Source organism: Zingiber officinale, chromosome 5A, assembly GCF_018446385.1.
Source record: "Zingiber officinale cultivar Zhangliang chromosome 5A, Zo_v1.1, whole genome shotgun sequence".
Lineage (NCBI taxonomy): Eukaryota > Viridiplantae > Streptophyta > Magnoliopsida > Zingiberales > Zingiberaceae > Zingiber > Zingiber officinale.
The window spans coordinates 138130370-138202458 of record NC_055994.1 but is presented as its reverse complement, the minus strand read 5'-3'; the positions used below and the strand labels follow the sequence as shown (position 1 = coordinate 138202458).

At 39.1% G+C, this 72089-nt stretch overlaps 3 protein-coding genes across 11 annotated transcripts; all 3 read right to left on the bottom strand.

Annotated features, from left to right (window-relative positions):
- Nucleotides 1-23449: 23449 nt before the first annotated feature.
- On the bottom strand, nt 23450-26961 carry LOC121982063 (alpha-1,3-arabinosyltransferase XAT3-like). Of its 4 annotated transcripts, none has more exons than XM_042534936.1 (5): nt 26586-26957; nt 26419-26496; nt 25041-25118; nt 24842-24955; nt 23450-24754 (listed from the first exon to the last, which is right to left on the bottom strand). In XM_042534936.1, the coding sequence occupies exons 1-5, from the start codon at nt 26701-26703 to the stop codon at nt 23586-23588; spliced, it is 1557 nt and encodes a 518-aa protein (XP_042390870.1). In that variant the 5' UTR covers nt 26704-26957; the 3' UTR covers nt 23450-23585. The 4 variants fall into 4 exon arrangements, with proteins under 4 accessions (XP_042390870.1, XP_042390869.1, XP_042390872.1 ...); XM_042534935.1 differs by having other exon boundaries at nt 23450-24766; nt 26586-26955; XM_042534938.1 differs by having other exon boundaries at nt 23450-24955; nt 26419-26485; nt 26586-26961.
- Nucleotides 26962-27238: 277 nt separating this feature from the next.
- Nucleotides 27239-27885, bottom strand: LOC121982064 (leucine-rich repeat extensin-like protein 3). The gene has a single exon (XM_042534939.1). The coding sequence runs from the start codon at nt 27813-27815 to the stop codon at nt 27393-27395; it is 423 nt and encodes a 140-aa protein (XP_042390873.1). The 5' UTR covers nt 27816-27885; the 3' UTR covers nt 27239-27392.
- Nucleotides 27886-28535: 650 nt separating this feature from the next.
- Nucleotides 28536-49529, bottom strand: LOC121982062. Of its 6 annotated transcripts, none has more exons than XM_042534933.1 (10): nt 49253-49528; nt 47542-47889; nt 47255-47470; nt 38120-38739; nt 37551-37647; nt 37396-37449; nt 37218-37321; nt 36470-36660; nt 29636-30438; nt 28536-28915 (listed from the first exon to the last, which is right to left on the bottom strand). In XM_042534933.1, exons 1-9 carry the CDS (start codon nt 49475-49477, stop codon nt 30404-30406), a joined length of 1890 nt encoding a protein of 629 aa, XP_042390867.1. In that variant the 5' UTR covers nt 49478-49528; the 3' UTR covers nt 28536-28915; nt 29636-30403. The 6 variants fall into 6 exon arrangements, with proteins under 6 accessions (XP_042390867.1, XP_042390862.1, XP_042390863.1 ...); XM_042534928.1 differs by having other exon boundaries at nt 29636-30333; nt 37218-37330; nt 49253-49527; XM_042534929.1 differs by having other exon boundaries at nt 28536-28866; nt 29636-30333; nt 37218-37330; nt 49253-49527.
- Nucleotides 49530-72089: the final 22560 nt, after the last annotated feature.

Sequence of the window (72089 nt, the reverse complement as noted above, 5' to 3'; positions counted from 1 at the left end):
ACAAATCTAGTGATGTTTAACTAGTCTTCACTACATGATAGATTTTCTATGCCATGGAAAAGGGTTCTTCTTCATGTTTTTATACCTATATGATGCTTGATCAGAGAAGTACTTAACCCTAGAATTTCGGCCAAAACTATTTTTAAGAGGCTAGGGAAATTTATTGTTTTACCCAACTAGTACAAGGTTCTCCCTATGAAATATTAAGGATCATGTATTAGTTTTCTTGCTTAGAAGATATTTGAAACTAAAAGAAAACCCACTCATATGTTTCGGCCAAGAAAGGGTTTAGGGTTGGGAAGACCCTTAAATTTAAATAAACATGCTCATGTGATAGAATACAAAGATCTTAAAAGATTTGTATGTTTGAATATTGCTAGAACTTCATGAACTCTTTCTTAGAGTTTTCGGCCATGATGAGATGGATAGCTTAGAAAATCTTAAACAAAACTTTAATATGCTCAAGACCTCTGTGATGTTTAGATATGAAAGTTGTCTAATGCCCTCATGCTTAATTAGGGTGTAGAAAAATTTGTTATATGACATATGACATGTATGATTACAAGAGTCCAAGTTTGTTCATGAACCAAATTTATATATATGTTTCTTAGTAAATTTTACCATGAAATTTACTTAGGTTTTTCATGCTTTAGGCCACTTAAAAACCTAGCTAAAGAATGGTAGGTTTCGGCCATGAGAAAAAAATAAAAGAAAAAGGGAAAAAGAAACCTAGAAAGCCTAAGACACAATTCATATATATGCTCATTATGCTTGTCTTTACACATGCTATGAAACTTGTATGACTTCATATGTTTTTATGTTACTTGAAGCAAGTTTAAACACTGATGAGTTTCTGCCAAGTAAGGTTTAAATGACCTAGAGGCCCTAGAATTTAAACCAAAGGTGTTAAAATGCTTCTTATGAAAATATGATAACCTATTGATTGTGTCACATGCTTGTATGATTTTTCCATGACCTAAATGGACCATTGTAAGTCTCGGCCATGAAGGTTTAGATGCCCTAGAGACCCTAGGACTTAAATTAAATATGCTCATGTCACTCTACATGAATTATGATAAGTAGAAAGCCAAGGTTCAATTGCTATATGTTGCTTTATGACCTAAAATGATGCTAGGGTATGTTTCGGCCATAACCATTGTATGATGCCTTGTATGAACTTATACATGATGTTGGTCCAAGTTCACATACTTGTATGCTTGTTTGTAGCCCTAATGAGAACTTGTTAAATTTTGACCATGACATACGTTAAGGGCTTAAAGAACTTAGGAACTAATTCAAATGTGTCAAATGTGTTTACCTTGTTCCTTGGTAAAAATGTTATAAATATGATTTAAAGTTGTCCATTCTTTCATGTCATATGGAACCTTGTTTCAAACCTTAGGGTTTCGGCCACATGAATTTAGGGACTTGAAGAACTTAGAAACTAAGTTAATCATGTTATAATACTTCCTATGAAAAATGTTATGATGATAATTTGGGTGCCACATGCTTGGATGTTGTGTTTAACCTAAATTGAGCTCTAAAGGGTTTCGGCCACAAGGGTTTAGGAAGCTTAGAACCAAGATAAATATGATACCATGTTTCTTATGATCGGATAATCACAAGATACACCTTTATGCTTAAACATGTATGTTTGTGATTTATGACTTATGATATGATATGCATGTTTTTATGATATGAAATGTGCTTAGAGATATGCATGCTTTCATGATATGATATGTGCTTAAGAAATATGCATGCTTTTATGATATGATATGTACCTAGAGACATGCATGTTTTATGATATGATATGTGGTTAAAATGCATGCTTTGATGATATGTTAAGTGCTGAAAAATGTGCATGCTTTAAAATGTGATATGTGGTTAATATATGCATGCTTTGATGATATGCTAAGTGTTTAAAAGTATGCATGCTTTATGATATGATATGTGGTTAAAAATGCATGATTTGATGCTATGATATATGCCTAAGTGATGCATATTTTTATGACATGATGTATGCCTAAGTGATGCATACTTTTATGAAGTGATGCATGTCTAAGTGATGCATACCTTTATGATGTGATGTATGCCTAAGTGATGCATACTTTTATGACATGATGTATGCCTAAGTGATGCATACTTTTATGATATGATGTGTGCCTAAGTGATGCATGCTTTTATGATACATGATATGTATGACATGTACTTTACTTTATGTGTGGCTTGTACCAAGGGTGGGCTCCATAAGCGCCCCGGGGACTAAGGACCTCGTTAGGGATGGGCTCCTAAGTGCCCCTAGGACTAAGGGCCTAGTATGTTTGCCTCGTAGGGTTCAAGACTTGCTACCTTGGACCTACAAGGTTGCGCGCAATATGTAAGTGGTACATAGCCGGGATCCCCCTTATGTTGAGATTATTTTCAAGTATATATGTAAAAGAAAATGGTTTTAAAGATCATGAGACATACACATGTTTTGCGGATACATGTTTTCCAAAATCATATTGCATACACCTTATGATTATGCTATGTTTCATGTTATGCTCTTGATTATGATATGCCATGATAAGGTATGATTATGTTATGTTCATGCTATACCTTATAGACATGTTTCGGCCATGGATATGATGATGCCTTGATGTACATGTTTCGGCCATAGTATGATGCTTTGATATACATGTTTCGGCCATGCTTTGATATACCATGATACTTGTTGTTATGCCATGTCTAGCTATGTTTTATGCAATGCACTATGTATATGTTTCGGCCATGGTGATGCTTGATATACTATGACTAGTTGTGATTATATTATGATGCATGATATGATTGAATAGAATGCTATGTTATGCCATGATTAGTTGAGATTATGACTTGTTGATGCATTCTTGATTATGTGCTGATTGTTGGTTTTAGTGAGTAGGAAAGGAACTTACTGAGCCATGAGTGCTCATAGCTTACTTTCCTTGTACCACAGATAAAGGAAAAAGCTGGATGAGTTAGAGGAGCAGCAGGAGGGGCAACGAAGATGTGTGTGGCAGTGACTAGGCAACCAAATAAATAAGAATCTGCTCAAAGTTTCTTTAAAGAACTATGCTTTGGTATTTTATGACTTGTGATACCTAAACATGTGTGGTTTGACATTATGGTTCCACTGGATTTGATGTTATGATTTTTGATGCCATGTGATAGTATAGTTCAAAAGAAATTTAAAAGAAAAGTTTTATTAAAACTATGAAAATTATTTTAAGTCTTCCGCTGTTTTAAAAAGAAAAATTTATACGTAGAGTATCGTAGCCCTGTCCCTTAGGGTAGCAGGGAGGGCGGGCGTTACAGGTTGGTATCAGAGCCAAAGTTTATTGCCAGCTCACTACACACACATCAAGCCTCCTACCTGCCGCTCCAAGTAAGAATATTTATGCTAAATTTGCTTGTTATATTCTTATGTTTGATTTTCTTGTCATATGCTTATGCTTTATTTTCTTTCTTGTTATATTGCCTATGCTTTATTTCTTTACTACATTGCTTATGCTTTATTTCTTTATGTTACATTGTTGTCATTATATTCCTTATTTTTCCTTATGTTGTTTATGCTTTAATTTAATGTTTTACTTGCTTATGTTTGATGCTTTACTCTATGCTTTTAGTATAATTTAGATTAGGATTACATATTGGTAGGTTAGGAATGATACCAGAACAAATAGATAGAAACAAAAACAATAGGTTAGATTGGCTAAAAAAAAAAAACGATAACCACTTACACTAGTCTGTTTGTCCGTATTTAGATCAACATGGTTAGGACACGCAATGCCCGAACCGGAGGAACAGTGACTCCACCAGATCTGACACAGGTGGTCGCAGACCTCCAGCATCAGATCGCAGAGCAACAGCAGCTGATCACTACCTTGATGGGTCAGCAAGGCATACACTACCAGTTATACCTACAGCCGCACCAGTGCCCCCGGCAGCCCCTACTCCGATGGTCCGACAAGAGACCTATCGATTCATGGCAAAGGCTGTAGCCGGAAGCATTCTCGGGAAACTGTGAACCATGGGATGCGCAAGCCTGGCTCAAAACCGTGGAGAACATAATGGAATTATTGGATTGGCCTGAACACGAGAAGGTCAAATGCGCGTCGTTCTGTCTTACCGGAGACGCCCGGATGTGGTGGGACAGAGTAAAGGCGAAAAGACAAATCAACCAAATGCAGTGGACAGATTTTGAGACAGAGTTCTTAGAGGAATTCTTCCATATGCAAGTGACCAACAAGCACTATGACGAGTTCACGAGTTTCGGCAAGGTGACCTATCAATGAAGCCGTCAAGAGGTTCAACCGCCTAGCTCGATTGTGCCTAGAACGTACCGAAAAGAAAGGGTCCGGTTAATGTTAAAGATGCTCCGACCCGAGATAGCTCTGAACGTAGCGGAGTTAATAGACCGCAGGCAGAACTAGTCAGCAGCGCCCTGATCACGAGCACTATCGAAGCAATGAATAAGGGCAAGAACCAAGCACCGACCGGACAAAATCGCATGATGCGGAAAGGAAACTCAAGTGGAAAGAGGAAACAGTAGAATAAAACAAAAGGTGGTCCGGCCAATAAGCAGACTAAGTACCCTCAGTGTGCCACATGTGGGAAGATGCATTCTGGAGTATGTCTTCTAAGCACAAAAAAGTGCTACAACTGCGGAGGGGAAGGTCATTTGGCGAGAAATTGCCCTACTCAGTCTCAGGCACTACCTTCGCAGAACTTCCAGAACAGGAGTGCCCCCGCACAGCTTCACCAGATGCAAGCTGCCATAGAAGGGACTTCAATCAGCCAAGGAAGATTAGAAGCCCCTCCCACTATGACCAATGTCAGAGTCTACTCTCTCGCTCAGGATGACGTGGCAAACGCTTCTACTATTGTCACAGGTCAGATATCTAATTTCAGTCAGTATACTAGAATTTTTATTCAATGCTGAAAGCGAACTAATAAGGGAATCCATCGAGAAACTGAAACATGTTTCGTATCCATTAGTTGAAACCATGTCCGGACGACTCTCTACCCTCACCATAACACCAACGTTATTCAAGAACATGTTAGAGAAGCAAACCAAAGACCCGAGCCTTCAAAGAATTAAACAAGAGACCGCAGAAGGAAAGAATGACAGGTTCTGTATCGCAGATGATGGAATATTATACCTCAGGGATCGATTATGTATTCCAGAGGATCCAGAGTTGCGAAAGAAGATACTGGAAGAAGCCCATACAACGCCTTATGCAATGCACCCGGGTTCCACTAAGATGTACCAGGACCTGAAAAAGAAATTTTGGTGGTCCGGTATGAAAAGAGAAGTGGCTCAGTACGTCAGTACTTGTCTGACGTGCCAAAGGGTAAAAGCTGAACACCAGAGACCCGGCGGATTATTACAACCTGTCCAAATTCCAGAATGGAAATGGGAAGAAATCTCCATGGATTTCATTTCAGGTCTACCCAAGACGACAAACGGGTATGATGCTATATGGACAGACTGACGAAGTCTGCACACTTTTTGGCGATCAAGATGACTTATTCAATTGAACAACTAGCTCAACGATATGTTAAGGAAATCGTCAGATTACATGGTACCCCTAAGACCATTATTTCTGATAGAGACGGACGTTTTATCTCGCACCTTTGGGAGTGCGTTCAGAAGGCCCTCGGCACAAAGTTGTTGTTTAGCACAGCCTTCCACCCACAAACTGATGGGCAGACTGAAAGAGTAAATCAAATATTGGAAGATATGTTAAGAGCTTGTGCCCTGGATTTCAAGGGGAGCTGGTGTCGATATTTATACCTGGCAGAATTCGCCTACAATAATAGCTACCAAGCTACTATTGGAATGGCACCTTACGAAGCTCTATATGGGAGGAAGTGTAGATCTCCTATATACTGGTATGAAAGTGGTGAAAAGAAGGAAATGGGGTTCCGAACGGAACTTATTGATGACACCACCCGAGCTATACAAAAGATCCGTCAACGAATAGAGACTGCTCAGAGTCGGCAAAAGAATTATGCCGATAAACGGCGCAGGCCGCTAGAATTCAACATCGGAGACTTAGTATTCCTTAAAGTATCCCCCATGAAAGGGATAATGAGGTTCGGAAAGAAGAGCAAGTTAAGCCCCCGATACGTAGGACCGTACCGGATTTTAGAAAGAGTGGGTCAAGTCGCATATAGACTAGAACTACCTCCAGACATGGCAGCCATTCACAATGTGTTTCATGTATCGATGCTCAAGAAGTGTATTCCCAGCACAGATCAAGTAATTGAGCCGCAGTCGGTACAGGTTCAGGAGGACTTAAGTTACGAAAGTAAACCCATCCAGATTCTGGACCGAGAAATCAAGAGGTTAAGGAACAAAGAAATACCCTTAGTAAAAGTCTTGTGGCGGAATCAACGATTTGAAGAAGCCACCTGGGAACGCGAGGACGATATGAAACAAAAGTACCCGGAGCTATTTTAAAGTTCGAGGACGAACTTTTTATGAGGTACGAGGTACTGTAACACCCACTAAGCTTTTAAGAATAAATATGAGAATGATGAATTTGCCTTAGAAAAATAATAAGAAGTGAGTTGAAGTAAAAAGAAATAAAATGGAATAAAAAGAAGTGATGGTCAAGGATTGAACCTTGAACCTCTTATATTACAATTCATAGAATTAATGAGTAGAAACCAATTGGGATAGAGAGAAGATATTGATAGCAAAGGAGGGAAACTCATGATAAAGGTGAGAATAAAAGATAGCCAAAAGAAAACAAGAAAAGAACAAGAGAATGGCAACTTGCCTTCCTCCCTTCCTCTCCCTCTTTCTCTTTGATTTTGCCGAAATGTTTAAAGAGGAATTAAGGGGATTCATTCCCCCTTATTTCACCATGAATGATGAGGATAAATAAATAAATAAAAATAAAAATAAAATAGAAAAAAAGGCTAAGGGAGAAGGAAAGCAAAAACTAAGTTTGCTACCTCTTCCCCCTTAACATAAAAGAGAATATGTAAAGGGAAAATTCTATTTTCTCTCATTTTTCTCATTCTCTCCTCTCCCTCACCGAAACCTCAGTTCCCCTCTCCTCCATTTTCGGCCCCAAGCCAAGGTTTTCTCCTAAGAAAACCTAAGATACAAGGAGGACTTAGCAAGGGAATCAAGGGAAAGGAACTAGAAGAAGAGGCTACTTCTTCTTCACCATACCTTAGATCCACAAGCGAAAAGGATGTAAGCTTCCCCTCACCTGTGGTACAAGGCTTTTATGTGTTTTTTTTCCGGATTTTATGAGGATCTTAAAACCTAGAAACAAGTTTGAGAAAATTCGGCTAAGAAGAGCTTTCACAAATCTAGTGATGTTTAACTAGTCTTCACTACATGATAGATTTTCTATGCCATGGAAAAGGGTTCTTCTTCATGTTTTTATACCTATATGATGCTTGATCAGAGAAGTACTTAACCCTAGAATTTCGGCCAAAAATATTTTTAAGAGGCTAGGGAAATTTATTGTTTTACCCAACTAGTACAAGGTTCTCCCTATGAAATATTAAGGATCATGTATTAGTTTTCTTGCTTAGAAGATATTTGAAACTAAAAGAAAACCCACTCATATGTTTCGGCCAAGAAAGGGTTTAGGGTTGGGAAGACTCTTAAATTTAAATAAACATGCTCATGTGATAGAATACAAAGATCTTAAAAGATTTGTATGTTTGAATATTGCTAGAACTTCATGAACTCTTTCTTAGAGTTTTCGGCCATGATGAGATGGATAGCTTAGAAAATCGTAAACAAAACTTTAATATGCTCAAGACCTCTGTGATGTTTAGATATGAAAGTTGTCTAATGCCCTCATGCTTAATTAGGGTGTAGAAAAATTTGTTATATGACATATGACATGTATGATTACAAGAGTCCAAGTTTGTTCATAAACCAAATTTATATATATGTTTCTTAGTAAATTTTACCATGAAATTTACTTAGGTTTTTCATGCTTTAGGCCACTTAAAAACCTAGCTAAAGAATGGTAGGTTTCGGCCATGAGAAAAAAATAAAAGAAAAAGGGAAAAAGAAACCTAGAAAGCCTAAGACACAATTCATATATATGCTCATTATGCTTGTCTTTACACATGCTATGAAACTTGTATGACTTCATATGTTTTTATGTTACTTGAAGCAAGTTTAAACACTGATGAGTTTCTACCAAGTAAGGTTTAAATGACCTAGAGGCCCTAGAATTTAAACCAAAGGTGTTAAAATGCTTCTTATGAAAATATGATAACCTATTGATTGTGTCACATGCTTGTATGATTTTTCCATGACCTAAATGGACCATTGTAAGTCTCGGCCATGAAGGTTTAGATGCCTTAGAGACCCTAGGACTTAAATTAAATATGCTCATGTCACTCTACATGAATTATGATAAGTAGAAAGCCAAGGTTCAATTGCTATATGTTGCTTTATGACCTAAAATGATGCTAGGGTATGTTTCGGCCATAACCATTGTATGATGCCTTGTATGAACTTATACATGATGTTGGTCCAAGTTCACATACTTGTATGCTTGTTTGTAGCCCTAATGAGAACTTTTTAAATTTTGACCATGACATACGTTAAGGGCTTAAAGAACTTAGGAACTAATTCAAATGTGTCAAATGTGTTTACCTTGTTCCTTGGTAAAAATGTTATAAATATGATTTAAAGTTGTCCATGCTTTCATGTCATATGGAACCTTGTTTCAAACCTTAGGGTTTCGGTCACATGAATTTAGGGACTTGAAGAACTTAGAAACTAAGTTAATCATGTTATAATGCCTCCTATGAAAAATGTTATGATGATAATTTGGGTGCCACATGCTTGGATGTTGTGTTTAACCTAAATTGAGCTCTAAAGGGTTTCGGCCACAAGGGTTTAGGAAGCTTAGAACCAAGATAAATATGATACCATGTTTCTTATGATAGGATAATCACAAGATACACCTTTATGCTTAAACATGTATGTTTGTGATTTATGACTTATGATATGATATGCATGTTTTTATGATATGAAATGTGCTTAGAGATATGCATGCTTTCATGATATGATATGTGCTTAAGAAATATGCATGCTTTTATGATATGATACGTACCTAGAGACATGCATGTTTTATGATATGATATGTGGTTAAAATGCATGCTTTGATGATATGCTAAGTGTTTAAAAGTATGCATGCTTTATGATATGATATGTGGTTAAAAATGCATGATTTGATGCTATGATATATGCCTAAGTGATGCATATTTTTATGACATGATGTATGCCTAAGTGATGCATACTTTTATGAAGTGATGTATGCCTAAGTGATGCATACCTTTATGATGTGATGTATGCCTAAGTGATGCATACTTTTATGACATGATGTATGCCTAAGTGATGCATACTTTTATGATATGATGTGTGCCTAAGTGATGCATGCTTTTATGATACATGATATGTATGACATGTACTTTACTTTATGTGTGGCTTGTACCAAGGGTGGGCTCCATAAGCGCCCCGGGGACTAAGGACCTCGTTAGGGATGGGCTCCTAAGTGCCCCTAGGACTAAGGGCCTAGTATGTTTTGTAGGGGATCGGACGACCGGCTTGGAGGGGGGTTGGATAAACGGCGCCCCCAAATACTCGTTTTCTACACTATTGTTAGTATACGCAGCGGAAATCTAATACTAACTACAAATATGAATACAAAGAAAGCTTAAGACAAGAATAAGAAATGCAAACCAAGCTAACACGTTGTTTAACGTGGTTCGGAGATTAGGGCTCCTACTCCACGGCTGTCCGTAAGGTGGACGATCCCGATCCTTCGGTGGATTACTCCCCGGAAAACTTCCGGCTAGCTCATGTTGGTTGCTACTCGGAAAACCTATAGGTTCCACTGTACAAAAATTTTGTACAAAGGTCTGAACCTTTTCCTAGCTACCATGTGTTCTTTTAAATTAAATTTTGGATCGCCTGCGGAACTTAACACGTTTGATCCAAAACTTAATCTATTTGTTCTTTTAGGTTTTGACTTGGATCTCCTGCGGAACTTAACACGTTCGACCCAAGTCTCCTTAAGTTATTAATTCCATTAAATATTAATTTCCATAAAAGGTTCCCAGTACTGACGTGGCGAGGCACATGGCCTTCTTGGATATGGGAGCAACCACCACCGACTAGACAAAACCTTTAATATAAAGCTAATATTTAATTTCTTAAAATAACTTTAGGTTAACCAAAGAGAACAATCAAATCACAATGAAAAGAAAGAAACAAAAGAACACAACTTCGAAAAAACATATTCGAAATACTAGAACGTAAGCCTCTTGTATTTGGTATTATTTCCATAAATAACTAGCATGATGCGGAAATAGAAATTACTAGTTATACCTTGTAGAAAAAACCTCTTGATCTTCTACCGTATTCCTCTTCTAACCTCGGACGTTGTGTGGGCAACGATCTTCCAAGATGAGAAACCACCAACCACCTTCTTCTCCTCCAAGCAAGGTTCGGCCACAAAAGAAAAGCTTTACCAAGGAGAAAAACCAAAATACTAACCAAGCTCCAAGAGATGCTAGCTTTCTCTCCTTCTTCTTCTTCTTCTCCGAATAGTATCCGGCCACCATAAGAACTCCAAGGGAGAGGGAGAGGTTCAGCCACCACAAGAGGAAGAGAAGGAGATGATGGCCGGCCACACCAAGGAACAAAAGAGGGAGAGGAATAATAGATGTTGTGTCTTGTGAAGGCACCCTCACCCCTTCTTTTATATTCCTTGGCCTAGGTAAATTAGGAAATTTAATTACAATAAATTTTCCTTAATTTCTTTGACATGATTTAATTGAGAAAAATAAAATAATATTTCCCCAATTAAACAATGATGGTCGGCCAAATCAATAGGAAGCAAATTAGTCAAGTTTCAATAAACAATTAAAACTTTCCTTATTTGTTTCCGGAAATTTTAAAAAATAAAATTTCTCTTTAAAATCTCTTCATGGTTAATAAAAGTAAATATCTATAATTTTAATTTTATTAACATGTGAATAATTTTAAAGAGAAAATAAAACATCTCCAATCTACAAATAAGGAAAGAGATCTAATCTCTTTCTTTAATCTTTGTAAATCTTTTACAAGAGAGATATTTTAATTTTAATTCTCTTTTAAATTAAATCTTCCACATAATAATAAACATTAAAATTAAATTTTCTTTTTAATTAATTATGGCCGGCCCTACTAGCTTGGGTTCAAGCTAGGGCCGGCCACCTTAAACCCAAGCTTAGGCCGGCCCTAGCTTGGTTCCCAAGCTAGCTTGGCCGGCCCCCTTTAGGTGGGTATAGAAGGTGGGTATATGTGGGTATAGTACTCTATAAATAAGAGGCTACGATAGGGACCGAGAGGAGGAATTGGTTTTGGTCCTCCGATAAAATTAAGCATCCCATGTTCGCCCCGAACACACAACTTAATTTTATCAATGATAATTCATTCCACTAGAGAACTATCATTGAACTACCGCACCAATCCCAAATTACATTTTTGGGCTCCTTCTTATTATGAGTGTGTTAGTCTCCCTGTGTTTAAGATATCGAATGTCCACTAATTAAGTGAGTTACTGACAACTCATTTAATTAATATCTAAGTCCAAGAGTAGTACCACTCAACCTTATTATCATGTCGGACTAAGTCCACCTGCAGGGTTTAACATGACAATCTTTATGAGCTCCTCTTGAGGACATTATCAACCTAGTATCACTAGGACATGGTTTTCTTCTATAATCAACAACACACACTATGAGTGATACCATTTCCCAATTTATCGGGTTTATTGATTCATCGAACTAAATCTCACCCATTGATAAATTAAAGAAATAAATATCAAACATATGTGCTTGTTATTATATTAGGATTAAGAGCACACACTTCCATAATAACTGAGGTCTTTGTTCCTTTATAAAGTCAGTATAAAAGGAACGACCTCAAATGGTCCTACTCAATACACTCTGAGTGTACTAGTGTAATTATATAGTCAAGATAAACTAATACCTAATTACACTACGACCTTCTAATGGTTTGTTCCTTTCCATTCTGGTTGTGAGCTACTGTTTATAATTTATAAGGTACTGATAACATCATCTTCTGTATGTGACACCACATACTATGTTATCTACAATATAAATTAAATGAACAACTACAAACAAATGTAGATAATTAGACCAAATGTGATTCTTTATTCATAATGAATGTTTACAAAGCTTAGGCTTTTAGTATACACTCCAACAGCTCAAACCTCCTTGTGGGTGGAGAAACCTCACCACAACCCTCACAAGAGCTCCTTTGATGCTAGGGCACTGGTAGACTACTAATAGAGATTAACCACCTCTATTTCGTCAACTCAAACCAAGCTCCCAAGCTTTGGTTTTATAGGCCACGGGTTGGAAAACCCCGCCTACTAGTCGACTGCTAAAACATGCAGTCGACTGCCCTCTGTGGAAATTCGACCGTTACATCCCAACGGCTCGATTCCACACATTCTGTTCGCTACCAGTCGACTGCCCCAGTCGACTGCACCAGTCGACTGCTACAGTACCGCTACAGTAGCGCTACAGTACTGCTACAATAGCCCTACAATACTGCTACAGTAAAACCCTAAAAACTAGGATTTTACTCCGAGTACAATCTCTCGTGCACTCGTACCCTCACCCTTATGACTCACTTGATGTTTCCTTTGCAGCTTTGACCTTTTACCTTCAAGCCTACTTCTTTTGGCTCTCGTCCCTCGGATGCATTCAAGTCCGCGGCTCGTCCCCAATGCCATCCTTCGCGTATGCCTCGAAGTCGCTTCCCTCGGCCCTTGTCCTCGCTGCCTTGTCCATGGTCCCTCAGATGCTCCATCCTTCACCAGACCCGAAGCCATCAACCTGAGTCACATGTGTATCCTGCAAACCTGCACAACTCAAATACACATATCAAATACAAGGGTGAACCTAACTTAAACCCTTTGCCCAAACACCAAAACACATGGTCGCACGGACCATTGGGATTGCTCCAACAATCTCCCCCTTTTTTGTGTTTGGCAATACGTTTAAGTTAGGGAAAACAAATAGCAAATAAACATGCTAATACATACAATGGACTTACGATGCCAAGGCTACACACTTGGACTTACTCCGCCGAGGCTACACACTTGGACTTACAACGCCGAATGGTCTTACGATGCCAAGACTACACACTTGGACTTACAACGCCGAATGGACTTACGTTGCCAAGGTTACACACTTGGCAACCGCCGTAACAATGCATCATGCATTTGAACCTATCCCAAGGCTCTCCCTACACCTACGCTCCCGATGAGCTAGGATTTTTACAACGGGCTTTTTAAGAATCTATCCCAAGGCTCCCCCTACGCAAAGGCACTTTCAGGTTTTCCCAACTAAACCTTACTTCTCCCCCTTTGCCTAACATCCAAAAAGTCCTCCAACAATATCCCAATTGTTGAAAACTTGTCATTCCAATTGACCCTAAACTTGTGTGTTTATCCCCCATGGATTTCATACACTTGTATGAGTTGACTTGGTCAAAATCCAGTGCTGAAAACAATTTCAGACTGGTATCAGTCGACTGCAAGAAGTGCCAGTCGACTGGTCGCTACTGGTTAAGCTAACAGAATGCTTCTGTTTCCAGCCAGTCGACTGCAACTTTTAGCAGTCGACTGATGCAGTCGACTGTTAAAACTATCAGTCGACTGGCACAGTTTTTCAACCTTTTTCAGCATTTCTGACCCAATTTCAGAAATGCACCAATAATTCCACAGACCTCCAAAAATCTCCAAATTTTGTGGAGAGTTCTGTTTTAGCCATGTCTACTTGGGAAAAATACATTCAAAAATGTATCTATCACCAATCCCAAGATTGACACAAAACTCAAAACTAGCTAAAAAGTTCAATTGAACCTTGACCTAAAGTCCTAGTTTTGGCTTCCTCTTGATGTATTTGCCCATATTAACCCACAATGCATCCCTAGCATTGGTTTATATGGCATTTATACATCCAAAACCAATTTTCATGCTATATGACCCCAATTGTCATATTTCTTGCATGAAACATAAACTAATTGTGCCAAAACCCTAGGTTTGAGACTCAAGTCCATCTCCAAACCACTTGGCACATTCCATGGCTTGTCTAGACTCCCAAGTAAAACCCACCTGAGATCCATTGGCCATGGGTCCCAAATTGTCTCTTAGAGCTCCCCCTAGAGCTCTTAGCCTTAGTCACCTCCCTAGGTGACTCATCCACAATGGCTAGGCCACATCGGTCCACCCCCAGTGAAACTTGGCCTACAAATCTAACTTCTTAACCTTGGACACTTTGTCCTTGGTTAATTTCTCCTTACCATTAAATGGTTTTCCCTTGCCATTTATTGACTTCTCCTTGCTATAGTCATATGCAACCCTAGCATAAGACTTTCCCTTAGCTTTGGAGGACTCTCTCTTGCCATGATCATTTGCCACCCTAGCACATGATCTCTCATTAGCCTTAGAGGAACTAGATCGGTATCCCAAGCCCGATCTATCATTGTTGGGTCTTTGGCTACCCAACATCATCCTTAATTCCTTAGATCCAACATTGAATCTCTTAAGGAATTGTTCCAACTTATCAAGCTTTCCCCTTAAAGCTTGATTCTCCTTCTCTAGGTTTCTAACCCTAGAGTTAATTTGTCCAAATTGGACATTCCTAGACCTACCCTTCCTAGGCATGTGTCTCCCCTTCTTGGGATTAATGCCTTGGGTCTCCCTAGGTCTATTGTTTCTAGATTTTTCATGCATAGATTTCCTAGGGTTTTGATCTACATTAACCCTATTCCTATCATGATATTTAAATCCAAAATTTTGCATGGGTAAATAATAACAATTATTCCTAGCATGGATGGAGGAATTTAAATTTGATTTCGAATTTAAATTTGGGTTTACCTTACCCTTTACCTTTGGAGCTCCCCCTTGACATGAGCCCCTCTTCTTCTTCTCCCACTTCTTTAGATGCTCCAACTTCTTGAACTCTCCCTTCCTTGAGCATCTTGTGTGGTAGTGTCCAAGTTCTCCACACGTGAAGCATCTAATGTGCTTCTTCTCCTTCTTCTTCCTACAACTCAAATTAGATTCTAAATGAATTGAGTTTAGGAGATACCTTCTTCTTACTCATTGGACACCTACTCTTGTAGTGTCCCTTCTCATTACATCCGAAGCAAATTATGTTGTTCTTTGACTTCACTTCGATGGAGGTGCTTGCTATGTTTACTTCCAAGACTTCATCTTCTTCACTTGTCTTGGATTCTTCTTCAACCCTTGAGGATGTTGACGATGCTTCTTCATCCTCCTTCTCCTCCTTGGAAATTGAGCATGACTCAACTTCCGTTTGCTCCTCTTCAACTTGAGCAACTAGACCCATCTCAATGGGTTCTTCGTCCTCTTGTGTAGGTTTAGGTTCTTATTGTAGAACCATCTTCACCTTGCTCCACAACTCGTGGGCGTTCTTATACTCACCTACACCATTTATCACATGATTAGGCAAAATATCAATCAATATAGATATTACCTTTGAATTTGCCTCCGATCGTGTGGTTTGCTCTTCCGTCCAATGTCGTGGTCGGAGCCTCTTTCCCTTCTTGTCACTTGGGACTTCGAACGGGTACTTGATCACCATCATTGTATCCCAATCCGTATCGAAGAAGACTTCCATCTTCATCATCCAAAATGTGATGTCCCCAAGGCTTCCTCCTTCAAACTTTGGCGGTTCTATCAAGCCGGTCATCTTGTGCTTCCTTGGCGGTTAGTCCAACGGAGAGCGTCCTCGCTCTGATACCACTTGTAGGGGATCGGACAGCCGGCTTGAAGGGGGGTTGGATAGACGGCGCCCCCAAATACTCGTTTTCTACACTATTGTTAGTATGCGCAGCGGAAATCTAATACTAACTACAAATAAGAATACAAAGAAAGCTTAAGACAAGAATAAGAAATGCAAACCAAGCTAACACGTTGTTTAACGTGGTTCGGAGATTAGGGCTCCTACTCCACGGCTGTCCGTAAGGTGGACGATCCCGATCCTTCGGTGGATTACTCCCCGGAAAACTTCCGGCTAGCTCAAACCTCCTTGTGGGTGGAGAAACCTCACCACAACCCTCACAAGAGCTCCTTTGATGCTAGGGCACTGGTAGACTACTAATAGAGATTAACCACCTCTATTTCGTCAACTCAAACCAAGCTCCCAAGCTTTGGTTTTATAGGCCACGGGTTGGAAAACCCCGCCTACCAGTCGACTGCTAAAACATGCAGTCGACTGCCCTCTGTGGAAATTCGACCGTTACATCCCAACGGCTCGATTCCACACATTCTGTTCGCTACCAGTCGACTGCCCCAGTCGACTGCACCAGTCGACTGCCAAAACATACAGTCGACTGCTACAGTACTGCTACAGTAGCGCTACAGTACTGCTACAATAGCCCTACAGTACTGCTACAGTAAAACCCTAAAAACTAGGATTTTACTCCGAGTACAATCTCTCGTGCACTCGTACCCTCACCCTTATGACTCACTTGATGCTTCCTTTGCAGCTTTGACCTTTTACCTTCAAGCCTACTTCCTTTGGCTCTCGTCCCTCGGATGCATTCAAGCCCTCGGCTCGTCCCCAATGCCATCCTTCGCTTATGCCTCGAAGTCGCTTCCCTCGGCCCTTGTCCTCGCTGCCTTGTCCATGGTCCCTCAGATGCTCCATCCTTCACCAGACCCGAAGCCATCAACCTGAGTCACATGTGTATCCTGCAAACCTGCACAACTCAAATACACATATCAAATACAAGGGTGAACCTAACTTAAACCCTTTGCCCAAACACCAAAACACATGGTCGCACGGACCATTGGGATTGCTCCAACATGTTTGCCTCGTAGGGTTCAAGACTTGCTACCTTGGACCTACAAGGTTGCGTGCAATATGTAAGTGGTACATAGTCGGGATCCCCCTTATGTTGAGATTATTTTCAAGTATATATGTAAAAGAAAATGGTTTTAAAGATCATGAGACATACACATGTTTTGCGGATACATGTTTTCCAAAATCATATTGCATACACCTTATGATTATGCTATGTTTCATGTTATGCTCTTGATTATGATATGCCATGATAAGGTATGATTATGTTATGTTCATGCTATACCTTATAGACATGTTTCGGCCATGGATATGATGATGCCTTGATGTACATGTTTCGGCCATAGTATGATGCTTTGATATACATGTTTCGGCCATGCTTTGATATACCATGATACTTGTTGTTATACCATGTCTAGCTATGTTTTATGCAATGCACTATATATATGTTTCGGCAATGGTGATGCTTGATATGCTATGACTAGTTGTGATTATATTATGATGCATGATATGCTTGAATAGAATGCTATGTTATGCCATGATTAGTTGAGATTATGACTTGTTGATGCATTCTTGATTATGTGCTGATTGTTGGTTTTAGTGAGTAGGAAAGGAACTTACTGAGCCATGAGTGCTCATAGCTTACTTTCCTTGTACCACAGATAAAGGAAAAAGCTGGATGAGTTAGAGGAGCAGCAGGAGGGGCAACGAAGATGTGTGTGGCAGTGGCTAGCCAACCAAATAAATAAGAACCTGCTCAAAGTTTCTTTAAAGAACTATGCATTGGTATTTTATGACTTGTGATACCTAAACATGTGTGGTTTGACATTATGGTTCCACTGGATTTGATGTTATGATTTTTGATGCCATGTGATAGTATAGTTCAAAAGAAATTTAAAAGAAAAGTTTTATTAAAACTATGAAAATTATTTTAAGTCTTCCGCTGTTTTAAAAAGAAAAATTTATACGTAGAGTATCGTAGCCCCGTCCCTTAGGGTAGCAGGGAGGGCGGGCGTTACAGACACGGTCCGAGCGGCGTCTACTTGTAAGGTTGGCCAGAAGTACCCGACCAACAGGATCTTCTTAGCCAGCGATCGTCCGCCCGGATGCCCTCCGCATGATCCTTGATGTACTTCTTGGAGGATGTAAGCCGAGTCCTCCGAGCTCATGCATTTCAACAGCGGGCGTGAGAAAACCTTTTTGTAAAGTTGATCGCCGATGAGTGTGAATCGACCGGCTCTCCTCCTTAGCAGCTGGGCTTCATTCTGATTGGACGGTGTGGCGCCCGAGCGCAGAAACTCCATGATGGGTGTCCTCCAGTCGCTCGGGAACGTAATGCCTTCCATACGGTCGATGTGCGCCACCAACAATACTTGTTCAATTGGCTGCTGAATGGCGACCGGCGTTATTGAGCTCGCGAGTTTGGCTAACTCATCGGTCGCTTGATTTTCTGTTCTGGGTATCTTCTGGACAATAACTTCTCTAAAATTGGCTTTAAGCTTCTCAAAGGCTTCAGCGTAGACCTTGAGCCAAGCACTGTTAATTTCAAAGGTACCAGAGAGCTGCTGAGCGGCCAACTGGGAATCCGAATGAAGCGTTACCCGACCGGCTCCCACATGTCGTGCTGCCTGCAAGCCGGCTATAAGGGCCTCATACTCTGCTTCATTGTTTGTAGCTTTATAATCCAGCCGGACGGATAAGTGCATCTTTTCTTCTTGAGGGGAGAGCAGCAGTATTCCAATCCCACTTCCGAGCCGAGTGGATGATCCGCCCACAAATATTTTCCACATAGCTTCCGACTCTGAATTCTGCACCTCAGTCACAAAATCGGCCAAGGACTGCGCTTTGATTGTCGAGCGGGGTTGGTATTGGATGTCAAATTCACTTAACTCTGTCGTCCATTTGATGAGCCTCCGGACGCTTCTGGATTCAGTAATACACGCCCGAGCGGGCTATTGGTTTTGACAATGATGGTATGCGCCAGGAAGTAGGGGCGAAGTCGCCGAGCGACGAGGACCAGAGCAAAAGCCAGCTTTTCGAGCCCACTGTAGCGAGATTCAGCATCTTTTAAAATATGACTAAGGAAATACACAGACTCCTCTCCGCTCGCCCTCACTAGTGCCGAGCCGATTGCCTGCTCGGTCGAGGATAGGTAGATACAAAGTGGCTCACCCGCAGCCGGCTTGGCTAATACCGGGAGAGAATTCAGATATGCCTTTAAATCTTCGAATGCCCGGTCGCATTCTTCGTCCCAATGAAATTTAGTGGCCTTGCGCAAGATTTTGAAGAAAGGAAGGCTCCGGTCGGCGGTTTTGGATATGAATCTGGACAAAGCAGTTATCCGACCGGTCAAACGCTGCACTTCCCTCAGATTTCTTGGGGGCGGCATGTCTTGTAGGGCTTTTACTTTGCTGGGATTTGCTTCGATACCCCGCTCGGTCACTATGTACCCTAAGAAACGCCCTCCTTTTGCTCCGAATAGGCACTTCTGGGGATTTAGCTTGACTCCATATTTGCGTAACGTTCGGAAGGTTTCCTCCATGTCTTTGAAGAGATCGGCCGCTCGACGGACTTGATGAGAATGTCGTCCACGTATACTTCCAGATTTTGCCCGATCTGCTCTCTGAATATTTTATTCATCAAACGCTGATATGTGGCTCCCGCATTCTTCAATCCGAACGGCATCACATTATAGCAATAGGTGTCGTCGGCCGTCACGAATCTGACTTTTTCTTGATCTTCACGGGCGAGCGGCACTTGATGATAGCCTTGGTAAGCGTCGAGCATACATATTAATTCGCAGTCGGCCGTAGAGTCCACCAGCTGATCTATCCGGGGCAGAGGATAAAAGTCTTTCGGGCAAGCCTTGCTGAGATCCCGAAAATCTATGCATACTCTCCACTTGTTGCCCGGCTTGGAGACTAATACTGCGTTCGTCAGCCAGCTCGGGAACTGCACCTCGCGTATATGACCGGCTTCCAGAAGCTTCTCCACCTCCGCCCGGATGATGGCATTCTGCTCGGCGCTGAAATCTCTTTTTCTTTGCTTCACCGGCCGAGAATCCGGTCGGACGTGTAGCTCGTGCTGCGCTATGCTCGGCGAAATTCCGGGCAGCTCATGCGTCGACCAGACGAAGACGTCACAATTTCTCTGGAGGCATTTGATCACTTCCTCCTTCTGGTTGGCCTCCAGATCGGACGCAATAAAGGTCGTGGCCTCCGATCGGGTTGGGTGAATCTGCACTTCCTCTTTTTCTTCATAAATTAAAGAGGGTGGCTTTTCAGTGATGGCGTTTACCTCGATCCGGGGCGCCTTCCGAGCGGAATTGACTTCTGCTTGGACCATCTCGACGTAGCATCGCCAAGCTGCTAGTTGATCTCCCGGTACTTCACCCACTCTATCCTCCACTGGGAACTTGATCTTCTGATAGAAGGTGGAAACGACCGCTCGGAACTCACTGAGCGCCGGTCGTCCCAAAATGACGTTGTAGGACGAGGGAGAGTCGACCACCACGAAGTTTGCTGTCCTCGTCCTCCTGAGCGGCTCTTCTCCCAACGAGATAGCCAGCCGGATCTGTCCGACCGGCTGAACTTCGTTACCCGTAAACCCGTATAGGGGGGTTGTCATGGGTAGCAGCTCGGCTTGATCAATTTGTAGCTGATCGAACGCTTTCTTAAATATGATGTTGACTGAGCTTCCTGTGTCAACAAATACGCGGTGAATAGTGTAATTGGCTATTACCGCTTTGATGAGGAGAGCGTCGTCGTGGGGTACTTCAACTCCTTCCAAGTCCCCAGGCCCGAAACTGATTTCAGGTCCGCTCGCCCGCTCTTGGCTGCAGCCGACTGCATGGATTTGGAGCTGTCGGACGCTCGCCTTCCTTGCTTGGTTAGAGTCACCTCCGGTCGGCCCGCCTGCTATAATGCTGATCTCGCCCCTGGAAATGTTGCTTCTATTCTCTTCCTCCCGGACGGACGGTCTAGGCCGCTCTCTAGACATCCGGGGGTTGTCTTCACGCCTCGGTGTATGATGTCGCTCGGGAGTTTGCCTTTGCCGCCTATCTGGTATTGTCCGCTCGGCAATACGAGGCCTCTGCCTCCTATCGGACGATGGTGATCTACGACCACCATTCCGGGGAACAGGATGGGCGATCAGGGGAAGACTCCGACAATCTCTGGTATTGTGCGTGTCCGTTCGGTGGAATGAGCAGAACATGGGAGTCCATTTCTTCTTCGACTTGGGCCGCTCGGCTGCTACTTCTTGCACGTGGGACCTCACATGAGGGGAGCGGATTGCTTCGGCCCTTGGTCCTCTTGGCGGTTGGTGAGTGGTGTGAGGCTTCCGCTCGGCAAGTGGAGCCCGATCAGTCGGAGTTTCCTTTCTTCGAGCCGCTTGGGCCTCCTCCACGTTGATGTACTCATTGGCTCGATGTAGCATGTGATCGTAGTCTCGAGGCGGCTTCCGAACGAGCAAGCGGAAGAAGTCCCCATCCACGAGGCCTTGTGTAAATGCGTTCATCATTGTCTCTGAGGTGGCCGTTGGAATGTCCATAGCCACCTGATTGAACCGTTGGATGTAAGCTCTGAGCGGCTCTCTTGGCTCTTGTTTGATGGCGAACAGGCTCACGCTAGTTTTCTGGCAGCGCCGACTGCTGGCGAAGTGATGGAGGAAGGCCGTTCGGAAGTCTTTGAAGCTGGTGATGGATCCGTCCGGCAGCCTCCGAAACCACCGTTGGGCCGATCCCGAGAGGGTGGTAAGAAAAACTCGACATTTTACCCCATCGGTATATTGGTGAAGGGTAGCAGTGTTGTCGAATTTACCCAAATGATCGTCTGGATCTGTGGTCCCATTGTATTCGCCGATCGTCGGAGGCACATAGTGCTTGGGCAGAGGGTCTCGTAGAATAGCCTCTGAAAATTGGCGGTTGATCCGTTCAGGCGATGAGTCCTCTCGGGGGGCTTTCCCTTTTCTGTCCCCTCGTCTCGGCATTTCATCCGAAGATGATCCCCAATCTCTATTAGCTGCTGTGACTTCAGGCGTGCGGAATAGGGCCCGATGGAATGCTACGGTGGCCTGAGGTGCTTCCGCTCGGCCGCCTGATGCTGATGTTGCTTGTTGCTCTGCCCGCTCAGCTTGTGACTTTTGTCTCTGCTCCATAAGTTTGGCAGCTCTTGTCTCGATCAACGCATCGAGTTCCTCTGTGGAGAGCATCACCGAATGCGGTCGTCCAGCTTCGTCCATTGCTTCCGATCGGATGCAGGAGCGTTCCCACATACGGTGCCAAATTGATCCTGTCCGAATACTGAATCAACGGACGCTGGGCACGTGGCGCTCTCCGATTGCTGACATGGGTCTTCGACTGGTTGCACGAACCTCCGGCGAACCAGCACAGAAGTCGGGCCGGGAAGGGGTTCCCGGCGGCGACCCTCCGACGCTCAAGTCAGGCAAGTTAGTAGTGAAAAAAGTGGCTCCAAAGGTGTTGAACGTGTACCTCCGGCGAAGTATGAGGCTCTTTATATAGAGCGGTGAAAGAGCTTCTGCACATCCACCGAGGCGCATACGTGTTCGCAGCTCATACCTCGGTATGTGTCTGTCAGAAAGCTTACCTGACGCCATACTGCTACAGTCCAAGCACGTCTTCGATGGGACAAGAGAACACCTCGCTGTCAGACTTGGAGTATGGCCTAGCCCTAGGACTTGACAGTTGTCATAAGATGTTCTTGTCTTTCTCTACCTACCACAGGCTAGGGCGTCCGTCCGGCCGGCTGGACGGGGAGTGCCATCCGGACGGCCCTCATCTTACGCGACGGCTGGACGACACTCCCATCACGTCCGGCCTGCCGTTTGCATCGATATACTGGGGAGATTTTCGGTAGGGTGCTATGTAGGGACTGTTAGCACTATGTTACCTTATATCTTCGGCCAAGCATGACCTCCGCTCGGCCCCTTGTTACTGTTCAATCGAGCGCCGGAATCCCGACTCCTATCCGGCCGGCCTGGAGGTCGCCCCATCCTTCTCAGGTCAGCTGCCCGGTCCACCTGGCCTTTTGACTTCCATGTGGCGTCGACCCCTCAAAACGGGGGCCCCCTGTTCTATCCGCCGGATCATCCATATTACTGTATTCAAATAATATTGTAATACAAATATTATTATTGATGTGGGATAAATATGAGTGACACATGGTATGGCAGGGCCTTCACATGATCAATATAGACTTGCGCGCGTGGCATATGCTTGGCTCGGTCAACACAAACCCGAGTTATTTGAAGTCTTGACTGCACCTAGATCGAGTCGGATTGAGTCAGACTGATCACGGATTAGGTCAACTGTGCTCGTGGGGAGCTCGGAACCAATCAGAGTGACTTTACCGAGTCCAGCAAAGCTTAAGATCGAGTCAGTACTGGAATGTTTGTTCGACCACAGCTGACTCAGTCGAAGTCAATAGCAGACGGGAGTCGACCCAACCCACCGAATCAATAATGTCGCATTTCTTTTTGTAGTTTGTTTCATTTACATTAATCCAAATTTTACAAACAAGATATTTCTATAAACTTATTTTCAATCGAATTTGACATTTTTAATTATTGTTTAAATGGGATCGACACAGCTAAAATCAAATTTAATCCAACCAATATCCAAAACCAATTTTCCACTCAATTTATCATCGAGAAAGAAAAGATCGCATGGCTTCCTGCAAGACCCCCTTGAACCTCTTCACGTCCAACTTTATGCTCTGTCTGTTGAGGAACACCGCCCAAATCGCGTTCCATCCCTGCCGGTGCACCGATTCCGGATCCGTGAACACCGGGTGATCCTTCGGATACTGCTTCACCAGCGAGCTCTCCTCCCTCCCCACCTCGTACTCCAAGTACCTGATCCCCATCGCCGCCGTCGGATCGCCGTAGTCGTGGTTGCAGGCATACCGCAGCCCGCCCCACGGGATGATCTGTACCAGCGTGGCCTTCTCCGGGAGAAATATCATGTTGGTCAACCCCGCCCCGTGGACCCCCATCATCACGGCGCAGGAGTTCACCACGCCGGCGAAGCGCGACAGGTTCTTAGTCTGCTCCGGCCCTGCAACGATCACCTTGAACCCCAATTTCCGAGTCAACGCGACGACCTCCCTTTTGTTGGTCAACTCTCGCGACCCTTTTCTGAGCATGAGCAGCAACCTCGGCTTCGAATAATAATTCTTCCCCTCTCCGATCGATCTCCTCTTCAGCGACAAGCTCGACCGCAGGAGCTCCCTGAAGTCCGCCATGGAGTAGTTGCCCGGCGTCCTCGCCGGGTCGATGACCAGCTCGCTGTGGCTCATCAGCCCGACGTGGGCCTTCCCGGAGCAGTGCACCCTCTCGTCGCCGTCGAGGTTGATGACCTCGTAGTCGGACATGCGGCTCAAGATCACGGCGTACTTGCCGACCCAACGCCTGTTGAAATTGGTGATCAGGAACTGGACGCGGCCGCGGTAGTGGAAGGAGGTGATAAAGAGGGGGATGAGGACGTCGGAGAAATCATGGAAGAAGTTCTTGCCAGCGAATCCTCCGGTGGAGAAGACCACGACGGGGACGGCGTGGTGGACGCCGCATTCCTGGGCGGCGGAGACGGCGCCGATGGAGATTGGCCGGATCAGTTCCATGACCGGCGTTTCCCACTTGCGAGCGTAGGGGCGGAGGGAGTACGCGGCGTTCTCCGGCAGGGTGTCGTGCGGCGTCCTGACGAGGACGACGGAGGAGGAGGAGGGGAGGATTCTGACGTCGCCGTGCAGCACGCACGTGTCCGTCCGGCGTTGAGAGAAGTCGCAGGCGATCGTCGTCTTCGAAACCGTATCATCTGTAACAATATCTAAAAAACACAATCTGATCTGCAACAGATTCTCGAACAAAAAAACGAGCACGATCAGGATGATCACAATCTGACCAGCTACATGACGATGCTGCTCTAGTTCTTTGTTTGCCGCAAGATCTTCCGTGTTTACTTCAGTATTGTTGTTGCTCTGTTCCTGAATCAGAGAATGCAGTGCGCTTTCCTCGTCTGCATTATTTATCAATTCCTTAATTTTTAAAATACCTTTTTAATTTTTACAATTTCTCCAATTTAATTAGAAATTTCCAATTACTTCCTCCTCCTCCTCCTCCTGCTGCTGCTGCCGCTGTTTCTGATCTCAAAGCAATTGCTTTTCCCGCCATTTCGCCATCTGCGAGTTCAATGAGTTCGGTAAGCACAATCAGATATCCAAAACTCTGGCAAGAATCTCTGTTTCAGCTTAATCATTCTTTCTACAACTCTTATTTTTCAAAGGATCAATTTTTTGTTTATAATCGAACTATCCAACATTTTGAAAGATAAATCCAGATAGGGGTTTCAAAAATAAATCCAACTACTAATCCAATCCAAGTCAGACTCGAAAATATCAAATTCAGGTTGGGGGATTTTGGGTTCGGATCGAATTCGAATTGAGATTTTTTTTATTGTATTTGAATCAGGTTGGGTTTGGATGGACTGTTAGGGATTTTTTTTGAATTACATTAAATCTTATTTTAAAAATTAAGATGCTTTATGTATATAATAGTAAAAGATTAGTATAAGAATGATAAGTATTAAAATAAAAGTGAAAAATTATAGAAGAAATAGTAAAAAAAAGCCTTGTTTAATCGGATCAATTAGGTATTCGGGTTGATCAAGTTATCAAAGTTCATGTTCAGGTTCGGGTTTAGAGTTTTTAAGTCGTGTTTGGGTTCGAATTGAATTCAGGTTGTGATTATTTTTTATAATATCCTTACTTCGACCTAAAGCTCAATGAACTCATCCGAATTAACACCTCTAAATCCAGAAGTGCAAGCATCGCGTTGTGTCGCCCAACAGCCATCCGGGTAAAGGATCACTCTCTTCTACAACTCTTATATTTTAAAGGATCATTTTCTTTTTTCAAATCAACTAATCTTAGAGATAACCAAAATAAATCCAGAAGTACAAACAATCTTGGAGATGACCAAACTAAATCCGGAAGTACAAATATCGCATTGTCTAACAGAGCCACCAGAGTAATGGATCAAATTTAAACCCTAGAATGTGATATCATCATCCCACAAATAAACTTTATCTAGTCTACTCAAAGAATGTGAACGATATAATGCTAAGCTTTCTTTTCTTAGCTAGTGGGGAAGCCAATCTCCCACCACAGCCACCATTGATGGGTTTCCTTGTTCACCAAAATTGACTTTTAACAATATTTGGCCAAAATCAACACGTAAAAATTAATGAAGTAGTTTGACTACAATGAGATAAAACAGATTAGCATGCGGTCCATTTCTGTGGGCCACCAACTGCAAAGGTGCAGCCAAAACAAATTGCTGCCTTATCAAACGAGTTCTGTTTTCAGCTTTTTCTTAATAAGAAAACGTATCTAAGACGCCAAAACAAAAGAACTAATTTTTAAACCAAGAACTATTAAATTATGGTGCAAAGAATATGATATATAGCTCATGAATACTTACCGCCTTCATCGATGATCCTGGTGCTCTCTTCAAGCACTTTGAACTCTAAACTTGCTCTCGTGGATACCTGCAAATTTACTGTGAACGAATTTGCACAAGGAATTCAAGGCCAAACGTGAGCACGAGGCATAGAGATTCGCTGTGTATTCGAGGCCAAATCGACTTACAGAGGGAGAGAGGATCCATCCGTGTTCTTTGCAGAGTCAGCAAGAGGAGGAAAGGAACCATCAAGAAGCTCAGCAGCAGAAGGTGGATGACTTTCAGACATGGAATCCGACCGGCCATCGCCGCCACCGGTCTGATCTCTAATTCTTTCTTCTGTGGTAATGGTGGAGGATGCAATTGGGTGACGTGCAATTAAACGATCGAGCAAGAATAAAACTTCCAGCCATGACTCCAAAGGGGATGTTGACGTCCCAATTACCGCCTATTCCCTCCACTGAACGTGTTCAAGGCATATAAAAAAGTCTTTTTCTTCACTTTGGTGGCTTTTTGTTTGGACATTAATTTATTTGTTAATTAAATCCTCTTTTTATATTATTTAAATTGAAGCAAGGCCGAATTCCATTGCTTTCACTCATTATCTACGATTACGATCGAGGCGATGCTATTGCAATGCTTTTGTAGAAACTTCACAAGAAATTTCAATCTTGCGGAATCTGTCAATTCCTCCTTGTTTGATCAGCGTTGCCTTTCCAGTTTAGTTGCCGTTCTGCCCGATTCAAGGGCGTTTTGATCATTTTACTGTACACAAATTAAATGTGATACATTGTGAAAGAAAAGTCAACCACAAATGCTTCAATTTAGTTGACAATATTCGTGATTAATTTGGCATGCGTACGCAGTTAATAGCATCGTCAAATTTTTACAACGTAAAAGTAAAAAATGCATGAAAAATTTATTGACGAAGAACGGAAACGAAGCTAATTAAGACGACGCGAATGGGATTGATGACACAATTAACAGGCGAATAATTACGTACTAAGAAGGACTGAGAGTAACAGCAGCGGAGCGAGTAACGGAACGGCGGAGATGGGGTCGTGGCGAGCCGCGGCGGACTCCGACGGCGAATTCCTGTTGTAAAAAGGGAACCACGGGAGGATCGGGTTCGGCGGCGGAGGCGTCGGCAGCGAATAGTATGGCGGAGGGAAGTTGTACGGCTGCGGGGGAGGCGGAGGCAAGTTCGGGTAGCCGGAATCCTGCGGCGGCGGAGGGTAGTTGCTCCAGGCATAGGGAGGTGGCGGGGGCGGGTAATAGGCGACCGACGTCGGCGGCGGTAGGCAGGGGTAAGGGCATTCCGGCGGGGAGTAGTCGGAGAGAATCGGCTCGATGAATAGAGCTAGTGCGAGAGCGAGGAATAATAAAAGCGGCGCCGGCGGCATAGAGGAGGAATTCATGGTGAATGAAGGTGAGAAAAAGGAAAGAAGATCGCTTAGAGGGAGGGATGTGATAATGGAATTAATAATGAAATGGAAAGTAAAATCCGGGGATTTGGTGGAGGGAAATTATTACGATGGCGACATAAAAAAAAGCATAAATAAAAATTGATTGTTCAACTACTATATAAAACTATGATCATAAATAAACGACGCACTTGCGGCCGATCAAGCGTCTGATCTGAATACTTGGTATAAAAAAATGACCATAAATAAAAAAGATTTCCACTTAATCATCAAAGGTTTATTGATGTCTATTGCACCCAATTTAGATTATCAAACACCCACCACTCCCGATTGTTCATCTTGATAACGTTAATCACATTTCATAACGACATGGTCAGTACAATTTCCCAATTGTCTTGCGGTTGGTTTGAGCTATTATAGGCGTAGTGGTTAATATTCATCAATGAGTTTACCAAACCATTATTTCAACTACTGATTTTTATATACATTTCTTGGTAAAAGAAGAGACGGACTAATACTACACACATTGGTTCAACCAATGCTAGTGGTGCATAATTGACCTTAAGTGGTATAATATAATTATTAGGTGATGACTCAAATAGATGATTAAAGCATCCTGCGCAAGCTGCCTAACCATGGAATATTTTACGACTCTTAACACATGGAATTAAGGTTATCCAGAGTATAGCTACTCAAATATGTATGTGACTGATGAAAACATAAGATGCCACATTCTTTTTGAGAAGGGAATATGCTGGCTAGTGCAATCTACTATCTATATATTAAGCACAGGAAGGTACAAACAGAAGAATGGCTCTATGAATCACTCACTAGTTAACCCCTTCAAACTTGTCGATTGCCATATTAGAGAGTTGATACGAAATGAACACTTTTGAGTGGATAGCTATAGTAGATCGTGCAGATCCTATGATGGCGTTCCAACGAAGAAAGGATAAGTTCAGCCTCAGTTGGAATTTTTTGTAGCCTGAGTTGTTTAACTCCTTGAAGATGAAGTGTTTCGAGTTCTGGGTAAGCTTGTAGGTCACTGCAAGGAACATCACCATCAGACTAGTGTATGTTGGTTGGGACGCCACCTGAGTAAAGAATTAGTACAAAGAATAAATAATGAAGGAACTAACATTATCAAGAGGAAACATAAAATTAACCAAATCTGACACCCTCGGCTGATATGCATGAAATCTGTCAAGTACAACCGTATAAATTTCTTCATATTTTCTCATAGGTACTACTTGAATAATAAAATTGAGAATGAGAAACATCAAGAATAGACAATCTTTTTTTTTCTTCTGGATTTTATGCCCAAAACACTACTTTTAACAGCCAAGAATGACATAAATGAATGCAAATTTCTTGGGATCTGATTACTTGGATGAACGAAGGGAGAAAAGGGAAGCCTTACAAAATCACACAAGCTCTATCTTTTATGTATATCTTTTTGTTACTTTCCCTTTTCTCCCTCATTTCTTCCATCCAAGCAATTGAATCCTTTGTGATCTAAAAATAGTTCACAGTTGGAAAACTTCAGCACTGCAGAAACAGAGAAATGGTACAAAATTGAATTGTACATTTACTCCGACTGCCAGTGATCTTATATAATGCCCTGCACCTTGAAAGGATAAAGGCCAAAAATCCATATTTGGCCAATCAGCAGATTATCAAGTCACAACTTACCCATGGTTATAGCAAAAAGCTACTCCATGAAAACCAGGAACCATCAAGTAATAGACAACCACTATTAATATCTATATATGTTGGCAGTTTAATTAGCAAAACAGCTTTCAAGAATGCCATACCTTGATATTATGTAGTTTATCTTATTCCATGTTTAAGGTATAGCTTGTTTGTTGGATTAATAATCAAGTGGGCAATGTTCGCAAAATACGAAGAGCATGAGTCCATTGTGGCCCTTCTGAAAGAACTATCCTCTTCAAAACTGGTACAGCTCCAGCAGCAACTATGGCTGAGTGGTTCTCAATGTCCATGCTAAGGTTATACAAAAGGGAAAGGCTAGCTTCAAGTGCATCACCACTGACCTCTTCGATCAGTTTCACCAGTGGGAATATCCCTCCTGCAGTAGCAACTGCCTTGGTGTAGTCTATGACTCCTTGAGAGATTATCTTATTCAATTCTTTAACAGCAGTTTCTTGATCCTGATGGGAAAAGGATGAGCTCATCTCATTAACAAGTCTTGGTATCGTCTCGTATAGAACTACTTCCTTCTCAATAGGATACCCAAGTTCTGAAGTGTTGCTGACTTTAGAATCCAGTTTTACTAAGCATGCAGCAATCCAGTCTTTCGTATGAAGAGGGATAGAGGACTTCAAAATATCACGCAGTAGAACTGTGAAATGCCCACTATCAATTATCTGATAGCACTGATTGAAATCTAGCAATCTAGCTAGCAATCTAGAAGCTGCAGCAGTAGCAAGACCTATTTCTTCAGTTTCAATGTAGTATTGCGCGAGCCCATTATCAATATCATTTTCCATGCCTGTCAGGAATTCAAGAATGAGAATGTGGAAGTCCTGATATAACTTCTGAAAAATCTCAGCTACAGCACATTACAGAAAGTGAAAGATCCAGGGGGAAAATTGAGCTGGAGAGTGGAGAATAAACATTATTTACTTAAATCTGCAACTAATATTTGAAACTAATCTCTAAACATGTGATGATATATTCATGGCATAAGATAAGATTTAAACATTAAAGTAGATATAAAATAGTTAACAGATACTAAATAAAATTGGGAATGAGTTGAAGCCAACACACGTTAGGAACTCCAAAACTTGGTCGATGAAAACTTAAACACCACTCCACTTGGCAGTTTAAATTAAGGGACATCCTACGAAGAAGCATGTCACCACTGACTATTAAGAATTTTTAAGAAACTTATGAAGGCATAAGCAGTTTGATGAAATCACATGACATTGTAAAAAAAATTAAAACGCAATGATATGGTCAAATCACTACCAAATAATGAGGCCTACTTGATTTAGCTCAACAGCTGGGTTGGACATGCAAATTTGGTTGAAGGAAATTTGATGTGTACAATGGAGATTGAATTAGGTGGTCTTAGTTCAGAAAACTTGCCAATTTACATTATATGAACTAGGAGCAGTTAAGAAGAACTAGGAGCAATTCAGATGAAGAGCAACGTATCCAGTGATGTGGCTGAGGTGATAATATCCCTTGATTAATTAAATTGAAAGGGAAATGACAAAGATGATCATATTAAAGGGAAGAGGTAGATAACTCGTGGTAAAGAGAAAGAGGAGCATGATTCCCGATAAAGTGAAGTAAACAATTCCAGGTGAATGGAAGAGGTGGATAATTCCTAGTAGAAAGAAGAAGAGCTGTAGATAATTCCAGATATAAGGATTAAGTGGATAATTCCTAGTAAAGAGAAGAAGTCCATAATTCCTAGTAAAGGGAAGAGGTGGATAGTTCTTCCTACTGAAGTAGATAATTCCTGCTAAATGAAAGAAGTAGATAATTCCTAGTAAAGGGAAGAGGTGGGCAATTCCTAATAAAGGGACGGGGTGTTGAGGAAGTAGGGAACCAAATCTAGACTGGTTTTAAGCATCCACCTTGAATGTGAGTTAGAGTGGAGGGAAGTAGGTTTGTAGCACTATGACCCATTGATGTGATTACTTGCAGCCTTGGCATTCACCCAAGAATTCTTTCAGGTTGACAGTGTGGTTTCTTAGTCCCCTGATAAAGTTGCACTTGGACCTCTTTTATAGGCTTCAAAGTGAGCACTTGGTCATTGAGAGTAGTACACAGGGCCCCTCCACGTGACTGTGTCATGTCGGCCTTTGACTTTGACCTTTAACCAACTTGACTGTTGGGACCTTGACGTTCGCTAGAGGGGGGGTGAATAGCGTCTCACCCAAATCGTCGCTTCCTACGCTACGCTTGTTAGTGCACAGCGGAAACAAAAATACTAACAAACAAAAGCAAAGCTAACCCTAGAAAACAATAAACAAGAAGCAAACCCAATGACACGTTTAACGTGGTTCGGAGATGAAGCTCCTACTCCACGGCTGTCCGTAAGGTGGACGATCCCGATCCGTCTGTGGATGACTCCCCGGAAAACCTCCGGCTAACTCGTGTAGTTCCTTGTGGGTGGAGAAACCTCGCCACAAACTCTCACCAAGGACTCTTGAGAAGCTAGGGCACTGGTAGACTACTAATAGGGGTTAACCACCTCTATTTCGTCAACCTTAACCAAGCTTCCAATGCTTGGTTATATAGGCCACAAGTTAGAAAACCCCGTCTACCAGTCGACTGCCCTTCGTGGAAATTCGACCGTTGCAGCCCAACGGCTCAATACCAACTCTCTGTTCGCTCTCAGTCGACTGAACCAGTCGACTGATGAAACCACCAGTCGACTGCTACAATACTGCTACAGTAAACCCTAATTCTGGGATTTTACCCCGAGTACATTCGCTCAGCACTCGTTCTCGCCCGACCAACCTAGACCTAGCCTTCTAGCCTCCTTCATCAGCCTTGCGTCCCTCGGATGCCTCCCCATCCTTCACGTCTTGCCTTCTGGAGCTTCCATCGGCCTTGTCATTGTTGTCGGGTCTTCCTTTGCCAAGAGGTCGCGCCTCCGGGACTTCATCCATTGCCAAGTCACACTTGGACTTGCGTTGTCAAGACTACATGCTTGGACTTACACCGCCAAGACTCATCCTTGGACTTTCCTCCTTTGCCAAGATCACACTTGGACTTTCCTTGTTGTACCTGTATCCTGCACACTCACAATGCATATTAAATACAACAATAATCCTAACTTAAACCTTTACCCAAACATCAAAACTTAGGGTACCCAGATTGCTCCAACACTTGACAAGATACGTTTCGACCTCTCAGTGACTACGAGTATTCCAGGATACTAATTGCGCATGACATGTGGTTCATTATCACATTGCTTAATTCAGCAGGATACTAAGTAAACATTATTTAGTTAAGTCTGCAACTAGTATTCCACACCAATCTAACATGTGAAAGATGTAAAATGCAATGGCATGAATTCAAAATTGAAATAGATAGCAATCGAGTCTGACAAAGGTTAGAAATTCCAAAATTTGAACAATTACAGAACTTAATCATCAATCCTCTCAGTAATTTCAAATTAAAGGGCATATCTTCGTAAGGGCATGTCAACACTGATCATTGACCATTTCTAAGAAAGTTGAAGTGGCATAAAAAGTTGTAACAAATTATTGCATGAAACAATTGACGTCCCTGTCAGAGAAGCCAGAGAAATTTTGAAATGCAAATGCCAGCAAGCAAGTAAGAAAATGTAACATTGCTAAAAAACAAAAAATTGATAATCATATAGTCAAATCACAATTAGATAATGAAACCTAGACGATCTAGCTCAAGCAGAGGCTTGAAATGGTACTTTACTCAAGGAAGCTTGAGGAAAGGATGAAGATTGAATTAGGTTCTCCTAGTTTGTCTAACTTCTCAGTTCACTTAATAGAATTTGGGAGCAATTTGGATGAAGTAGATGCAATTCATTCCATTCTAATGAACTGGGAGAAGTTGGAATCAAGTGGAATAGTTCATCCAGTTGTGAGTGGTTTGGATGAAGTGGATGAGGAGATTGTTTCTTGGTGGTTAAAGTAACTAAAGTGAGAGGGAAGTAGTGGAGATGAAGTTAGTAAAGAGAACAGGCGGACAAGTCCTTGTATAGAAAGGAGTGAATAATTCCTAAAAAAGAGGTCGGATAATTCCTAATAAAGGGAAGAAGTAGGTAATTCCTGTTAAAGAAAAAAGGAGAATAATTCCTAGTAAAGTGAAGGAATTGCTTAGAAAGAAGGTTATAAGTATTTGCTCATTGAATGCGAGTTGGAGTAAAGAAAAGCAAGTTTGGGAGCATCAAAACCAACTTGCAAGAGGTAATTACTGTCAGCTTGGGTTTCACCCAAGAAGCCTCTCAGAGAATGACAATGTAGTTGTTAGTCCCTTGACAACATGGCACTTAATTCCCTTTTATACTACTCAAATGAACACCTGGCCATTGAGATGGGGTGCATATACTCCCACCATGTGATGACCATTTGACTTCGATCTTTTACCATTTTGATTGGGCATGTGTCAATCATTTACCAGCTGATAGGCATTCCTACCTATAGGCAAATCTTTGAAATATATAGAGTTTGGAAGGAAAGGAAAATATTGTATTGCATATATTGCAAAAGGATAATCACATGCATACATAGAATTCCATATAGAAACGCTAAAGAGAAAAAATAAATGTGGGAATCAACCTATTATACATAACATATAATACTACTAACACTATTAACAATTCTCATCAAGCCATTATCTATGTCCAACTTGTTATACTTACTAAACAAATCTTATAAACATAAAAAAATAACATTGACCAAGATCATGACTGAAAAATGAAAACATGATTAAGAAAAACTCTAGAAATTGTTAATCTAGCACACAAACAATGGTCCTTTCAGTCATTAGATCAACACACAACCAACAATGTCTTTGACCTCAGACCGACATATTAACAAAGAGGACAAAGAAAGAAAGGATGGAGTAAAATGAGAAAGGAGAATGGAAAATGAAGAGGGATCTCAGGAACTAAACAATTTAGATTAAGACAAAGAAAGAAGTAGAAATTGGTTACCAGATACCAACGCAATATCTGAGGTTAAGGATAGAAGATTTACTTTTAGACACAACAAGGAAACAAAGAACTTAACAAATAGAGACCGTGGTGTAGAGAAGATGAAAGGCGACCTCAATAGCTGAAGAAGAGAATGGCCAATAAAGCATCAAAGGGTTTGTTCGTCGAAAATAATATTAGATAATTGCTGTCATAGAGAACCAGACAATGGAAAACCATTGTAAAACAAATTGACAACAAACTAGAGGAGCAAATTGGCATTGGAAGCTAACGTCAATAGTCCTCTTCTGAGCAATAATAAACAGGATGTCAAGCTGAACCTAAGAGAAAAGGAGTTTAAGGCACTAGGAAGGATCCACAAGGATTTCAAAATCAGGAAGCACTTAGAGAAGATATGTGCAAGTACTAACCTGTGAATCCATAGACAGAGGACTTGTAGATGAGAGGAGTGCATGGAAGGATCATCTATGTGAAGGGACTCCTCTTCCACACTACAATTGTTTGAACGCTTGGTCCTTCCATGCGTGCGATTTCACTAGATGATCTTTAGGTCACGTATGATTCACTAACTTACAGGAAGACAATGATGACAATTCAAATCAATACTTTTGCATGCAATAGGTGCCAACCAAAATTGCATGGCAACACTAAGGAAGTCACAGTTACAAGGGTGGGCATCATGTGGATATTTTGCTACGAGGTACTACCTTGTGCAGATGATTGGGCTGGAGGTGGCTCCACTAGTGTGTGACAACTTGAGCATCCATTAACACAAAACGTGGAAAATGTGGGTGAGGGGAGGCTGGCCGACACTCAGAGGAAAATCTCTTTGGAAAACTCATCCCTGGAAATGAGACTTTGATACAACAACAACAATCACCAAGTCTTATCCCATTAGGTGGAGTCTGCTATATGGATCATTCTACGCCATTGTGCTCTATCCCCTATTATATCATCTATATTTAAATAAATTTTATCTTGTTTTATTGTTGCTAACCAAGTCTTTCTTGGTCTTCCTCTCCCTCATTTGATGTGTGCATTTGTCATAGTTTCACATCGCCTAACTGGGATATTCATTGACCGTCTAAGTACATATACGTACTTTCTTAAACGTGTCTCTCGAAGTTTTTCCTTAATAGATGCAACTCTGACTCTCTCTAATGCTCTCATTCCTTATTTTGTTCATCCTCGTATATCCACACATCCACCTTAACATCCTCATCTCTACAACTTTCATCTTCTACTCATGTGCCCGAGTCATAGCCCAACATTCAAAGTCATATAACATAACAGGTCTAACTACCATTTTGTAAAACTTCTCTTTCAATTTTAGAGGCACTTTACAATCACATAAAACACTCGACACTAACCTCTATTTCAATTATCCTGCTTGTATTATATGTAAGACATCTCTCTCAATTCTTCCATCATTTTTGTAAAATGATCCTAAATACTTAAAGCTCTCGGCTAAGACAACTCATCATCTCCTATCTTAACAATTGTCTCATTACATTTAATATTGCTAAACTTAAATTCTATATATTCTACCTTTACTTTACTAAGCCTAAAACATTTCACTTATAGTGTTTTCCGCCAAGACTCTAGTTTAATATTTACTTCTTCAAGTGTCTTATCTATCAAAACAATATCATCTACAAACAATATGCACCATGGTGCTGTATCTTGAAATGAGACTTTGATGCAATATATAATCAGGAAATAGGCAAATATTATATTGCATATGTTGTAAAATATAATTAACATACAAGACTTAAGAGGAGTAAATCCACTGTGCCTAATACCTAACTCCTTATCACACATGCAATCATATCAATGGATTCTTAATAATATGGTAATTATACACACACAAAGAAAAGAAGTTAAATTTGTACTTTATCTTTGACAGATGTGATATTGACAAGATATTAGACCTTCAAATACACAAACTAAAATTAAAATTGTCACATACCATTTGTAGAAACCTTTCTGAAAACAGCATCAAGTGCCACCTCAATTCCACCTGCCATGACAACTGCCACATTTTTTTCAAGAATCACCAAGTACTCGAGAATAGAAGCAAGCTTTACTTGCAAACTTGGAGAAGATGTCCTTAACATCTCAATAAGCCGGGATATGAAGACAGAGTCATTTAACACTTCCCTGGAGAAATTTAACAGGAAGAAACTATTTTTCAGTTAATTAAGGGCATAAAGAAATTTGATCTAGATCTGGTAGAAGAAGAGTGAAGAAACAGAAAAAGATGAAAGACATGACCTACTTCAGTTAAGGGCTAGGAATTACTGCAAAGTAGCAAATAAAAATTCATTCTTGTAATAATTAGGAAAAGAAGACATCTTTCAAACACACACAGGATCATCAACACACTTAATACTCAGTGGTAGTATGGCATTGGTATCGTACCAGTCTGATGAAACACATAGATGGGCATGTAACTGGTTACCAGTATTTTAAAGGTTGGTTCGTATGATCAAAATTCTTAAATGAAAGAAGCTCATCTGATATTTCTGTAGGCTGTAGGTTTTTGGAAAAATGTTTCAAGCAATATGGATTAAAAGTTCAAGATGCATTCTAGACAACCTAACAAACAGCACCACACATGCCACTGCTTAAAAAAAATTGTTAATCAATTAACTTCAACTTAACATTCTTGCAAATGAGAAAGATTATCTAATGAGATCGATGCAAAGTTGACAAACCTCTTCATTTCTTTATGACTTGATGCATCTGTTACTTTTCTCACATCACTAACAACTTCATTGTTGTTTGTATGATCCAAATCATCAGTGATATTTTCGTACAACTGACAATGCTAAAAATATATTAGATGTGAAAAATCCATAGTTTGCATTTTGCAGGAACAGAAAGAGTAACTACCTCCATGTTGATGCTACTGTCTGCTTCAAAAATTCGAGAAAGGATGCACACAGCCTGCGTTCATGGATTTCTTGTCAAAAAGACAAATCAGAATTCAGAAGCATAACATTTGTATGCACATATACATGAGCAAACTGAAATGTATTTGATGAAACCTTTTCTAACAAAAAATTTGATGTACTTGGTTCCTTCAGTATACTTGTAAGAGGCTTCAAGACTCCTTCCTCCTCAATTTTCTTGCGCACAATATTACTGCAAGAGCAAAAGAAGAAATGAAATTAGAACAAAACAAAACACCATCAATAAAGCCAACTTTATTTAAAATTCAGAGAGTTTGCAACTCAAACTATGGTTCATTATCACAAACATTGAGAAGTAGTTGTCAATTGACATCAATGAAGAAAAATTTATAGACACATACCAAGATTTCACTACAAACTTTAATGACAAATATTGAGAGCACAGACCTCCCAACATTATTCCTTAGGATCTAAGATATTTAGAAAAAAGCTTTTCTCCATCAAATTTTTTGCGTAGTTAAATGCAAAAAAAAAAAATGGACGATAGGATAGTACAATAGAGAAAATTGGCAGAATAATCCCACTAAATATCCCTGGTAGTAAATAAATATGATATGATACCTATTGTTTATAATGGAGCTCTTCTTCGCATACAGAAAAATTGGAAGGCTATAACAAAAAATGGAGTGGGTGTAAATGAAAACCTGAGAGACAGTCTATCAAGAGCATGAGCAACAGCTTCTCTGACAGTCTCACTATTGTGTTGCATAAGCTGAACTAAAAGCCCAACAGCTCCAGCTTCCTTAAATGATTTTCTCATATGCTCACTTATAGATGCATCAGCGATTGCATAGGCTGCCTTTGTAATACCAGAGACATCTTCAAGCCCAAGAATTAAAACCAGACGAGCAATGCCATCTACCCATGGCAAAAGAGTATATTTTTGATCCTGACCATCCACCTCAATAGCTCCAATTCTTGCAAGAAATTCCTGACGAGATCGTCCCACTATGGCATCGGCTGTAGCTTCCTCTAAATTTATGTTCTTTTCACGAATAGTTAACCCAACTAATAAATCTGAAGCACCAAACCTTGAAGGAGTTGAGGTCTTCTCTATTTTGGTGCCATCAGGTAAAGATGGCCATGAATGAGTAGGTGACCGGAAACTTTTATATGCAGCAGCACCAATCAGTGGGACACGGACAAGACCCTCCTCAATTATGAGAATTCTATAATACTCATCTACAGAAAGTTCCAACAGTGCAACTTCTGCTTCATTATGTATGACTTTATACTCCTTATCATCATTTCCCAAAAGAACTACCTGCAATTAAGAAAAAAAATGGTATTTAGGAAACTTCCATGCTTATGCAACTTATAGAAAGAATTAACAAGTGATGTTCTCAATCTTGGTTATCAAAAAAAGAAAGCCGTGTTCCCCAATTTTAGGAGAACACATGAGTCTTATCCCACCGCTATCAAACTCTATCTAAGAGTCATAATGAATAGGATAATTAATTCATCCTTTAATCATGTTAGAGACCACTTAGCTAACTAACTTAAAATACATTAGTCATCTAGGAATTAACAAACTTCATTGCTCATGTGACTTATACGAAAATTAACAAGACATATTCACAAAGCTTGGTTTTCAAAGAAAGCAAGTTGTATTTCCCAATTTTGGGAGAATACATTAGGGATGACAATGTGTAGGATTTGGGTAGGATTTCATATCCTCCGTACCCATCTCGATTTATTATATCTATACTCATACTCATCCCCATACCCATCGGGTATTTAACTTTCATACTCATCCCCATAGCCGTCGGAGTTTCGGGTATCCATATCCTACCCATCATCCTATTACTCCCTATCATTCTCATTTTTTAAAAAAAAATTATTTCAATGTACGTGTCAGTTCTTCCTCGTCTCGCGCTCCTTCGATCAGGTAAACATTTCCCGTGGAAAAGAATATGAGATACATATTGATGATCAAATAAAGAGACAAACTAAGTCTTTTTTTTTCTTTCTCAATAAAAAATGAGGCTTATATATATATATATATATATATATATATATACCACATCCGCCTTCATACTCATACCCAAATACCCATTTACTATAATCAGGTGTAAAAATTCTCTCCATATCCTCCTCCATTTGGGTCGAATGTCGGATTACCCATCGGATTCGGGTGAAATTGTCATCCCTAGAATACATGAAGTTGATCCCACCACACATGAAGTTGATCCCACCACCACCAAGCTCTATCTAAGAGTCGTTATGTATATATAATAAATTAATTTATCTTTCAATTATGTAAAGAAAACTTTTTAGTTCCCACTTAGTGAACTAACTATTAATACATTTCAGCCATCTTTAAATGTTTTCAAATCAGTTTAACATATTTTACTTCACTGTTTATGCTATTCATGAGATAACATTATTTATGCCATTTTTATCTTGAATCCAGCATTTAAAATATAATTTCATAATGCCTATCTATACCAATATAGATGGGCTATTGAAATAGTAGCAACATAGACAGAATAATCATTGACGAGCTCTAGACCTTTGACATATACTTTGTACACCAGTTGAAGGCAACCAAGATGAGGCAAACAAACTGGTCAATCTCCTTACTTCTCTTCTTTGGTTCTTCGCCCTCTTATATTGATGAGCTTCAACATTCTATCTTATCCTTTTCTTACCTTCGCGAGTTGAAGGAAACTAGGTTGTGCCAAGAAGGCTGAATAAGTACCTTCCCCTTCTTTGGTTTTTCTTCCTCCTATTTTGCATCCCAATTGCACTTCCTCTTCCTACACCTGGTTGGCAATGATCAACACCACCTCATACCAACATGGTATGCCAGTCATAATCAAAACCATCTCATAATAACACAGTATGCTAGTCAACATTAAAACTATCTCATCCAAGTGAAACTCCAACACAAAATAAGATTGTAAGCCTTACTCAAAATCACTTTCATTGCTAGAACTATCAAATATGTGCTAGAGAGTTGTCATTTCTTCTACTGAGATTGATCTTCCCTCAGAAAATCAGTATTCTTAGTGTACATTTTCCTTCTCCCACTAAGAGTATCTATTCAAGATCCAGCAACTTATGTCCTCTTACAGTTTACATCCGGGTTATCATGTGACAAATGTGGCAGTCAGTGAGGGGAGAGCAACATCATAAAATGAAAAACATCCATTTGTCTCACTCCTTGATGTCTAATTGCTTATAAAGAAGCAAAGCACATTGCCATAAGAAGCTTGTATCTCCTGTTTCCAGAAACCAACAACTCTGACCATTTTAGCATTCATTTTTCATTCAGTTCAGCATCATGTCCTTTAGTTGAGCTACTTGTAAAGAAGATGCACAGAAGACAAGAGAGCCAACCTTCCTTATGCATGCTTTTTGCAAATGTTTCACTAGTATACAATTTTATCATGTGTGAAGAGAAGACAAGGAATCTACTTTTATCTGGTTGGATAATCAGAAGGGTCTCAAGGGGAACTAGGAATACACTGAAGCAAATTGAGAAAATGGGGCTTCATTGTTGTTCATCAAGGGATAAGAGGTGACAATGTTGCAGGATGTCGCGTAAGGGGTAGTGGACGTATGTGCTAGGTCGGTGAAGTGGCTGAGAGAGCAGCAGGGGGGTTGGCATGTAGAGTGAGAGCAACTGAGCAGTGTTGAGTGAAGACGATGATCAACCAATTGAAGGGGCAATGAACGCACGAAGGCAACAAGACAAGAATTGTTATTGGTCCATAGCTAGGTGGAGAAATCATGTGATCGCACAACACTTCGCGAACTCATCTAGCCAATGTTCTGTATAAATCTGGCAGTGGTGAGGAGGTTAGTTTGAGGTTAGGGCTACAACACAACTGAGGAATATGCAAGCTAAGTTGGTGAAGCTCGGGCTGATTTTATGATGAAGCTGATCAGCTAGTGCAGTTTATACATGGGTTGGTGCCGAGTAGAATGGGGTGAAGGTGGAGGGTGCAAAGTTGACCTTGTGGAAGGTGTGTAGCCGAAAGGATATGACAAATAGATAAAGGAAGATGAACAGAGTGGTGTTTAGAGGTGATGGGCAATGGCTGCACAAGGAGGAATTAGGGTGGTCAAACAAAATTTCTCTCATACTAAATAGATGTAGCACCAAATCCAACACACAAACCACACATAATTATTATAATGAAATTGATCAAGCAAAGGATACCTATCTCACACACACGGAAAAAAAAAAACACGCACATAAAGATTATCAAAGACGAAATATTATTAATTGAAAGTTGAAGAATACATAAAGACACAACACTTTCATAGCTGCAATGCCAACTAAAATAGAAAAGAAATACCATTCATTAAGAAATGTAATTGTTAGAATATGTCATATATTTATGTTAGAATATGTCATATATTTATAAGGGTATTTCTGTAATTATGTAACATATATCTTTTCTATAAAAAGCCTAACCCGTGGTATCCATAGTAACACGAGGTTTTATTTTAACATGGTATCAGAGCCAAGTTAAAAAAACCTAATTTTTCCTCACACCGAAATCCTCCTTTTCTCTTCCTCACAGCGCCATCCCCATGCCCTAATTCTCCTCGCATCGCCGCCACACGGAACGCGACCCAGGCGACGGCACAGTGCTCTGGCATCGACATCTTCCTCGCGATTCTCTTCGGTGTTTCTTCCTCTCGTGCAGCTAGGGCCCGCGACAACTCCCACCACCGGCTTTCTTCTTCTTCCTCGAGAGCTTCGAGGTGAGCCGCTTCCGCCCAACTCCGTCCGTCCAGGCTGTGGTTAGCATTGACGGTTCTTCCCGCTGCCTCCTCACCTGTTCCAGCGCCGCACGCAGCCTCTCTTCCCAAACTCTGATCCTGCGAGCTCTTTCCTGTCGTCTCAGCAGCCTGCAACTCTAGTCAAGTGTCGCTGACAAGCAGCAAACTGCTTAACTCCCGGCCCTTTCCCGATTTGGAGGTAGAGGCTGCGAGGAGAAACCAGCAGCATTACTTCCGGCGGTTGTGAGTTACCTTCTTCCCCTGATTCTTTGTTGCTCTCGCCAGAGTGAATTGCAAAAGATAGGGTTTCAAGGAACGGGCTTAGCAGCGAGCTCCGTTTATCACCTCTCTTGTTCTCGACCGATCGCAGTTCTTTCCAATCTGCTTAATGGCTACATCCGACGTTCCAAAGCCGGATACCTCAATCTTTACCAACCACATCACTGCACCTCTCTCTTCCGAGCAGTTGGATGGTACGAATTATGTCTCTTGGGCATCTCACATTGAGCTTTGGCTTGTTGGACAAGGATATGAGACACATCTCCCTCAAACTGAAGAAGATGTTCAAGTTGCCGATCTTCCTCTATGGAAGAAAGTTGACGCTCAGTTGTGTTGTATTATCCGAGCTACCATTCATCCATCTCTTAGGAATGTCTTCCGTACTCACAAAACCTGCAAAACCGTTTGGACACAGGCTCAACAACTCTTTACAAACACCTCTCGACGACTCTATCAGGTTTGTGAAGATCTCATGACCATCCTCAGTGCCTATCAGATTAAGGATTCAATGTCAACTTATCTGGATTCAGTCTTTAGCCTTCTTTGTGACTTTAATGAATTGCTACCGCCTGCGGCCACTCCTGTTGAAGAGCTTGAAAATCGGAAGAAATTTTTTATGTCTTTGGCTTTATATGGTTTGCCCGCAGATTATTCTCATGTTCGTGATCAGATCTTGGGTAGCCCCACAGAAGCTACCATGGATAATACCTGGGTGACTCTCCTCCGTGTCCCGACCAAGGTCTTGACAATGCCTCCTTCAGTGCCCATTGACTCGTCAGCTTTGGTCTCTCGACATAACAACATACCTCCACCTCGCAAGGGTGGCAAAGGGCGTCCTTGGTGTGATCATTGCCACCGACCGGGACACACGATTGATAAGTGTTGGACTTTACATGGTCGACCTCCTCGCGCTGCTCAGATTGTTCAGAGTTCTGTTGCTTCCGTAGCTTCTACTTCACAATTAACACCGGAGTCGATCCCACTCCCTTCTTATAATGACTTTCTAAAATGGTTTGAGGATCGTCAAGCCGCTGATTCCACTGCTACCGTTGCACACGCTGGTAATTCCTTTGCTGGCATATCTCACTCTTCAGATTCTTGGGTTCTTGATTCAGGGGCCACCGATCATATCACTAGTAATGATTCCCTATTTTCTTCTCTTACTACTTCTGGTTACTTACCAATGGTCACCATGGCCAATAGTTCCCAAACTCAGTCTCAGGGTATTGGTATTGGTATTGTTCATCCTTCTTCGTCTCTTTCCATTCATAATGTTCTTTATGTTCCCGGAGCTCCATTTAATTTGTTATCAATAAGTCGACTTACTCGATCTCTTGATTGTGTCATTTCTTTTACTAAAACATCTGTTTCCTTACAGGACCGGAGTACGAGGAGGATGATTGGCTTCGGATGTGAGTCTAATGGCCTTTATCGGCTTCAACAACCCTCTCTTGTTGGTTCGGCGACGGCATCTCCACTTCTTATTCATGCTCAGTTAGGCATCCACGTCTTGATAAATTGAAACAATTACATCCTAGTCTTTCTCACCTAGAGTCTTTGTCTTGTGAGTCGTGTCAGTTAGGTAAGCATGTTCGTAGTTCTTTTTCTCCTCGCATTGTTAGTCGGGCTACGTCCCCATTTGCCTTGGTTCATTCTGATGTTTGGGGTCCGAGTCGTGTTTCTTCTATATTGGGATCAAGATATTTTGTTACTTTTATAGACGATTTTTCCCGTTGTACATGGTTATATCTAATGAAGGAACGTTCAGAATTGTTTTCTATTTTTCAATCTTTTTTTCATGAAATAAAAACTCAGTTTGGTATTTCTCTTCGTACCTTGCAAAGTGATAATGCACGTGAGTATCTTTCTACTCAGTTTCGTTCTTTCTTGGCATCCCATGGTGTACTGCATCGCACATCTTGCCCTCATACCCCTCAACAAAATGGGATTGCAGAACGCAAGAATCGTCATCTCCTTGAGACCACTCGGACTCTTTTTCTCCATTCTCATGTCCCTCTTCAGTTTTGGGGTGACGCTGTACTTACTGCATGTTATCTCATCAATCGCATGCCTTCATCCACCCTCCAGGGAGAAATACCTCATCATATCCTCTACCCTCGTCATCCTCTTCATCCTTTACCACCTCGGGTTTTTGGTTCTATATGCTTTGCTCATGATCTTGATCCTAGCATTGATAAACTCTCTCCCCGGTCTCATAAGTGTGTTTTCCTTGGGTATCCACGGTCTCAGAAAGGGTACAAGTATTATTTCCCTACTCTTCGTCGGTACTTCATCTCTGCTGATGTAACATTCTTTGATTCGGTTTCGTTTTTTGGGCCTTCTGCTTCCCAGTCCGAGGTTTCTCCCTCTCCACCTGCACCAGTGACTATCTTTTGCCCCCCAGAGGCGTCTCTGTCATCCCCAGCTTCGTCTCCTCCTTTGCAGGTTTATCAGCGTCGTCCCCGTTCTGCTTTGCCGCCGACCAACACTGACGTTGCAGTGGACACATCTTTGGAGCCACGTCCTTCGCCAGTTCCTCCAATCCCATCTGCTGACTCTGATATTCCTATTGCACTTCGAAAGGGTATGCGTTCCACTCGTAATCCTTCTCCTCACTATGTTTCTTTGAGTTATCATCGTCTTTCTCCTTCCTATTATTCTTGTCTTTCTTCCTTGTCGTCTGTTTCTCTTCCTAAGTCTGCAGGTGATGTCTTTGCCCATCCAGGATGGAAACAGGCTATACTCGATGAAATATGTGCTTTACGAAGTAGTGGGACTTGGGACCTAGTTCCTTTACCACCTGGGAAGTCAGTTGTTGGTTGTCGATGGGTGTATACGGTGAAGGTTGGTCCAGACGGTATGGTTGACAGACTTAAGGCGTGTCTCGTCACTAAAGGCTATACTCAGATTTTCGGCTTGGATTATGGGGATACTTTTTCTCCTGTTGCCAAGATGTCTTCTGTCCGTCTGTTCCTGTCAATCGCTGCGATTCGCCATTGGCCTCTTTATCAGTTGGACATCAAAAATGCTTTCTTACATGGTGACCTACTTGAGGAAGTCTACATGGAGCAACCTCCGTGTTTTGTTGCTCAGGGGAAATCTTCTGGTCTTGTATGTCGCTTGCGGAGATCTTTATATGGCCTCAAGCAATCACCCAGAGCATGGTTCAGTAGATTTAGTACTGTAATTCAACGGTTTGGCATGACTCGGAGCGAGGCTGATCATTCCGTCTTTTATCGCCACTCATCGACTGGTTGTATCTACGTAGTGGTTTATGTTGATGATATTGTCATCACAGGTAGTGATTATCTTGGGATTTCACAAGTAAAACAACATCTTTTCAAAAACTTTCAGACAAAGGATCTCGGTAAACTCAAATATTTCCTAGGGATAGAAATAACACAGTCTAAAGATGGCATCATCATATCTCAAAGGAAGTATGCAATGAATATTCTGCAAGAAACAGGAATGTTAAACTCAAAAACAGTTGGCAATCCCATGGATCCTAATGTCAAGCTCTTGCCAAATCAGGGGGAGCCTCTTTCAGATCCCGAACGGTACAGGCGATTAGTAGGGAAGCTAAGTTACCTTACTGTCACTCGTCCGGATATCTCATTTGCAGTAAGTGTAGTAAGTCAATTTCTCAACTCTCCGTGCAAAGAGCATTGGGATGCTGTGACTCGCATTATTCGATATATCAAGAGTGCACCGGGAAAGGGTCTTCTATATGAAGACAGAGGACATACTCAAGTTGTGGGGTATTCTGATGCAAATTGGGCAGGATCTCCCTCTGATAGAAGATCTACTTCTGGTCCTGTATTTTTGTAGGAGGTAACCTTGTTTCTTGGAAAAGCAAAAAGCAGAATGTTGTAGCAAGGTCTAGTGCAGAGGCAGAATATCGAGCTATGGCCATAGCCAGTCAAGAACTTATATGGCTAAAACAGTTGCTTCAGGAACTAAGGTTTGGAGAGGTTACACAAATGTCACTCATATGTGACAATCAGGCCGCCATGCATATTGCCTCAAATCCAGTCTTCCATGAGAGGACAAAGCATATTGAAGTTGACTGTCACTTTATCAGAGAGAGTCATATCTGGAGAAATATCTACTAGTTTTGTCAATTCACATGATCAACTAGCAGATATATTTACTAAGTCACTGAGAGGTCCCGAATTAACTACATATGTAACAAGCTTGGTGCATATAATCTATATTCTCCAGCTTGAGAGGGAGTGTTAGAATATGTCATATATTTATGTTAGAATATGTCATATATTTATAAGGGTATTTCTGTAATTATGTCACATACATCTTTTCTATAAAAAGCCTAACCCGTGGTATCCATAGTAACACGAGGTTTTATTTTAACAGTAATAATCCAAATATTCTCTTACAAATCAAAAGATGTTATTAAATAACTACAAAATTTAAATATATTCCAACCGAATTTAAATATACCAATTTATATGGTACCTAATATAAAACAATTGCCACCCAAATCAAAATTCAAATCATCATTTTTCTTCCTTGTTTGCATCATTTATATTGTATTGGTATAAATATTGACCTACTTAGTGCACTTAGTGTGTCCACTCAAACTATTTAAGGTTCCACACATCTCCTTTTCATATTCTATTGGGAGAAATTCTAAACTTCCTTAGCAAACAGGTATAGACTGACCTTCATAAAGTAGGTATTTATGGAGGTTAGATCATACTGAGGAATCAAAATCGAGAAGTTAATAAAATGAAAGAGAAGTTCACCAGTTTTGGAATAACACCAGCTTCTACTAGTAGACTGTGGAGATGGTGACTCAAAGTCAAATTTGCAATAACTCCACCGGCTGCCTCCTTCACCTTAATTTCTTCATCATCCAGAAACTTAACAATAATAGGTAACAAATAGCCTTTGGAAATCCTCTCCCTATGTTTTTCATCAATAGATAAGTTCCACAAAGTGCATAGGCTTTGCTTCTTTACCTGAATGGATACAGTTATGAATCTTTTTATCAAACTAGTCAGTAATTGATGATTAGCAGTAGCACAACTACCTCAGATGTTAAAGTATGTTGACAAAGAAGACGGGAGATTTCTTCAATAGCGCCACTTTCAGCAATTGCATCTCTGTACATACTGACTGCAGAAACAATGTGCAGAAGGCCAGCTGCAGCTGCACATGCAGATGAGGATTCTGACTTCAGGAGGCTGACAACAAGATTAATGCACCCAGGAAACTGCATGATCCCATCTATGCACTTTTTCCCTCCTTGGGAATACTTCCAGAGAGTATTTATTGCTTGCTCTCTGTCAAGTGGATCATTATCTAGACCAAGCATCCGAACAAAGAGACCCACATAACCATCAGCAGAACTCTTGTCACCAATAGGCCTCTGGATATCCTATAATTGTGCAATTTCAAAGCCCTCAAACTAGACATTCTAATCATATTAACAAATATATCATTTTAAAAATAACTGAAAATTAGTTGTTTGAAGAAATAAAGTGGCAGCTGCTACAATGAATAATAAATACTAAGTAGCAAATGGAAATTGCCTCAAGACATTGAATCTTCTTAAGGAGTCAATCAATCTCACGGTTGAAGCTTGTTTCACCCTAGGCACTATACTAGCTCAAAAATACAAAAGAGAAAGTATATGGGCCTTCTCTTGATACTCCATCAACAATCCATCTAAGAAGATGTGAGCATGAATTATAAATGTATACCAGCTGAATCCAAACAAGAAAACGAGAATATGGCAAAGCTAAAATGAACAAGCATTTGGCAATTAATCATGCAGATAAATAGACTAAAAGAACATCCACAATGGGTTTGGTGCTGATCAGTAAAGAAAATCATTCTAGGCATCTTTGTTAAACTTCTTTTTCTTGTTGAATCTCCATGTCAATAGGTATAGGTACACCGCAAAGTGTAACTGTGATCTTTACAACTAATCATGCATTAACTTGGTGGTATCCCTTTAGCAAAAAAAAAAAAGCGCTTACAATTTTTGGCTTTGAAATGCCAGCCATGTGCACATGGCAAAAAACTTGAATGGAAGTGGGAAATAAGAGAGAAGAAAATAAATAAAATTATTGAATTTCTCTTGTTTACTTGTAAGGAAATAGAGATGAAGAAGACATTTTATTTCCACCAAATCTTTCCTTTTCTCTTCCTTTAACATAGACTATTTCATCTCTATTTTACTTCCACTCCAAGTAAATACTACATTACTCTTAAACTAAATTATGAAACGTGTCTTGCTTACTTGTGAGGCAATGAAGAGGAGGAAGAAATTTTATTTTGATCCAACTCTTTTTTTTGTTTTTGCTCTTTTCCTGTAACTTATATCAGTCCATTTCTCTTCTACTTCCAATCCTCCAAGTAAACACAATAATACCTATTTGGGTTTATTGATGCTTAAATTTCACTTCCCTCTGTTTCAGCCCAAATTGGACGGAAATACAATCGAAAAATGCAACAAAATTGAATTCCATCGTCCTATTTATTTCCTTCCAAGTAAAAAAAATAGTGAACTTTTCTTTATTTTTCTCCCTGCTGCCTTCCAAGTTAAAAGGATAATATTTTTTCCTTTTTCTCTCTTCACTGGACTATTTCATTTCTCTTCTACTTCCTTGCCTTCAAGCATGCACAACGTAGGATATTGCAAATTTAAAAAAAAAAATGTGTGCAGGAAAAACAATAATCAGCCCATCGGTCAGCAAGAAAGATTGTGGTTGGCCGAGGGCTAGAACAGAGGTTACCGGTGACATGGAAGAAAAACTATGGTTCGACTCAGAGTGGGCTTCGTCGCCGATGGCACGGCAAAGGGGGAATAGGCGGGGAGTCGAGCGGCGAAGACGGACGCAGGCGGGAGCCAATGAAGCAGGACGGAGGTGGTCATCGTGGCGCTCAACTACCGTGACAGTAGCGCAGTGCCGACTGAGGCGATGCTGATAGAAGAGGAGATTTGTTAGGGTCAGCGACATGGGCCGAAAAGAGGCGGAGACCAGTACTATAGAAGAAAGGAGGAGAAAAGCTTCCTTTTTGTTCTTGACCGTGGCTTATCTTCTCAGTTTTGCAGGCAAAATTACATTTTGCACCCATTCCTGAGGAAAGTTTCAAAAGGTCCTTAATTTCAATTGATATTCTAAATCTGTTATGAAATTCCAATATATGTAAGATACACGGATACCTATATCTTTGTCGCCACATTGTTAGAGCAGTTGATAGTATTTTGTTCTAATAAATTTTAGTTATAAATTTTTTAATATTTAAGGTTCGGTGTACATCCTAAGCACCTCTAATCAGAACGTGGAAAGGCCAGTAGAAGCCCTCATGCAACAGCAAGGATTTGAAACTCCCATAGAGTATTTCATAAGTACACGGTGTTCAAATTACTCGTAATATTAGATCGTCCATCATAACTCATTTATATTTTTCAAATTTATATTAATGATTGATAAAAATTTTTCATAAGATTGGATGAGAATTTTTGGAGATAGTATAGTAATTATAAGAATTTTCGATGTGAAGTGATATCTGACATGCAACCTAGGAATCCCATGTTTAAAAGCTACAGAGTAAGATGAGAAAAATAATTAAGATTAGGTGGTCAAATTGTATTTAGGAAGAAACTAAATAGGAGACCAAGGGAGACATAAGAAGTTGTTACCCATGATTATTTTATAAGTATTAATTTCGAGGATGAAATTTTATTCAAGTGAGTTATTGGATTAAATTGTAATTTAATTAGAATCAAGATTTATTTAATTAAAAGGATTTTTTAGATTAATTACAATTTAATTAGGTTTCAAATTTATTTAATTAAAAATATTTATGGAATAATTGTAATTATTCATTTGACTAAAAATTTATTCTATCATACAATTAGGAATTTGGATTAGTAAATTATATTAAGGAAATAATAAGATACCAATATATAAACACTTAATATTTATATAATTTATGTATATAAATTATCCTTCTAAATAATATAGAAGTAAAATATAGATCTATATAGAGCATACAAAATTAAATAAAAGATTAATAATTAATCACTATACTAATATAACATATAGTATAGTGATTTAATGCAATGAAAAAATTATATGTATATTATCCTGTGATATATATACGTGGATATATAGTATATAGAATTAAATAAGTAAATAAAATTTTATAAGAAATATGTTTCTATTTAAACTTGATATTAAGTTTTATAGAAATAAAATAAATGACTTAGAAAATTTCATGTACCATGAATTTTTATACATAGATAGATATGAAAATTTTATAATTATGTAAATATGTTTCTATTTAAAATTTGATATTAAGTTTAAAAAAATGGTAAGAACGTGTAAATATTATGTATAATATAAAATATGTAATTTAAAAAATATTAGGTATAATATAGAATATTAATCTAAATTATATAAAAAAATTTGTAAGAACATGTAACAAATAAATATTATGTAAAATATAAAATAATATATTACATAATATATAAGGTATAATATAAATTACAAAAAAATAAATAGAATTAAATAAGGAAAATATAGAATTAATAGATGTTGAACGTGCAATTAGTAACCAATTAAGAAATTATAGTAATATAATTTATATATTATGAATAAAATTTATATGACTAAGTAAAATATATATGGAATTAAATAATCATGTATGTAGATTTCTAGAAGTAGTAAAAAGTTTTATGAAAATAATATATATGGCTTAGCCTTTATAAAATTTATAAACAAATTAAAACTTATATCAAGTCCTAAGCCTCTCTTCTATTTAATCCCTCACCTAAAACTTCTCCTTACCCTCTTGTTTCCACCGACCCTAGGAAGATCTTCTCACCCTCTTATTCTCCACCGGTGCTAGGATTTCCAAGGAAGACAAGGAGTGTGTGGCTAAGTACATAAGGCATGTTCTCAACCATATTATTGTCTTAGATTAGTGTCTATAATCTTGTGATGTTTCAGATTTTATAGATTGTAAGTTTGGCATGTTTTCTTACTATGATATCAAGTTTCGGTTGTTTTATAACTTGTGAGATTGACATGTTTCTCCTCGCTATGATATCTCGTTATGGACCGATAAATTGTTCATATTTCCATTTATGTTAATGCATTTAATTTTCTATTAGAGACTTTCCAAGTTTCGATTTTTATAACTTGTGAGATTGGCATGTTTCTCCTTGCTATGGTATCACGTTATGCACCTATAAATTGTGCATGTTTCCATTTATGATTAATGCATTTAATTGCTACTAGAGCCTTGTGAAGTTTCAGTTTCTATAACTCATAAGGTTATAATTTGGTTCTATAATATCATGCTTCGGCCACACCAATTGTGCATATTGTCAACCATGTTATTGTTTTTAATTAGCTTCTATAGTCTTGTGATGTTTCGGATTAAATAGGTTGCTATGACATCATGTTTTGGACCCTAGGAATTTTGCATGTATTCAATTACATCGATGCTTTTAATTAGCTCCTCTAGCCTTGTGATGTTCGGATTGGATAGGTTGCTATGACATCATGTTTTGGACTAGGAATTTTGCATGTATTCAATTACGTTGACGCTTTTAATTAGCTCCTCTAGCCATGTGATGTTCAGATTGGATAGGTTGTTATGACATCATGTTTTGGATCCTAGGAATTTTGCATGTATTCAATTACGTTGATGCTTTTAATTAGCTTTAATAGTCTTATGAAATTTCGGATTAGGTAGTTTGTTAGGATATCATGTCTCGGCCATATAAAGTAAGCATGTTTTCAATTGTGTTGGTGTTTTAGTTTAATTTCTATGTCTTGTGTAATTTTCAGATTTTCAATTTAGGAAATTTTATGTTTTATTCTTACTATATATCATGGTAAATTTTCATGCTACATATATTTTTTTTTAAATTCTAATTTAAGAAAGCATATGCTTTTTCCTTGCTTGATATCATGATAACTTTACATGCTACATGTATTTTTGGAAATTCTAATTTAGAAAAGATTATGTTTTCTTCTTGCTTGATATCATGGTAATTTTACATGGTACACATATTTTTGAAAATTCTAAATTAGGAAAGCATATGTTTTATCTTGCTTGATATCATGATAACTTTACATGCTACATGTATTTTTGGAAATTCTAATTTAGGAAAGCTTATATTTTTTTCTTGCTTGTCATCATGATAACTTTACATGCAACATGTATTTTCGGATTTCTAGTTTAGGTAGGCTTATGCTTTTTTCTTGCTTGTCATCAATTTTATATGCTACACTAGTTTAGAAAAGGGTTGAATTTAGTATAGTTAGGCTTATATTTCCTCTTCTCATCATGATAACTTTAATTGCTTTTGAAATGAACCTGCTTATGTTTATGCGCATGTACATGCTTATATTCATGTCTATATAATGATCATGATTATGTTTATGTTTACGTTTATGTCTATACTTATGAGATAAGTGTGGTTAGTTGTACCTGGGGACCTAAGCTCGAGAAAGCGTACCAAATCTTGTTATGGAATTAAGTCATGAACCGGGGACCTAAGCCTGGGGAGCTTACCAAATTATGTTATGGGATGGTAGTATGATATGGGCATCTAAGCCCGGTGAGCGCGCCATAATAAAAAAAGATATGTTTTGGGATGTTGATATGATTCGGGGACCTAAGTCTGGTGAGATCGCCAGAATCAATCAAGATATGTTCTGGGATGGTGGTATGATCCGGGGACCTAAGTTTGGTGAGCGCGCAAGAATAAAGGGGAACTCCGATCTTAAGTTCGGGCCCCTACTAACCTAGCGCTAGGGTAGTTGTCTGATCAACAACTTATGTTACGGTACTGCTAAGTGCAGCTAGGCCACCACAACAGTATGTTTATAAGTACGCATGCAAGTATGTTCAAGTCATGTTCATGTTTATGTCTATGCTTATGCTTATGTATATGTTGTGTTCATGTTTATGACTATGCTTACGTTTATGTTTATGTTGTGTTCATGTTTATGTTAATGTTTATATTGATGTTTATGTTTATGTTTATGTTTATGTTTATGTTGTGTTTTTGGTTATGTTTGTGTTATGTTCATGTTATGTTTATATTTACGTTTATGTTTAGATCTATGTTATGCTTATGTTATGTTTATGTCTATGCCTATGCCTATGCCTATGGGCATGTTCATGATCATGTCTACCATGCCTACCTTTATGTTGTCACGCTTATATCATTGCCTATATTTATGTTCATAGTATGTAAGTAGGGAGGTCCTAAGTTACTTTGGATATGGTTTCCTTAGTACACTAGATTATAACCGCTAACTAATACATAACGCTATTTTGAACATGCTGAATCTCTCGACTCAATTTATAACTTTTTTTCAGACAATAAGACGAACGAGACAAGAGACATTAACCAGTGAGCCAGCTTGAAACAGGGGCAGTACAACCCGAAAACCATCCATTCTAAATTCCGCATTTAGTTATGCCCCTAATTTTTTACATATATATAATACATAACCTACGGACGTCACTTACTCATCCTTTCATAATGATTCCTTACTTCAAATAAAATTATATAGGCGATTCGAAAGAAAACATAACTAGGGGAACTTACTCTAAATTCCGCATTTAGTTATGTTTTCTTTTGAATCATCTATATAATTTTATTTGAAGTAAGGAACCATTATGGAAATATAAGTAAGTGACGTCCGCAGGTTATGTATTATATATATGTAAAAAAAACTAGGGGCATAACTAAATGCGGAATTTAGAATGGATGGTCTTCAAGTTGTATTGCCCTTGTTTCGAGCTAGCTCACTAGTCAATGTCTCCTGTCTCGTTCGTCTCATTGTCTGAAAAACATAACTAGGGGAACTTACTCTAAATTCCACATTTAGTTATGTTTTCTTTTGAATCGTCTATATAATTTTATTTGAAGTAAGGAACCATTATGGAAATATAAGTAAGTGACATCCGCAGGTTATGTATTATATATATGTATAAAAAACTAGGGGCATAACTAAATGCGGAATTTAGAATGGATGGTCTTCAAGTTGTACTGCCCCTGTTTCGAGCTAGCTCACTAGTCAATGCCTCCTATCTCGTTCGTCTCATTGTCTGAAAAAAAAAAGTTATAAACTATGAGTCCAGAGACTCAGCATGTTCAAAATAGTGTTATGCATTAGTTAACGTATATAATCTAGTGTACTAAGGGAAACCACATCGAAAGTAACTTAGGACTTCCCTACTTACATACTATGAACATAAACATAGGCAATGACATAAGCGTGACAACATAAAGGTAGGCATGGTAGATGAACTAAGCATAATGATAGACTTGATCACGGGCATGCCCATAGGCATAAACATAACATGAACATAATGTAAATCTAAACATAAATGTAAATATAAATATAACATGAACATAACACAAACATAACCATAAACACAATATAAACATAAACATCAACATAAACATAAAAATAAAAATAAACATGAACACAACATAAACATAAACATAAACATAAACATAAACGTAAGCATAGACACAACATATACATAAACATAAATATAAACATAAGCATAGGCATAAACATGAACATGACTTGAACATACCTGCATGCGTACTTATAAACATACTGTTATGGTGGCCTAGCTGCACTTAGCAGTACCGTAACATAAGTTGTTGATCAGATAACTACCCTAGCGCTAGGTTAGTAGGGGCCCGAACTTAGGACCGGAGTTCCCCTTTATTCTTGCGCGCTCACCAAACTTAGGTCCCCGGATCATACCACCATCCCAGAACATATCTTGATTGATTCTGGCATGCTCACCAGGCTTAGGTCTCCGAATCATATCACCATCCCAAAACATATCTTTTTTTATTATGGTGCGCTCACCGGGCTTAGGTTCCCATATCATACTACCATCCCAGAACATAATTTGGTAAGCTCCCCAGGCTTAGGTCCCTGGTTCATGACTTAATTCCATAACAAGATTTGGTATGTTTTCTCGAGCTTAGGTCCCCAGGTACAACAAACCATACTTATCTCATAAGTATAGACATAAGCGTAAACATAAACATAATCATGATCATTATATAGACATGAATATAAGCATGTACATGCGCATAAACATAAGCAGGTTCATTTCAAAAGCAATTAAAGTTATCATGATGAGAAGAGGAAACATAAGCCTAACTATACTAAATTCAACCCTTTTCTAAACTAGAATCTGAGAGTCACATGTAGCATATAAAATTGATGACAAGCAAGAAAAAAGCATAAGCCTACCTAAACTAGAAATCAGAAAATACATGTTACATGTAAAGTTATCATGATGACAAGCAAGAAAAAAATATAAGCTCTCCTAAATTAGAATTTCCAAAAATACATGTAGCATGTAAAGTTATCATGATATCAAGCAAGGAGAAAACATATGCTTTTCTAGTTTAGAATTTTAAAAAATACGTGTACATGTAAAATTACCATGATATCAAGCAAGAATAAAACATAATCTTTTCTTAATTTAATTAAAATTTCCAAAAATACATGTAGTATGTAAAATTACCATGATATTAAGTAAGGAGAAAACATATGCTTTCCTGAATTAGAATTTTTAAAAAAATACATGTAGCATGAAAAATTACCATGATATATAATAAGAATAAAACATAAACTTTCCTAAATTGGAAATCGGAAAATTACACAAGACATAGAAATTAAACTAAAACACCAACACAATTGAAAACATGCTTACTTTATATGGCCGAGACATGATATCCTAACAAACTACTTAATCCGAAATTTCATAAGACTATTAAAGCTAATTAAAAGCATCAACGTAATTGAATACATGCAAAATTCCTAAGGTCCAAAACATGATGTCATAGCAACCTATCCAATCTGAACATCACATGGCTAGAGGAGCTAATTAAAAGCGTCAACGTAATTGAATACATGCAAAATTCCTAGGGTCCAAAACATGTCATAGCAACCTATCCAATCCAAGCATCACAAGGCTAGAGGAGCTAATTAAAAGCATCGACGTAATTGAATACATGCAAAATTCCTAGTGTCCAAAACATGATGTCATAGCAACCTATCTAATCCGAAACATCACAAGACTATAGAAGCTAATTAAAAACAATAACATAGTTGAGAATATGCACAATTGGTGTGGCCGAAGCATGATATTATAGAAACAAATCATAACCTTACGAGTTATAGAAACTGAAACTTCACAAGGCTCTAGTAGCAATTAAATGCATTAATCATAAATGGAAACATGCACAATTTATAGGTTCATAACGTGATACCATAGCAAGGAGAAACATGCCAATCTCACAAGTTATAAAAATCGAATCTTGGAAAGGCTCTAATAGACAATATAATTAAATGCATTCACATAAATGGAAATATGCACAATTTATCGGTCCATAAGGAGATATCATAGCAAGGAGAAACATGGCAACCTCACAAGTTATAAAAAAACCGAAACTTGATATCATAGCGAGAAAACATGCCAAACTTACAATCTATAAAATCCGAAACATCACAAGACTATAGAAACTAATCTAACACAATAATATGGTTGAGAACATGTCTTATGTACTTAGCCACACACTCCTTGTCTTCCTTGGAAATCTTAGCACTGGTGGAGAATAAGAGGGTAAGAAGATCTTCCTAGAGTTGGTGGAAACAAGAAGGTAAGAAGATGTTCTAGGTGAGGGTTTAAATAGAAGAGAGGCTTAGGACTTGGTCTAAGTTTTAATTTTTTATAAATTTTATATATGCTAAGCCATATATATTATTTTCATAAAACTTTTTAATAAGTCTAGATAGAAATCTACATACATGATTATTTAATTTCATATATATTTTACTTAGTCATATAAATTTTATTCACAATATATAAATTATATTACTATAATTTCTTAATTGGTTACTAATTGCATGTTCAACATCTATTAATCCTATATTTTCCTTATTTAATTCTATTTATTTTTTTGTAATTTATATTATACCTTATATATTATGTAATATATTATTTTATATTTTACATAATATTTATTTGTCACGCCCCCCGAGGAAATACCTCCCGAAAAATTTCGGCAGCATCTCCCCTGTACCGGTGACAATCGGAAACATCCGTACAAACAAAATACGTCAGCCACAGGCGGCTGGAATATTTATGCACAAAAGAAACACAACCACGCAGTTAAATATCTAGCCCACACAGATATATATCAAAAACACAGCGGAAAAACGAATAAAGAACCCACAAATGCGAAAGTCCACAAAATACCACAGGCATAAGTCCACAATACACGAATCAAACATAGTTCGTTTTCACAACTCTAAATCCAACAAAATCGAAGGGTAGGGAAAGAGAAAACAAAACCAAAAAAAAGGTCTCCGGATATGACGTGGGAAGGGGGACCGGCCAGCAACATACTCCAAGCATCTCCATATCATCTACCTACTGCCTGGAACCAACATAATATAAACGGGGTAGTGAGTACAGGGAACTCAGCGGGTATAGACAGGATAAAGCATGGTCTACATAAAGATATAGGAATCAAAGGATATAGTCTCCATAAGCAAAGAATAAGAATATGCTAACATAACACAACTCATCTATCTATACCTGATATAATGACTGTGCATGAACATACCAGACATAATAAAAGCATATAACGTGAATGTACATACCCGAAAAGAACCAACCCCCCGATACCATGATCCGTAAACCCACCGAGTCAATAACATACTCCGGACACCTGTGCAATATATATACGTCTGCAAATATATGTAAAGTAAATGACATGTATGCAGCATGGCATCCATATGCAGCATACATAGCTCAGACAAATGCAACAGTACACAGTCACATGCAACTAATATCTAGTAAGCATGTATGCAAAATATCCTCACAGATGCACCGTGCATCATATGCAAAAGTGCATGCATGCTCCATGGTCACCCCCGCCACCTCTCTAGACACCACGACCCCTGTATGGCCGAGAGGCTTGGGTCTGTGACGACTGTACTACCCTCCAGCCCACAATAGAGTGGTCGAGGCGGACAGTCCGCTAGTAGCTATCTAACTACATAGCATCAGGGTCCCTGGCTGCTCACAACGCCGGATCTCACTAAACCTCGTGACCGGGTGGCACAACAGGACAAGCGGCGACTGCTCCAGCTACCACTACCCATGAGTGGCCGAAGGTGCGCGCTAAACCAAACCAACTGATGACCTTCTCAACCACAAGGGAGACAACGGTCATCAGATGCAATGAATGATGAGCATGATATACATATATATAATCATCATCCATGCAACAACCTTCCCCCTCATAAACGCCTCCAATAACCACAACAGACGTAACTACACATACCACTATGCAAATGGAATGGTAAACCTGTAGGACCTATAACCAATACCAATCACAACCTAGACAGGTATAGCCCACAAATATCCAATACAGTCCTCCCTACAACACTCTACATGTGTATAAACAATAGAGTCACAAATAACAAGAATAGAGACTGTAACAAAGCAACCCAGATCATATCAAAGATCAAGCAAAAGAGACAAGCAGGAAAGCAACAAATAATAAGATTTAAGGAATGCAACCTAAATATCCAAAAACATATAACCATGCTTTAAAGTTCAAGGAGCTAAATAGAAATTTAGGAAGAAATACCCGCCTCGATATATCCCGAAATCAACAGAACCACCACGTCGCGCAACTCGTCGTCAATCAAGGTCCTGTATCACATATACAAATTTATATAACTATATATGTGTACACCAAAAATAAATAACCGACTTAAAGTATTTAGCTAATAGTGATTACTACTCCTTTCCACTGGCTAAGCTAAATTAAATATCCATTAGGTCCTCAATTATCATCCAACCTCCTGTTACTACCTAGAGCAAGGCAGCCCTAAAAACCCCTAATCACCTTTGATTAGGTTTATTCATACCTCAAAGCCTCCAATTACCTAGCACAAAACTTTTATCACTGTTGACTAAGCCTGATCACCCTAATTTCCAGAACTCCTAGTGAAACAGTACACCAAGAATCTCTAACACCTAAATAAATCGATTCTGGTTGCTTCTGCCTATGATCCGGATCAAGAATATAGGGATTCCACTGAAAAACCAAAATCCAATAGATACACTGATGCATCAAGAGAAGATGAGTTAAACCATACCTCAATTCCCTATATCAGAAAACTACATATGACAACCCTACAAACCGGATCAAGAAGGAAGAATAGCAAGAAAACATCGCAACAATCTGTTAACAACAACAACCTACTGGTGTCCTTACCTCTGCTCTTCAATTGCCGGAGATGGTCACAAATATGATGTAGAAGAGTAATCCCCAGCAGATCTGTAGTGCCCGGAATCACAACATCAAGCTCTGCTTCTCAGAAAAATCCCCCGCATCACCTCTAGAAGAACAGATCAGGGTTTCGAATTCCCGATCAAACAAAAGAAGACCAAACCGCTTACCTCAAGATCACGGCTAGAGTACGATCACAGATCCGGTGGAGGAGTTGATCTAGTCAAGCTATGGTGGCCAGAAACAAGACACCGATCTCTGCCTCCCAAAGAAAACCACCCGAATCAACACCAGAAAAGATCAAGGTTCGAATTCACAACCAAAACCAAACCCTTACCTCCGAGATCGAAGTTTAGGGCTCGACTTGTTCTTGCCGACGAACAAAACAGGGAAATCGGAAGGAAACAATGGGCGTTACCTCACACAACCGGTCGTCGATGCCCAGATCCAACGTCGATGCCCTCGGTTTCCTCCCGACAGCCGGCGAAATCCCCAAACCGAGCTCCGTCGCTGTTGTTTACCGAGGTCAGAGAAAGGAAAAGGGATCGGGGAGAAGGAGGGTTTCGGTTCTACTAACCTTTCTTCCCTTCGATGCTCCAAGATCCGCTCCTCGCCGGCGACACCGAGGAAAGAAGCGATCGCCGGTCTCGGTCGTGTGGCGTCTGAGATCGCGAGGCGCAGGGGAGGAATAGAGAAGCCGAAGGTGAACCGGGAGGCTTCGGGCTTTATAAAGAAATCAATCCCACCCCTAGGTTAGCTTAATTAAGGCCTAAGTCTAGCCTTAATCAATTCCCGCTTAATTTGGGTATTCTAAACCTGCCTTTATCTAGCCCCGTCGGCGTATCCCTCATACGGAGTCCTATGGACTCCGTTTAGCTCCAGAAAAATTTCTAAAAATTCTTAAAAATTTTCCTAAGGTTATTCCACGATAACCCTAAATTAAATTCGCCTATATTATACATAATATTTTTTAAATTACATATTTTATATTATACATAATATTTACACATTCTTACCATTTTTTAAAAAAACTTAATATCAAGTTTAAATAGAAACATATTTACATGATTATATAATTTCTATATCTATCTACCTATAAAATTTCGTGACACATAAAATTTTCATATCATCTACCGAATTAATCGGTCAGAAGAGTTGATAATGGATTATGAAAATAAAAAAGTTAAAAGAAGTGAATAATAATTTATTAATAAATAATTTTTTTTTTCTTTTGAAAGTTAAATTTTTTCCATCTTTGTAAATAATTTCTAAAGTTTGAGAAACTCACACTACAAATGAATAAAGTTCAATAAATTCAAAAGAGAGGCTTAGGACTTGGTCTAAGTTTTAATTTTTTATAAATTTTATAAATGCTAAGCCATACATATTATTTTCATAAAACTTTTTAATAAGTCTAGATAGAAATCTACATACATAATTATTTAATTTCATATATATTTTACTTAGTCATATAAATTTTATTCACAATATATAAATTATATTACTATAATTTCTTAATTGGTTACTAATTGCACGTTCAACATCTATTAATACTGTATTTTCCTTATTTAATTCTATTTATTTTTTTGTAATTTATATTATACCTTATATATTATGTAATATATTATTTTATATTTTACATAATATTTATTTGTTACACGTTCTTACAATTTTTTTTATATAATTTAGTTGATATATTCTATATTATACATAATATTTTTAAAATTACATATTTTATATTGTACATAATATTTACACATTCTTACCATTTTTTTAAAAAAACTTAATATCAAATTTAAATAGAAACATATTTACATGATTATAAAATTTCTATATCTATCTACCTATAAAATTTCGTGCACATAAAATTTTCATATCATCTACCGAATTAATCGGTCAGGAGAGTTGAATAATGGATTATGAAAATAAAAAAGTTAAAAGAAGTGAATAATAATTTATTAATAAATAAAACTTTTTTTTCTTTTGAAAGTTAAATTTTTTCCTTCTTTGTAAATAATTTCTAAAGTTTGAGAAACTCACACTACAAATGATTAAAGTTCAATAAATTCAAATAATCTTCTTAAATGTTTTTTATAACCTTCCGGCTCCTTCAACTTCAATGACTATTTTGTTTTTTCTATCAATTGATTAAATTAATTATCAATCAATTCTATTATTAATCGCTTTTGTGAATATTTTGCTAATAACTATCTTAATTTATTGATCCACAATAATTATAACATAATTTCATCATATCAATGACTACTACTACCTTTTTACTTTTAACATCAGTCAATTGAAATTAATCATTAATGGAATAATATGATATCAACACTTGTGCAGTCAACTTAGTCACACATACGTTTCCACGTATTAGCACAATTAATATATATTTATATATAGTGTTACGCTAATAGGTCATAGAATATAAGAACCCTAGAATGAAAATTATCACCCTTTGCTACATCCCAGCCACGCATACAAATATTTTATTATTTGTTGGTCGATGATCTTAAGTTGACTCTTGAGTCTAACCAACTAAACTCTTGGTTAACATTTTCCCTAAGTTGAGATTTACACTATCCAATAATATATGTTTCTTTACTCTCATTATGTTTCTTTACTTCGGAATATACAAGTCTCTTCGGAGTGGTACAATGATTAAGACATGAAATATTGTTACATTAAGTAATGAGATCATAACTTGACACGTCAAAGTATGTTTTCTCTCATATCTTGACCATTATATTAATAGCTAATAATCATCCATGATTTACCTCTTTCGTGACGAACGAATCACCTTTTACCATATTTATTCTCACAATACACAAGGCCTTACTTTATGCCATCTGGGTTTGCTATCTAGATCATCTTTCACATAATACTCAAGTCTCTCAAATGTATTGATGTGGCTGAAGATAATTGGCACCACGTGGTATAGTCAAGTCTACAATCAAATATGAGTTGGAAGTCACGTCAAATCGAGCTCGAGTTAGGTCAGATCGAGCTTAGGGCAAGTCAACCTCAATTAGAAGACCTCAAGTCAAGTCCATCTCAATCACATTTGAGCCAATTTACAACTATGGTTCACCAAAAAGCGTCTCTCAATAGAAAGGGTGTTGGAACCGGTATCTCTCGGAGTGCGCAAACTGATACTGATCGTCGAGACTAGTGTTCAACATTATCTCCGTAAACGATATTGCTCTGTTACGGTGCTAACGGATAGTAGCAATTCGTTCCCAAAATACAACGACGAACGTCTCGAAATCGTAGCACTCTGAATTCCGAGACCAGCGAACCTTCTCGTGGGCTTTTTAGACTCTTAAATGCACAACATGAGATGAATGCTCAAGAGAGAGAGAGTAGAATAGATGAATTCGATGATTCGATTGATATTTCCAGCATTTATACCAAATGAAGAGGTTGAATGCCTTTTTAGGTGAGAGGATGTGTTCTTTGGGTTGGATCGATCTGGATCGTCCATTCTGAAGAGTTATAACCCTTCACATATCCCACTTTAATCTCATCCATCAGATCCGAAGAATCGTGATCCTCAGATCTCACCTATTGTCATCGGATCTGGATCTACTGATCCATTCGATCTGACGTTTCAGATCAAGTCTCATCCCAAGCGGTCAAATAGTGACTCTTCGCGATCCAATGTTCTAGATCGCATCACAAGCGATCCATCACACCTCTTTGATCAACGGTTGCGAAGTGCAAAGTGCGCCTACAAAGCGCCCATTGCGCACGTGCGCACGTGGCGGGCTCACAGGTGCGAGCACCTGCTCGCCCCTGAGAAGAGAGCACCTGGTCTTTTTTTCTGAGTTAACTCCATTAACACAGCATCATTAATAAGCAAAAAATGCACATCGAAAATTTCCGATGTGGGACTATTCTCCCATGCATTTCCTTATATATATATCATTAATGAATAATTAATGTTTATTTGGGCCGACTTTAAACAATTAATTTTTCATTCACCTTTAATCGGTTTTGAGCAAATTAATAGTCTAAATTTATCTACGCGAAGCGTATATTTCAATTTTGAAGTCAATTACGACTTTTATCTATTGATGACATTTCGATTTTTCCACAAAACCGTATTGGTCCATTAAGGCCCCACTATCCAACAATCCACCGCATGAATGGAAATTAATGCAATGCGTGTATGCATGCTGACACTTTACAAGAGTCTAATCGATAAGTCACTGCATCGGGAGAGATAACTTGTGGCTTTGAACCTTCCGTAGTGGAATGCTATCGAGTATACTAGGCTGCGCAGTGAACGTGATGTCTTGAACTGCTCAACTGTTGGTGTATACTAAGACAATAACACCCACACAGAGACCTATCTCACCTACTTTAGGTTCTCATGGTTGGCTCCATTTTGGCCATGGACACCATCTTAGATTCATGAGTGTTTCATTGAAGCGGCCTGTCTTCACACTCATATAAGTGACACTTCTATCAGGAGTATCCTACCATACTCTACCTTATAAGGTATAGAAGTCACTAAAAGCATAAGATTAACCTCACTACATGAGGTAAGATAAAACAAATTCATCCTAGGATTGGGATAGAGATAAAATATCTCATGTGCTGTAACACAACTTCTGTAAATTCGTGTCCCATTGAACCAAGATCTTGGAATCTCTAGTCAACAAGGTTAGGTTACCGCTACAGTCGTTTTTTAGTTGTAGATTTTTAATCTCATTCCTCTTGACGAGCAGTATACTTGATCTCGACTCAACTCTTTCGTAAGAGGATCTGCCAAATTATCTTTGGACTTAACATAGTCGATTGCAATCACTCCATTCGAGATCAACTGCCTAATGGTATTATGTCTACGACATATATGTCGTGACTTCTCATTGTATATATTACTCTGTGCCCTTCGAATTGCTGATTGACTATCACAGTGGATCAGTACGGCAGACACAGGTTTCGTCCAGCTCGGAATATCTTCCAAGAAATTCCGCAGGCATTCAACTTCCTCAGCTGCTTTGTCTAGTGCTATAAACTCGGATTCCATAGTTGGCCGAGCAATGCATGTCTCCTTAGTGGATTTCTAAGATACTACTCCCCCACCGATCGTGAAAACATATCCACTAGTGGATTTGGAGTCTTTTGTATCTGATATCCAATTAGCATCACAATATCCCTCCAGCATAGCGGGATATTTTCCATAATGTAATCCATAGTTCATAGTATATTTCAAATATCTAAGAACTCGCATCAATGCTTTCCAATGGGTGTCGTTTGAATTACTCGTAAAATGACTCAGCTTATTGACCGCACAGGCAATATCCGGACGTGTGCAGTTTGTGAGATACATCAAAGTGCCTATTATCCGAGAATATTCCAACTGCGATAAGGTCTCACCATGGTTTTTCACTAAGTATTGACTTAGATCCATAGGTGTTTTTATTGTAGAGAGATCGTACGCATTGAATCTTTTCAATACTGATTCTACATAATGAGATTGTGTCAGAACTATCCCTTCTGATGTCCTGAGAATTTTAATTCCCAATATAACATCTACTTGACTCATATCTTTCATATCGAAATTTTTTGTCAACATTTTCTTTGTAGTCATGATTATATCATGACTACTGCCCATTATTAGCATGTCGTCTACGTATAGACGGACGATTACATAACCTTTAGGTGTGCCTTTGACATAAATGCATTTGTCACATTCATTTATTCTGAATTTGTTTGACAGCATTACTTTGTCAAATTTTTCGTGCCATTATTTAGGCGCTTGCTTAAGTCTGTATAATGACTTAACAAGTTGACACACCTTTTTCTCATTTCCTGGAGCCACGAACCCCTCGGGTTGCTCCATATAAATTTCTTCTTCCAACTCACCATTTAAGAACGCAGTCTTAACATCCATTTGATGTATTTCAAGATCATACAGTGCTGCAATGACTATTATCACTCGTATGGACGTAATCCTTGTCACCGGTGAGTAGGTATCGAAGTAATCAAGGTCTTCCTCTTGCTTGTACCCCTTGGCTACAAGTCTGGCCTTATACTTGTCAATTAATCCATCAGCTTTATACTTGCGTTTTAGTATCCACTTACAACCTAATGGTTTATTACTAGAAGGAAGGTCTACTAATTCCCAAGTATGATTATTCATGATGGATTCGATTTCACTGTTGACAGCTTCTTTCCACATTAGAGCATCGAGACTAGAGAGAGCTTCACTTAATGTTCTTGGGTCCATTTCCGACATGAAAATCATGAAATCTGGCCCGAACGATTTCTCAGCTCTAGCCCGTTTGCTACGACGTGACCCTTCGCTTTGATCGTCAATAGTCCTTTTATAACAGCTAAGTTCGGTAACGTTATTTTCGTTTGAACTTCCGTTGTTATCATTTTCAACGTTTTCCTTCTTATTTGAGAATTCATTTTCAAAGAATATCGCATTCCGAGATTCTAAGGTTGTTCCCACATGAATATCAGGAATGTCTGATTTGTGAACTAGGAAACGATATGCACTACTATTATGGGCATATCCGACAAATACTGCATTGAACGTTTTAGGTCCGATCTTGACTTGCTTTGGTTTAGGTGCTTCGACCTTTGGCAAGCACCCCCATACTTTCAGGTATTTGTACGATGGCTTGCGGCCTTTCCATAGTTCGTATGGAGTTTTATCACTTTTCTTATGAGGGATTTTGTTGAGAATGTGATTTGCCGATAATATTGCTTTCCCCCACAAGTTTTGAGGTAAGCCTGAATTTATCAACAAATCATTCATCATCTCTTTTAGTGTTCGATTTTTACGTTCAACAACACCATTCGATTGAGGTGAGTAAGGCGCCGTTGTTTGATGGATAATGCCAGAATCTGAACAAAATTCATCAAACGGTGTACCATATTCTCCACCTCTATCGCTACGAATTATTTTAATTCGTTTGTCAAGTTGATTTTCAACTTCTGTTTTATAGGTTCTGAACGCCTCTAAGGCTTCGTCTTTACTTCTTAAAAGAAAGACATAACAGAACATCGTGCAGTCATCGATAAAAGTAATGAAATACTTTTTACCTTCTCTAGTTTGCACAAATTTCAAGTTACATAGATCACTATGTATTAACTCTAGAGGAGTCGTTGACCTTTCCACCGAATGAAAAGGTAGTTTCGTCATTTTAGCTTCCACGCACACTTCACATTTGTGTGTTTCTTCAACATTTACGTTCGGTAATAAATTTAGTTTGACGAGACGTTTTAGAGTATTATTATGCACATGTCCGAGTCGATCATGCCACAAATTGAAACACTCAACCACATAACTGGAAGCAATTATTTTATTACCATCAAATTTTCGAAGTACAGTCATTACAACCATTTTGAATAGACTTTGTTCTAAGTACTCCTTTCCTACGAAGACACCATTCTTCGTAAGGACAAAGTTGTTGGACTGGAACACTAGTCTAAACCCGGCCTTAACAAGTGTCGATCCAGAAACTAGGTTCTTTCTGATGTCGGGAACATGGAGCACATCAATCAGAGTTAGCTCCTTTCCAGAAGTCATCTTCAGAACAACTTTTCCGAGTCCGACGATCGGAGATGTCGTGGAATTGCCCATATAGAGCTTCCTTCCATTTATCGGAGTATACTTGGAGAACATCGCCTTATCTGAACAGATATGACGAGTTACTCCAGTATCGATCCACCACTGCTTCGGGTTATCCTCCACTGTATTGGATTCAAACACGACCGCAGTGAGATCCAAGTCCTCAAGAGAGGTTGCGACGTGGTTTGCAGCATCTTTTAGTCCCTTGGTTGGCTTCTTCGGGTGTCTGCAGTCCTTTAACATGTGTCCTGACTTTCTACAGTTGTAGCAAGAGCCCTTGAACTTCTTTACTTGAGCCTTCTTCTTGAACTGCTTCGGCTTTTTGGCGTTTAGCTCGACCAAGTTGGACATTTCGTCAATAGTTTGCTTAGTTCCTCTAGAGTCGGATAATTTTCGATTATCCTCCTCTATTCGTAGCCTCAGGATCAGGTCTTCCAGTCTCATCTCCTTTTGCTTGTGCTTGAGGTAATTCTTGAAGTCCTTCCATGACGAAGGGAGCTTCTCAATTACCGCAGCTACTGCGAATGACTCGTTCAACTTCATGCCTTCGGTGTCCAGATCATGCAGTATTAATTGCATATCTTGGACTTGAGCTGAGACGCTCTTAGAGTCCACCATCTTGAAATCCAGAAACCGGTCGATGATGAATTTTTTCAATCCGGCTTGTCTAAGGCGTTGAGAATATAGTTGTGGCACAGGAAATCTCCGTGTGACCATGAATCGCAAGCAGCCTTACTACCTTTCGTAGCGGCTGACGGGTCTTCCTGTAAAAATCGTACAAGGTTTAGCGTCGTTAGATAAAACAGCATTTTCTGTTACCATATTTTGAAGTCAGCTCCGCTGAATTTCTCCGACTTTTCTCCGTGCGGAATTGATGTTGGCGAAATGGCGGTCGGAACGTCGTTGGAAGTAGCCATATCAGTTTGCACAATATCGTTTACGACTGTTGGAACCGGTATCTCCCGGAGTGCGCAAACTGATACTGATCGTCGAGGCTAATGTTCAACACTATCTCCGTAAACGATATTGCTCCGCTATAGTGCTAACGGATAGCAGCAATTCATTCCCAAGCGATCCATCACACCTCTTTGATCAACGATTGCCATCCGTTTGCCCAATCAACAGTCCAGTCATCTCTTCTTACCCACGTGGATGTCACATAGGCATTGTCATGTCAGATACGAGCCTGATACATCACCCGAGTACCACGTAGGTACTGCAATGTCCTCTGCGAAGTGCAAAGTGCGCCTACAAAACGCCTATTGTGCACGTGGCGGGCTCACAGGTGTGAGCATCTGCTCACCTCTGAGAAGAGAGCACCTGATCTTTTTTTCTGAGTTAACTCCATTAACACAGCATCATTAATAAGCAAATAATGCACATCGAAAATTTCTAATGTGGGACTATTCTCCTATGCATTTCCTTATATATATCATTAATGAATAATTAATGTTTATTTGGGTCGACTTTAAACAATTAATTTCTCATTCACCTTTAATCGGTTTTGAGCAAATTAATAGTCTAAATTTATCTACGCGAAACGTAGATTTCAATTTTGAAGTTAATTACGACTTTTATCTGATGACATTCCGATTTTGCTACAAAATCATATTGGTCCATTAAGACCCTAATATCCAACAAAGGGAACCGTGACCATTATTCACTTTTTATTTAAAGATAATCAATTGTAGCATTAAGACAAACAGTCCCCATTATTGTCTACTTTCCTTAACATTTGTTTTTGTCTGTCCGTTTCTCCATCTTTTCTTCAAAGTTCGACTTAAGTGTCGGAGGAGCTTTGCTGAGGTGCGCCTTGAGCTTCCCTTCTAACATCTTCCTTGAGCCTATTTAGACCTTTCTTCAAAGATCTATATTTGACATTTGAAAGGCCGATCTATTAAGAAATCAACTCATATATGTGTGATACTCGACATTTGGAAGGCCGACCTACAGAGAAATCTCTATGGTACTTGGCATTCGAAAGGCTGACCGACTGAAAGGTTGGCCGACTGAACTCAACAAGAGCAGATTTGATTGAAGTCTAACTTGAAGAAAGCTGAATTGATTAAAATACGACCGAAGGAAGCCAACTTGATTAAAATTTGATATAAAGAAAGTCTGATTCGATCAATTAAAGTCTGTATCGAAGGAAGCCAACATGACTTGTATCCAGCTGGTTAAAAGTACTCAGGCGTGATTACTTTACTGAGTCACCTGATCTCTGATCGAATCATGTATCGAGCTTATTGTTTGTTTCACTAGATCCTTTACAACGTCAAATTCTTTCCCAACTTAACACATATATCAACTATCTTAACTTAAATCATTTATATAAACATATATACTAAAGAAAAATGCAACCACTTAAACACAATTACATCAGTAAATAGAATAAAATTTAACTAAGATAGGTTAAATTAAGTTTTTAATACTATTTATTTTTATTTTTGATTTATATATACTTTTATTGAATTATTTGTATGTGTTTAAAAATAATCTATCTTTTATTTTTAAAAAAATTTAATAATATTTCTTCAAAAAAGACTGCATTTTAAAACTGATATTATATTTTCTAGTTAACTACCGTCTTTTGTGTAAGATATGGGATAAAAATTAAAAGAGTTTTTTTTAAACCATCAAAAGAGTCCATTTTGATTTTTTTTATTAAAAAGGTATTCCATTCCAATATAAAATGACACAATTGTCTCTACTATATTATTCTTATTGTTATCTCTCTTTTACATTTTCCGCTTAAATCCTAAATTTGGGATACATTGTATTAGCTACGATCTCATAGTTTTTACAATTGAGCTGTCACATAATTGTAACAATTATGACTTTATAACTAGTATAACATAAAAAAAAATTTAAGACAAATTGTTCGGAGCTTCCGAAAAAGTTTTAAATAATATTTTATTTAATCTAAAAATCAGGTTATTATGGATTTCAACTTATAACAAGTTAGTATATTTCTGAACGAGTTTCAATTTGATATATTATACGTCTCATGGTTCAATCCAAATTAAAAGTTATGATCATTCAAAAATTATGATTTAATATTTACATTGTAACAACAATGAAATCGTAGTTGCTATAATTGTACAACAGATACATTTTTCGTAATTGCTAACTAAGCTGCCACTTTGTTATAGCAGCTACAATTTTATAGTTACTAAAGGTTAAATCATAAATTTTGAGAGATCATAATTTTTTATTCAAATTAAATCACATGGCGTACATATACTAAATTAAAATTTATTCAGAGAGTTACAATTGATTATAGTGTGGAACTCATAATAGTCAAGCTTGGACAAAAATAATCATTTAAAGTTTTCTCAAAAACTTTAAACAATTTTAATCTTAATTTTTTTCATATTGTAACAGCTATAAAATCGTAGTTGTTACAACTATATGTCAATTTAGTTGTAGCAACTGTAAAACCGTAGTTGCTACATAGTTCTAGACTTTTAGCAGCTACAAGACCGTAACTACAACAACACACCCCATGTTCAAGATTTAGGGAAGAAATCTAGGTGATAGATAATGAAAACAATCTAATAGAAAATAGTTGGGTCATTTTATAAGGTTATGGGATATCCTTTGATAAAAAATCAAAACGGACATAGCTGGATGGTTCCAAAAAAAACTAAAAGATGTCCTTTTGATTTTTTACCCATCTTTTAAGTTTTTTCCTTTTATAATGTACAAATTACTTGTTCTCAGAATTTACGCAGTTTAATCACTTTAGTCTGGCGGATACTTTTGATATTATTAAAATTTGTAAAATTATTTTGAAATATTTTCACAATCAATGAATGTAAGCTAATGAAATTTGAGAATCAGAAGGTAGAACTTCGATGGTAAATTATTCCTAGGGTTCCCGAAAACAAATTTAATTGTTACTTTGGTCAGGCGTGGCGGCGATGAATCTGGGGATGGCGGCGAGGCATGGGTTTCTGGTCGATTTCAACAATGCGGCCGCCTCCGTTAATTCTGTGAACGCCCCTGTCCCATGTTGCGTTACCTCCTCTCTTCTCTTCGATCGCTACCACGTCCGACAGCTTTTAAAGCTGTACCTCAGTCTCCACTCGTTTCGTCGAGGAAGTGGCTTCCGGTGATGCGATCGCCTTTCAGTTCGACCATGAATTCTAGCTCCACCCGCCCCCTCCTATGGACGATGTTGGTACCACGGAGCCGGTGGTGTGGCGATGCAAGGGAATTTTTATCAGGTTTGTTTTTCCATTTTCCCCATTAAATCATATATTTTTATCTTTGGTTCGTAGTTTCGTTCTTTAATTGGCTTGCCGTTGAATGTTGTATATTTGAATGTTTGGAGAATAATGGAGGGGACGTACCAAGGTGAAAGGGCGTGCGAACTGTAGCAGGTAATAATTGTAAAATCAGATCATGGTAGCGTCAAATTTGATTGTTCGAGTAACGCCTGATAACTTTGGGGTTTGACTATATCAAACTCACGTATTAAGTCAATGTATATGTCTAGAATCATTTTGGCATGCCTTGACCCTTGTACTTATCTAAGCCTAAAATCATCGGTTCAGTTCTGTGCTTTTTCTATCACTATTCTCATTTGTGTGCTACGACAAATACATGTGCCATGTTATTTGGTACCCTTTTTCATATCAAAGAAAATAAGAAATTC

What these genes read in the sequence shown, in the direction of transcription:
- LOC121982063 (XM_042534934.1), bottom strand. Translation starts at nt 26,703, where the DNA reads ATGGCCGGTCGGATTCCATGTCTGAAAGTCATCCACCTTCTGCTGCTG. An exon ending in GATGGATCCTCTCTCCCTCT is followed by an intron (nt 26,497 to 26,585) that starts GTAAGTCGATTT and finishes ATTCGTTCACAG; the next exon opens with TAAATTTGCAGGTATCCACG. An exon ending in AGGAGGAGGAGGAGGAGGAA is followed by an intron (nt 24,956 to 25,040) that starts GTAATTGGAAAT and finishes TAAATAATGCAG; the next exon opens with ACGAGGAAAGCGCACTGCAT.
- LOC121982064 (XM_042534939.1), bottom strand. Translation starts at nt 27,815, where the DNA reads ATGAATTCCTCCTCTATGCCGCCGGCGCCGCTTTTATTATTCCTCGCT.
- LOC121982062 (XM_042534928.1), bottom strand. Translation starts at nt 49,477, where the DNA reads ATGTCGCTGACCCTAACAAATCTCCTCTTCTATCAGCATCGCCTCAGT. An exon ending in CAAATTTTTTGTTAGAAAAG is followed by an intron (nt 37,450 to 37,550) that starts GTTTCATCAAAT and finishes CCATGAACGCAG; the next exon opens with GCTGTGTGCATCCTTTCTCG. An exon ending in ACAGTAGCATCAACATGGAG is followed by an intron (nt 37,331 to 37,395) that starts GTAGTTACTCTT and finishes ATATATTTTTAG; the next exon opens with CATTGTCAGTTGTACGAAAA.